Below are 72089 nucleotides of genomic sequence, written 5' to 3'. Positions count from 1 at the left end.
TAAAGACAGACTGTGCACTGTCATTTTATGACATGGTTTCGGGTGTTGTACATCACATGCCTTTCCATTTTCTCTGTTATTGATGTGTTATTGGACATCAACAAGAGAATCCATCTGTAACTGTCACCATGTATGGGGCTTTAGTGCTAAAGTCTGTTTTTCACTAAACCTGCCCAATGACACATGGAGTAAAGAGTAGGATTGAGTCTCTTCTTTCTGTCGACCACTGGTATCATGTCCTCTCATCCTCAGCAACATCTTGTGGTTAGCAGTTAGCTCCACCACTTCACAACGTCTCTCTTTTAGGAGCCAGGCTTTATTCTGTGACTCAGACAGTTCTGACAGCCCTGCAATACAGATTGATGTTGCCCAGATAGAACCGGGAAGGAAAGAATGGCAATTATGTCCGCCTCAGAGAAACATGTGTCTGTGTGTGACGATACAAAGGCCTCCTCACTACATTGTTTCATTCTCAATAACCCAAACAGTGTTTGGGAGTAAATTGACTGTCTGCAGACATCTTTCCCTCTATTTCCTTCTCCTCCTTTCTATGTCTTCCACCTCTATTCTATAATGAATCTTTCTCTCTATTGCTTTTGGTAACATGGAGTCTTTCTCTCAACAAGAAATTGAATCACAGATAAAAAGGAATAGTTGTTGGACACGAGTTTGCAGATTGAATACTACTGATACACACGCAAAACATAGGTGAAAGAGAATTGGGTTTATATACAGTAAACAAACCTGACCACAAAATGCTTGAATAGTTGTCTTTAGCTACAATAAGCTGATACATAAACTAAGACAAACAAGAGAAGTTGTTAGTTCTGGATAAGTACAAGCCCTTTATCTGTGGGTAGCTGGCAGCATACTGTATGTGGGATTTATGATACATTATGTTCTAAACAAAGAATGATCTAAAAGCTATTTTTATTCCAAAACCCAAATTCCATCACTTAAGAGCACATTTTGGATAGTGTCCAAATTGTAGTCTGAATATGCTCTCATCTCTGTTTGTCGTCATTAGAATAACAAAGGAGGTCACATGAGATAGATCTGCATGATATGGACACTATTCAAATGACTAGTCAGAAGCCTATAGCTGATTACTGAAAATATAATAAACCATAAACATCAAATCCTGTACTTGACCAAATAACACGCTAACACACAATGGGAGGGGTGAATCTGAATGTGTCTGACTGAGCCTCTGTTCTATCTGTGCTAATGGAAATGACAGTTGGGAGAGACAGACAGAGACAGTCGCAGTAGGATCCTGGCTAAGATCCAGATCCATCCACCCCTCTGGCTGCATCCCAAATAGCATCCTATCCCCTATATAATGCACTACTTCTGACCAGAGCCTTAAGGGTCCTGGTCAAAAGTAGTGCACTAAATAGAGAATAGGGTGCCATTTGGGACGCTCCCTCTGTTTCTCCCCTGTCTAAACATGGCTGCCCTACCTCTCTCCTGACCGAGCCAGTTCTCACAGAGCTTAATATGGCACACCACTGGTGTCGTGGCAAACCTAACGCCACACGGTTTTTACTGCTGTGGAAAATATCTGTATTGGGAATCAGATTATATTTGTTGTCATAGAAAAACACTACCAATTTGTTCTGACTTGTTAGTTATGTTACCATACAAGTTACAACTTAATCTGTTTGTGCCATCAACAGTGTAGCTACTATTTACCTCAGCATGTTGCTTGTGTTTAGGAGTGCTACACATAGAAACAGAATTACAGCTGTAGGATCTTAATTTGATCACCCTGTTGCAGAACAATTTTCCTGCCATTTCAGACTTGATTTTCCCTTACGAAAAATGTATCAACCCCTACAAAAATGTCCATTAATTATAATCCACATAATATTTAACATTTCCTGTTGCTACAGGATTATTGTCCAGCTGTAGCAAACTGGCTCAAATTAATATCCTACATCTGTACATAATTTGAATAGAATGACAGTCAAATAGAATGACATTAGTCAAATAGAATGACATTAGTCAAAGAGAATGACATTAGTCAAATAGAATGACATGAGTCCACAGGACAGGATTCTATTCCATTCTATCAGTAGGAATGACAGGAAGTTGAGTTAAATGATAGCATGCCGGATTAGGATTGAAATTAACTACTTGCTACAAATCTAATATGTGTCACTCAAACAGGGACAAGTCTGGACTAATTTATGACCATAGAGATGAGGCTTTCTTCTCTGGCAGACTCATCGATATCAGCATGTGACACATTTATATTCAACGGAATATGAGTTCACATTTTGTTTTACACTCGTATTGACATTTAATTAAAAAACAACGGCCCAAGAGGCCAACTCCATTCTCAGGCTACTGTTTAATGTGTTTGATTGGCTATCGTAAAGACAAGCCATGATTTCATTGAGATAATGGCCAGAAAAGTAGTTTCAGAATTGGTTTGTGCTTAATGTCTTCTGTAGTAAAAACTGTGGTTCAAAGCCAATGGGAAAACAAATCAAGATGCACCATTTATACAACCAAGTAGACAGTGCTATTCTATTGCTATTCTATCTATTGAAACAGTAAAATAAAAGGGTCCCTTTCCAAGACCAGTGTCCATACCATATCACATATAATTTCCATGTGATCAGATTGTATTTCCTCAATGCTCAGGGACCAACACTACAGTAATAGTCAAGGCCATGGTAGCACAAAATAAATACACCATTCAACAGCTATCTCTACTGGACACCTATGGGTAAGATAAAGTCTTCATGTCTTGTTTTAAATGAGCTTTAGATTAAACCAGCCTACAGCCGCTAGACTCCTGTGAGCTTTTCTATCCAACGGCAATATGTAATATTCAACGTTCAAGGCAGAACAGCTAACAGCAAACAGCCCTCAAGCTGTGCAATAGTGAGGGGTGAGCAGTGTTCAACTGCAGTGTTGCATAAATATTGATGAGATTCCAAGCTACAAACCTGTGATATAAACATCAGAATATGGCCAGTGACAGCCATTAGAGAGTGGTCACACTGAATCAAACAGAATAACCTGTCTTTGATGCCAGTTGTCAGCATTATCACTGCCATTAGTGGACACATACAAGCAATTATTTCCTCAATAGACTCCGACTCTGTCACTCTGGCCTTACATTCATTTTTTTGCAGCGCCTTTCATGTGTGCTATGGAGATGAGAAGGTTTTGCAGCCAGTGACCCTGGCAACGCTACACTCTTAGAAAAAAGGGTTATTCGGCTGTCCCCATAGGATAACCCTTTTTGTTTCCAGGTAGAACCCCTTTAGTTCCAGGTAGAACTCTTTTGGACGCTTTCCCGTGGTTCATTTTCATGCCAGCCAGGTAGGCTATACTCCTGTTGTAAGAGAAGAAATGTGCTTAATATTAGGAAAGTTGTGAAATAAATATAGTAGGCCTAGCATATAGAAGGCTGATGGGATCCTCCTCTTTTTAATGAGGCCATCAAAACTCTGTTTTCTCACGAAATTGCATAGCCTATATAAATGTTGCGCAACATGAGCTCATTTGCTCTCATGAAGTGTTTGATTAGATTTTCGATTACATTTGCATTGATGTCAGAGTGATTAGAGGGACAATAGAGTGCTGAGTACCAGGCAGTTAGCAAGTTTGGTAGGGTACTAATGACCATCAGCACCATCAGAGCTTGGAGAAGCCTAGTTACCGTGACTAAACGGTCACGTGGAATTTGACTGCGGTCATGACTCGTAACTGCCGGTGTGGCGGTAATACGGTCACCGTAACAGCCCTAGTAGGGCCTTGTCATTCTTTTAGCACTGTTGTACAAACTGAACAGGAACATGTTGCCATGAAAGTCACTAGCAGAATTCATTGCTTACCTCTGTAGCTCAACTGGTAGAGCACGGCGCTTGTAACGCCAAGGTAGTGGGTTCGATCCCCGGGACCACCCATACACAAAAAATATATATGCACGCATGACTGTAAGTCGCTTTGGATAAAAGCGTCTGCTAAATGGCATATTATTATTATTATTATTATACATTTACATTTTAGTCATTTAGCAGACGCTCTTATCCAGAGCGACTTACAGTTAGTGAATACATATTTTTTTATACTGGCCCCCAGTGGGAATCGAACCCACAACCCTGGCATTGCAAATGCCATGCTCTATCAACTGAGCTACATCCCTGCCGGCCATTCCCTCCCCTACCCTGGACGACGCTGGGCCAATTGTGCGCCGCCCATGAGTCTCCCGGTCACGGCCTGCTGCGACAGAGCCTGGATTCGAACCAGGATCTCTAGTGGCACAGTTAGCACTGCGATGCAGTGCCTTAGACCACTGCGCCACTCAGGAGTACAAATTATGGCAGAAAGAATGCGTTCACATGACATACTTGAATTTCAGACAACGGGAGGATCAATGTAGATGGGTATTTATGCAGGAGGGTGACAGCAAGCCTGTAAACATGCTAATTTGCTTAGTTAACGATGAGATGAAGAGAAAACATTCTCATTCAGAGCACTGATGGGGAACAGACTACACAAAGACGTGACAAAGGAAATTGTGGCAGAATAATTGATTTCAAAATGGAAACCCCAAACTATCCATCAAAAGAGGATGTAGGTAGAAATCTCATTATGGTGTAGCATTTGGAAAATAAGCTCTTTCTGCTTTGGGAGATAGCTAGTTCTTATTTTACCTCAAGACAATCTTAATTTTTTTGTATCTGTCAATATTGTGGGTAGATCAGATCGTATACAAAGAAGTTCAGGCATTACCCTTATACAAAAATACCATGTAAATGAGTCAGATAATAGGATTCTTTACCTTTAGTATCACGCTGTCATTAATATGGAGCCCTTGTGGCGGGATCTCACAATTATATGTGTTACACACAAATTGCTGAAAGCCTTGTGAAATATGAAATCATAAAAAAAACACTGAAGCATATAATGTAATTACTTCCCCGAGTTTTTACAGAATGTCAATCAGCGTCATATCTCTGCATCATTTAATGGGATATTGAAATATCCTCTTCCAGCATGAGGTACTGGAGGCTGCTCTCCTAATTAGTATGAATGACGAGCGTTAAGATGACTAATGCTGCTGAGGACAGGTTTTAATTGAGAATAATATAATGAAGTATCCTGCAGATTTGCCAGAGTTCTCTAGATGACTTTTCATTGGTCTACTTGGGGGTTATGAGAGGGGTAGCTAGTGTTATTTTGGTCCTGTATACAGTCCTAACTGTATAATAACATAGTATTAACAGTAACAGTGGTTACTGTGTAAAATGTTACTTCTAGACAATATATTTAGTCTTTGTTTTAAAGGGCAGGGGAAATCAATTTGTAAAGGTTGCAATTACAATCTTCTTAATGTACTGTATGTGTGACTCGAATAGGGGATGGCTTACTTTGAGTGATTAAACTGTCTCTGTATATAAATACAATACTGGCATGCCACTTAGGAGGGAACTCAAGTCATGCATATTAATTAGGGTGCTAGTATGCACTGTATTTTGGGGTGGGGTGGGGCTGAGTGGAATGGAGTTTCAGCACCTTAGTGTAGAACATCATTCAATGAAAATTGAATAGGTTTCTGGTAGACATTCTGGAGACAGATTCATCTCCCACTTCACGTTCATGTTTGAGCATTTCAACAAAAGTCAATGAAAATAGCTAATACAGTGTGGGACTGTTTCAGTAAGAAAAATTCCCTAGAAACTGTGCTTTGAGGCGTTAATGGTATTACAAACGTTCAAATGCAAATGTAGGTGCCGCAGATATGATTCAGCATTGAAGGAAATGTTACACAAACGTGCCCTGTAAAATTACCGCATAGGCCTATCACAGTAGAGGAAGGGGATGGTTCAGTTTGGCTTTAATCTTGAATCTTCTCATCATTACCGAGTAGTGTAATAGAGGCAATGGTCCCCATGGCATGAAACGCAACCACAGCACAGCACATCTAAATCTATCTATCTCCTGCAGGATGAACGATGCTGGATGCTAGATATACTCAGGCTAAATGGCACCCTATTCCCTATATTGTGTGCTATGTTTGACCAGAGCCCATATGGCTCTGGTCAAAAGTAGTGCACTATATAGAGGATGCGGTGCCATATGGGACGTAGTGTACCAGTCAGAACCAAGTCCTCCAGTTGCATTTAAAACAGACAATCAGCTCAGGAGACATTCAGGTTGGACTGGAAATATACCAGCCGTATGATAGACAACGAGCTCATGTCAGACTGCATCACGACCAATCAGGTTTTTAAAAAACACACATTCCTTTTTTTTAGAACACTGTAGCTACATTTACAAAGGCAGAGCAAATCTGATATTTTGCCCAATTATGGGCAAAGGATATGATCTGATTGATCAAAAGACCAATTAGTGGCAAAATATCCAAATTGGGCTCTCTGTGTTGGTGTCAGAGAGAGAGTACCTCATCCACAGCAGTGAAGATACCATAGAATGGAACACCCATACGGTTGAGATATTAGGCCTGTATTTTGAAAAGACAACTACCAAAGTCATAATTGTCCTGGAAAAAGAAGAATATGTTTTAACTGTAAATCATGGCACAGTATCTTCTTCTGTGGTGGAGGTATTCAAAAGGAGGCAGGGATTAGAAAGATGCTTAATGACTGTCCACAGCACAAGAGGCTGTCTCTTTCTCTCTGTGGGGTTTGGGTCTGCATTATCCACTTCATGTTTACTCCTCAGTGGCTAGCTGCAGGCCACTATTTATCTCCTAGGAGTGTGTGTCAGGGAGGTGTGTATGTGAGTGTGAACTGAGTGAGTGATCACCAACAGTGCACTGTAATGGAAAACTGTAATTTATACGGTAATTTGGGGTATTATCAACAGTAAAATACAGTGAAACGTTTAACTGCAGCATTCTGTAAAGAATTGCTGTATTTCAAATGGTACTGTAATTCAATCCCACAGAATACAGTACCATAATGTATTATTGGAGCGTCAAAAAAGTTTTGACCACTAGTGGGTACATGGTATTGTTGTTTCTGGGTCATTAACATATTTTGAGGCTGTCACGTTCGTTCAAGGACGGGTCAGACCAAGGCGCAGCGTGAAATGCGTACATGTTTATTCAACTGATAAACACACGACAAAACAATAAACAAACGAAACGTGAAGTCCTAAGGCTAACAAACAATACAAGCCTCCAACACGAACAAGATCCCTACAACCCATGAATGCCAATAGAAAGGTTCAGAAACTTTTGTAAAACATCACAGTACGGTTGAAATATATATGGCAAATAGAAATCCTATATGGATAGCAGAGATAGATGGAGGTATTGAATAGAGTTGAAGGATGGGACTAATAACAAATAACAACAAATAATAACAAAGATAGCTAATAATGTAAGCATACTGTGTCCATAATAAGTATATAGGTTGTATGTTGGGAGCTTTTGGGAAAGAGCACAGTTAGAAAGATATGGCATTTAGAAGCAAACCGGATGGACATCATGAAAATGATCGGAGAGGTTGAGAGTAGAAGAAGTTCAGGAGCAAAAAAATAAATAATTATATATATATATATATATATATATATATATATATATATATTAGGGCTGTCAAAAATAGCGCGTTAACGACGTTAATTAGTTGTTTGCTGTTAATTACGTCAATTTTTTTAACGCATTTCACGCATGCGCAGTGTGACAAATTATTCAGGTCAGGAAAGTGGTTGGGAGCTAGAGGCGAGATGGAGCAAGGTGAGCAAAGTGGGCCTATTGACGGATTCAAATATAAAAAGAATGATGATGGTACAGTTAACAAGTACAAGGTTATTTGCAAGATTTGTAAGGAGTTTCAATTTCACCGGAGCTGTTCAAGCTTGAAGTACCATGTCAACGCCAAACATGCGTTTGCTGGGCCGTCAGATTCAGCAAGTGGTTTGCGCCAGACCACGCTGAATGTTTGCAGGCAATTAACAAAATCAACCTCAGATAATTTGACCAACACAATAGCAAAATGGATTGCAAAGGATTGTAGACCCATTAGCATTGTAGAAGACTCAGGTTTCCTTGATGTTTTGCAAGTGGCGTCTCAAGACTCATTCTATAAGCCACCGTCAAGAGCCACAGTTATGAAGAAAATCCACGAGCTCTATGAAAACGAAAAAGAAAAAAGGAAAGAGGTCTTGGCTCAAGTAAATCATATCGCCCTGACAGGAGACCATTGGACATCAGTGAGTAACAACAATTACCTCGGAGTAACTGCACATTTAATCAGTGACACGTGGGAACTGAAGTCTTTTGCGCTGACTATATTAAAAACTGAGGAGCGTCATTTTGCGGAGGCTTGTAAAGAACAGTTCCTGTCTGTTGCACGTGAGTGGGACATCGTATGCATTTCAGAAAAAAAATGGTTAGGATTCAGGTGTAATTGCAAATAGTGATTAATCATGATTAATCCACTGAAAATTCTGATTAATTTGATTAAAAATTTTAATCATTTGACAGCCCTAATATATATATATATAGAATTATTGTAAAATTAACTCTGTCCATAAGGTGTAGATAGTAAGTATAGACCGGAAGTAGAGGCCTGGGCGTTGTTGTTCACTAATTTACTCCAAGTAGGGAAAGGATGGTGGGGTTGAAAAGTAATAAAGGGGAATATATATATAAAAAATAAATAAAAAACATGGGGGATTGGAAGTGATGCAGACAATTACATTGATAGAAGATACAATCTATCTGCAATATTAAGCTGATCAATTCCCCCCGAAAAAAAATAAATTAAAATTAAAATTAATGAAAATAATAAAAAAAAACAATAAAAAAAACAAAACAATACAAGCCTCCAACACGGAACAAGATCCCACAACCCATGAATGCCAATAGGCTGCCTAAGTATGCTCCCCAATCAGAGACAACGAGCGACAGCTGCCTCTGATTGGGAAACACACCCGGCCAAACATAGAACTACAAACCTAGATCACAAACATAGAAAATACAACATAGAATATTCCCACCCTGACTCAACATATAAGAGTCCCCTGAGTCAGGGCGTGACAGAGGCATGCCTTGTAAGAGGCTATATTTGCTGCACCTGTAAGTGAGAGTGCTGTACCAATTGAAGTGATATGTGGTAGTAGTGCCCCATCAATTTAAATTGTATAGGTCACAGCTTGGAGTGGCAGAAAGTCTTCAACCTTTAATGGTTGAGCATTTTGCCATGTCCTTGGTTTGTTTTGCACTGTATTTGCTGCCAAGTGGAAGCTTTTGTTCAGGCCTCTAGAAGTGCAAGTGATATAAAACATTGATATGCTGCAATGTTAATTAATTACGATTACAGTATAATAAAGTCACTTCAAAAATATTACTAGACACTACTTGTTTTGATACTACTGAGATTACAGTAGGTGTCCTACAATATAAAATACACTAACTTACTTATCACTAGCTGCCTGTAAATTACAGTCAAATTCACGGCAACCCCTTTACAGTGTGGACAGCCACCTTATGCATGTCTTACAGAAGCACTGCTAGCTAATGGGCAGCCATTCTCCTCTCCCATGACAGACTCTCCTGAACATTTAGTGTTCTCTTTCTGTAAGTTAACTCATTGTCCTGGTGTGGCGCTTCTTAGCCAAGCATGTCCATTCTATGTTACACAGCATGTACATTAATATCCTATAATTCCACTGAATGTACACTGAGTATAAAAAACATTAAGAACACCTGCTCTTTCCATGACCTAGACTGACCAGGTGAATCCAGGTGAAAGCTATGATCCTTTATTGATCTCACTTGTTAAATCCACTTCAATCAGTGTAGATGAAGGGGATGAGACAGATTAAATTAAATTTAAACATGGATTGTGTATGGGCGCCATTCAGAGGGTGACAAAATATTTAAGTGCCTTTTAACGGGGTATGGTAGTAGGTGCCAGGTGCACCAGTTTATTAAAAAAACTGCAACGCTGCTGGGTTTTTCATGCTCAACAGTTTCCCATGTGTATCAAGAATGGTCCACCACCCAAAGGACATCCAGCCAACTTGACACAACTGTGGGAAGCATTGGAGTCAACATGGGCCAGCATCCCTGTGGAACACCTTTGACACCTTGTGGAGTCCATATTATGAGGAAATCAGTCAATTGAAATAAATAAATTAGGCCCTAATCTATGGATTTCTCATGACTGGGAATACAGATATGCATCTATTGGTCAAAGATACCTTACAAAAAATGGGCCTCACACTGGGCCTCAGGATCTTGTCACGGTACTTCTGTGCATTCAAATGTCCAGCTATAAAATGCAATTGTGTTCGTTGTCCGTATCTTATGCCTGCCCATACCATAACCCCACCGCCACCATGGGGCACTCTGTTCACAACATTGACATCAGCAAACCGCTCGCCCACACGACGTCATACATGTGTTTGTGGTTGTGAGACTGGTTGGACATACTGCCAAATTCTCTATAACGACGTTGGAGTTGGCTTATGGTAGATAAATGAATATTCAATTATCTGATAACAGCTCTGGTGGACATTCCTGCAGTCAGCATGCCAATTGCACGCTCTCTCAAAACTTGAGACATCTGTGGCATTGTGTTGTGTGACAAGGTGCACCTGTGTAATGATCATGCTGTTTAATCAGCTTCTTGATATGCCACACCTGTCAGGTGGATGGATTAGCTTGGCAAAGGAGAAATGCTCACTAAGAGGGATGTAAACACATTTGTGCACGTTTTAGAGAAATAAGCTTTTTGTGCATATGAAAACATTCTGGGATTTTTTATTTCAGCTCATGAAACATGGGACCAACACTTGACATGTTGCGTTTCTATTTTTGTTCAGTATACAAAGAGAAAACAAATGGATGAACGCTATGGTGCACATGCACAAAACAACCATTGGCTGGACAGATAGAGGGTTAATTAACCAATGGCCTGACAGAATAAACATAAAGAACAGGAAGCTTCCAGGCTTCCCATGTCAAGGTGAGGTTGTAGCCTTCGGAATAGTGTTACAGTAGGTTGTGGATTTAGTAGAATAGTATGGAGATAATACATTTGTAGATTGTTCTTGTGTACATGGTGCCCTTGAGTAAGGATAAAAGCTTCCGCAATGAAATAGACATTTTGTTTTGCTGTACATGTACAGTATTATGTTATATGTGTTGATAAAATCATCTTAGCAGATGTAATGTAACTTGATAATAAATGCTCTGCACATCACATTTGGTCAGGTGTTAGGGTTGCATATCTTATGTCCAACGCATGTCAGTAATTCACATAGATTCTCCACTTTCCTCTAATAAATTGACATTCTAACACACGTATGCTGATGCAGCTGTATCCATCATGCATAATATGTTCTCTATGGGTGAATGAGATGGTAATCATAACAGCTCTGGGTATGACATGTACCTGAGCTTGAATTTAAATCTGTTTTTAATAAGAGATGGGAAATAATGTGCATTTGATGTCACTAATGTAACACAGGATGAAAAACAAGCACGAGAGTTCAGTTACAAATATCCAACAGTAGTTATTTGTTCAGGTTGCCGCACAATGGAATCCCATACTTAATGTGAGGGGGAGCATAAATAATGATTATTAGGTTAATTAATTATTTTGCATTTATTACTCTTTTGTAACTCCTCATAATTACTCTGCGCTGATTTAATTGAATTTGAACAAGAGCCAGCGGAAGATAATTTGTTTTCAGGTTACCAAATGGTTCCAATGTTGCCTGGGAGACCTGAGAGATGGAGAAAATGACACATGGGTCGCATCCCAATTGGCACCCTATTCCCATCCCTGGTCAAAAGTAGTGCACTATAAAGGGAATAGGGTGCCATTTGGGACACATCCATGATAGCAAGGCATAATTCATCAGGCTGGGACACTGACAACCAACCAACAATACGGAAATTAATTCAGCTCCGCAGCTGCATGGGCGAACAACATTAAACACAGAAATCAGTAACAACACCAACCCAAAGACCTGCTGGAGCCAGAGCACAGCCGTGCCGTGCTTTATTCAAAACCAAAACACATCCAATACATGAGCTAGTGAATTAGAAATGCAGTGTGGCGGGCGGTGGCACTCTTATCTGATAAATGATGTGGGAGATTGTGTGGGTTTTTATTTGTGTGTGCATGTGTACGTGTGTGTATCTGTGTATGTGTGCATGTATAATTATTTTTTACACATGTTTGCAATTTAATCATCCAGGAACATGACATACAAGCATCCACCTTGGGTCAACGTACCCATAATTGCAAAGTATATTTTCTTGGCAAAGTTACATGGATTTCTAACATTTTGTTAACCATCTCAAAGCAAGCATTGGAGCGTTGGACCGCACTCAAAACAAGGATTATCTTCAAGCATTAGCATAAAGTGATGTACAGTATTTATTTGATTCAGTCTTCAATAACACATGCTAAACACCTCCCACGTTCAGAATATCTTATACAACAAAAACATACACCAAACCGTCACCCACATGGGTCCACAAAGGAACCTTAGATCTGAGATGTTCAATAACGCAAGCTCTCCATTTCTGTAACACGTATGGCAGCACTCCATGTTTAGGTATATGTTTAGGTATGTGTTAACATACAAGAAGAAAAAGAAGAAGAATCATTTGTCCTTACATGTTTATGTGTGTGTGAGTGAGGGACAGAAAGGTAATAGAAAGCCCTTTGTTAGGGGTCTCTTTGTGGTTGTTAATAAGTGATGCCCTTCATTTTCATTTCTCCACTGGTCAGTATGTATGCAGCAGGCCTACTATCCTGAAGAGATAGATGTGCAGGCAGGTGGTTGAAGTAAGCTAATAGGCCCTGTCTCTACATGGGGCCATATATGTTTGACTCGGCCTAACAAGAAATCATTATATACATAAGAGGGTGAGCATACATAAAGTAAATCTCCTCCAATCCCTGTAATGGGAGATTCTGACTGTTAGTTCAATCTTTTCAGAGGAGAAAAAAACAGTAGGTCTACACATCACTGAGACATCCTGATTATTGTAAATAGACTGTTTGTATTCATTCTACTGTCCCATGTGGTCATATTAGGGAGGGGGCCAACAAGCTGCTTCAGGCTATAGCGGTCCCTAAGATTGGATTGGCTTTCAAAACTCATGTTTGTTTGTTTGTTTTGAAGAGATTTTCATTAAGAAAAATGTGTGATTTAGTAACACACATAGAAACACTTCGAGCAATTATGGTAATAAGGTTTATGACCATTTTATTACCTGTTTATTACAAACATAAACAAATTGTTTGTATCCCACTCAATTTGCAATTCAAGCAACTGCTGTAAAAACATGTGTATATTGCTGATTAAGTATTTTGATAAGAAAAATCTGTCAATCAAAGTATCCCCAGAAATTAAAAGCTGTGTAAATTTTAACTATCCAGTGTTTTCATTGAGGCAGATGCTGGCTAAATGGGAGTGGCGTGCTGTGTTCGGGGAGTAGCCCGGGTTGTTCACACGTTGTTCATCAACAGAGCCAAAGGCTGAACCAAGCATCTATCTAGTGTTGTACAGCAAATCTACTAATTATAAATTGTTGTTTGACCGCACAAATCTATCCGTTTTTGTCCCGAAACCCCACTCAAGTGACTGGTGGAACACTATAGCAGAATACCAGGAAATGCAATATCCTCATTGCTTTGTGCGTTGAAACTACCTTCGCCAACTACTGTACATAACTTTTGAAAGAAACGCTTTTTACGTGGATAGTCACTCTCCTGCGAGCCGGACTTCTTATTATACAACTATTACAACATTAGAACTTTTCAATTTTGTTTCGCAAGCTGAACAGGGAAAGGACGATTGTGCAGTCTGTCCCTGCCGGTCGCGTGGCTTCTTTGTGTACAGCAACTGCTTCTAAATGCATGGGCAAACACCACGGCTTGGCGCAGATACCATAAGCCTTGAGGACGAGCTTGGACATAGCTCAACCGTTATTTAGGTTTCAAAACTATGAACAGCTTCTTCAACGAGTAGAAGAGGAATAACAAAACTTCGTGCTCTACCCCTTACCCCTTATCCCCCTTTCTATTTATTTTACTTACGGTCCCGATAAAGCTTGCCCGTCTCGCCGCCTTTCTCTCACTGTGCGCGTGGATTGTAAAAAGGTAGAAACAAATTGAGCTCTGTTCACAGTACAGCTGCGCTGTTGCCTGATACATCATGGATGTAAGGTTTTATCCGATTGCCGGAGGAAATCCTATTCCAGGAGACCCACCAAACCTGGATTTTTCCCACTGTTTGGGCTACTACAACTATAATAAGGTGAGCAATTGTGTTCTACATTGTTTTGCGTACTTCTATCTTGTTTCTGCACACTGTATTCAAACACCATTCCTCCGGAGTCCGGACAGACTGATAAAATGGAAAATGGTGTTGTAACGATTGGGAATGTTTTATTTGAGAATGAATTAGGCTACTTCATCATCTAATCCTATTCTGCATTGGCATTACAATGCTGTTATAAAATAGACAGACTAACACAAAAAGACAAGAGGTCGTTTTACCAGTGCATTACACACTTGTATCAATTAGGCAAGTTACCATCTTCCTTTGGTGCTGGAGTTCTGCATGCCATAATGTTTACGCGTTGAAATGCTTTCTCGTATAGCACATCTCTCTGTTGGACGAAGTTTTGGTATCCTATCTCTTGCAGAGTAATCTATTCATGCCAGGTGGCAGTGACACTCTGCTACTTTACAATGAGTGATCAACTTGAATACATGTGTGACAGAGCCTTTAAAAAGTGACTTGATCCATAATCATTTAATCATTTAATGGGCAGTGTTTATAATTCCACCTGGAACTTGTAGTCTACATCATCAATCAACATGCAGTTCATATGTTTTAGATTAAACGAAGACACATGATGAAGTGATGCCAATACCAATAGAGCTGGTCATATTTCAGGGCAATTCATGAATTGTGAAAGGCATTAATTATCCTTGAAGTGAGTGGGTTGTCTGATTCAACTGCTGTTGTTTCAGATCATGATCCCTTCTTTTGCTCACAGAGAATATGTCTCTGTTTACTGATGTGTTGCAGTGTTTTGAAAAAATTTCATACTGTACCTAGTAGGGTTATCCTAATTGAGATAGCCTTACACAAATATTCCCTATACCCAGACAGACAGGTGGTTTGGTACACAACCAGCAGCAGATATTTGGTATTTTTGTGTCACAAACACAAAGGAGTATTTGTTTTGAAAAGGATAATGGCTGTATTTGACAACATCTTCAGGATGTGAAAGTATGGTAAGTTGCCAAAAGAGAGAGACAGTCTGTATCAAATTGCTCTCCAGACTTTTTCCCAGAACATCCTCTAAAACTGTTCTGAGAACCAGTAGAAAACATACTATAATCCTGTCTGAGAACAATCTGAGACCAGAGCAGTGTTTGCGTCTGCTTGGCCAAATAGCCCTGGCTTGTTAAAGCTCCCAAGTGCAACCACATTTGTTTGACTGTGTCTTGTGTCTGCTTGAAAACTCCCTGGGCCAAAATTTGAGAAAGGAAATAGACTTTATGTCAGGAATAGGCCAAAATGCAATTGTAGTCTGAGAGGGAGAAGACATGAAGCACTCCCCCTGCAACATGTCTCATGACAAACCACATATCACATGCCAATTCAGAAGCCTCTGCATGCTGAGTGAAAGAGAGATTTGCATGTGTTTGCATAATGCAAGACGCATCATCCCCAAACTGATTTGACCAAACTCATTGAGAGGAAACATTAGTCATCCAGACGATGTGTGATGTTTTCAAGTTGTAGAGACTCAAATGAACTGGGTTGATAACAGAGTTTTACATTTATTATAGTTTTCAAGTCAAGTTCCCACTCCGATAAGTTGTAACAGTGCCTTGGTCAATGTCAGTGGGTACTCAATGTGCTGTATAAACAGTAACACCCTCTCAAAATGTTGTCTGAGGAAATCATTCAGTTTGAATGACAACGGGGCCCAGAGGCACTTTCAGACATCACAGATTCTTTTAAATCTACAGAAACATCCAAACGAGTGGCACAAACTTAATTAGGTACTACAGTCATCATGATTCATGACTAATGAATCCAAGCATGATTTGGCAATGAGATGAAGGGAATATGTTAATATCATGTACTTTACAAAGGAAAATGAGCTGCTTGTAATCTAGTAGAATTGAACCTCGGACCCTTGATGAAAAATGTCATTAAGAGCTGATTTAAAGCACACTTCATCTAGGCTACATATTATTCTCTACCTTTTTAATATTTAATGGTGTGGATTGTGTTCAGGTGTATGACAGGGCTGTCTCAGCAGGGTGCCTTTGGTAAAAGCACTTTGATTTAAGCTGGGACACAAGGCAACTATGTTTAAGGGTATATACCCACAGGGACTCTTTTTAGCCACTGATTGGTTGGTAGTTGGTACTTCAGAAATTGTGTGCAGTCTTACATTGCATTCGATTTATCTGGGATAATGACTTGGGGTTTTTACTGGCTTTTTGGTTTATACTGAGCACATGTGGTCGTAGTCAGTGAAATTTACAAGAAGCCCGGCTTCACTTCTGAAACCTTATGAATACATGCCTAGATTATTTTTGGTCATCAGGGTGTATTTTCTCTCCTTTTCTGTCTCAAAAGTTGAATCTTTTATATGTCCCTCCTTGGTTTAAACCGTGGGACAGTTTGTGGTCTCCATAACTGGGCAAGTTCTTCAGATCGGACACTACTAAAGGCTATGAGCTTTATTGGTATTTTCTCAACTGTACTGGTTAACATTTAGCATTTAGCATGTCTCAAAGTCAGGTTTGATTTGACCGTTTGATTGACTGAAATGCCTTTGTTCATGAGCATGGGTCCCCCCTGTTACTGGCACATTTATAGTCCTGTGCTATACTCCCCTGAAGTTTAATAATGTTTTAGATTTAATATACATTTAATTATCTGCACTGCTAGAGGTAATTAGTTGGTCGTTACCAGATGTAACTGAGGAATGGGTTGCACCTGCAGAAGTGCCACTACTACAGAGTTGTAGTTTGTGAAGCTATTACTAATACGCCAGTAAGTGATTACACATTGTGGATGGCTATGTTCAGATGAAGACTATTTGAGTTGATTAGGTGGTGCATCCAAAGAGTCTGCAATATGCATTAACATTGTGTTAACTGTGATTGACTGAATGTCGCCGCTGTCCTTTGCCATACTTTTCTGTTGTTTTAAAAGGTGTCATTACGGAAGAGTGAATGATTGTCTTCCAAGAATCCTTTCAATGACAACCGCTGTAAACAGGAAGTGTGTGTCACTGAGTAGGATTGATAGTAACAGCTGATTGGCTCTGATGACAAATGGCCTCTGAGACTGTACCAAATGGATATGTTTCCTCTTATCGAAGGAAGCACTTATCAATGGATTATATTTCAACTTTGAGTTGTATCAACCACTCGTCTGTCATACGTAAGAGACTACACACACTGTAAGAGCAACGAATGGGAAGTTATTCACAGCATAACACATGAGGATGGAAGGATGCAGCTGCAGTCGTCATACTCTAGGACTTTATTGAGCCTTTAAATGAGTCATGTAGGTGAAACAAAAGCCTGATTGAGGATGGGTTGGATCCTATTGTCCCTTGCATATGTATAGGAAACAAAGCAGAAAGGACATAAATAGACTCAGAGATGCTAAATTACAGTCCCTTCACACCAGAAAACCCTTGGGGCAATATCTCCCCATTGTCCCCTACAGCCAGATTGGCCTAGCCTCCCGTGGTCTTTGTTGTCCCGTCTGTGGCGTGGTAGTGAAGGGGTTAAGACGCTCTTCAAACACACAGTGGGCCGTGTGCATCTTGTCAGTGTACACAGCTGGTGCCATTTCACCACACACACATTGTAAACATATCCAAACACTACAAGGACTCTAAATCGCTGGTACCCCGAGAAGCTGCTTACTTTGCCGTTTTCTAAAGTTGATGGATGTAACCGAAGTTACATGTTTAAAGGTTTATATGTTGAGGAAGTGAAAAGCTGATTTTAATTGCAGCTTGTCAGAAGCCTAGTTCAACAGATTTATTAAAGACCCAGTTTTCCATTTGAGATTGGGCTAGTTTATTTTTAGCTCGTTCACTTGAAGTACAGTACTTGGAACCCTGCACTAATGGATACTCTGTCCGCAAGTGAGTTACTCTGCAGATTCAGACAATTTCTCCAATTCATCCGGTTCTATCTACATTAATTAAACTGATGTGTGTATGTGATTAACCATGTAGTGTTTACGTTTTTGTCCTGACTCTGAACTTCTATCAGCTCAAGTAAAGCTTCCTGCATGGAAGACACTAATAGTTGTTGCTATGGAAGCTGTGTTGGGACTGTGAGTCATATACTGTATTTTAGAGGTGGCCTTGTGGTGGAACATTAGTAGATCATACTCTCTGCTTTCTATGGCTGAGCTGTAGATGATCTAAGCTATTACACGCATCAGTCCTTGCGATGTTTACACACACACACACACACACACACACACACACACACACACACACACACACACACACACACACACACACACATGACTAGGGAGTCCTCCTGTTTGTGGTTGTATCTCGGTGTGCACTTGTGAATTTTACACTGACGTAAATCAACACTTAAGAGGCCTCGTGTTGATGTCCACTGAACCTGTGTGCAACATTGGGACAGATTGACTGTCTATACGAGGTGGATTTGGAGAGAGAGGCTGTGGTTGGTGTTGAATATGTAAATCTCATGCTGACACAGCCCATTACCCTGATCAGCTCTCATGAAGACAATCTTTAATCCAACCACCACCCAATGCTCATAAATCCATTCCATTACATCACCTCTTCACACATCACCATCATCAGCCAGCAGGCTGCATTTAGATAGAGTTCACACAGTATTGCTACATTTGAATATCCACACTAGCATACTACTTAGAATGAAACAATGGAATGGGCATGCACGGCAAGCGGTACCGATGCACCAAGTCTGGAACCAACAGGACCCTGAACAGCTTCTACCCCCAAGCCATAAGACTGCTAAATAGTTAGTTAAATAGTTAACCAATAGCTACCCAGACTATATGGATTGACCCTTTGTGCACTAACTCTTCTGACTCGTCACATACGCTGCTGCTACTGTTTATTATCTAACCTGTTGCCTAGTCACTTTATAGCTACCTCAATTACCTCGTAAACCTGCACATCGACTCAGTATTGGTACTCCGTGTATATAGCCAAGTTACTCATTGTGTATCTATTTTTCTATTATTTCTCTATTTTCTTTCTCTCTGCATCGTTGGGAAGGGCTCGTAAGCATTTCACTGTTAGTCTACCCCTGTTGTTTATGAAGCATGTGACAAATAACATGTGATTTTGGAATGTCCACACTAGCCTACTACGTAGAATAGATACCCGATACATTGCTTCCTTCTAAGTAGTATGCTAGAATGGACATCGGAGCAGAGAGACTGTCTCAGAAGGTTCTGTTTGCTCTCTGGACAATCCAACAGCCGTGTCACTGTTACAGCTCCACAGCACTCAGATATAATAGAAGGGTAGAAGCTCAGAGCTGAGGTGTCATGCTCGGTGTAGGGTTACAGTCATTTATCATGACACACCTGCAAGTGAATGAGAGAGAGAAAGGCCTCATTTAACCAGTATTGCTTAAACTGTCAAAGTTCTGAATCATTTAACAAAGGTGTGGTACCCTGGAAACTTGAGCTGTAGCATATCCTCTGCCTAAGGGTCCTAGATGGACCTTCTTTAGGCTTTAAAACCACAGCCAAGCGTTTACCTGGCTACCCATCCACATCGCTCTGGCCAACTGATGTTTCTTCTCCACGTTGAGTCTGGATTTGCCTCTCTCCCCAACAATTTCTAGAATGTGAACACATTCTGACCGTTCTGATTGGTCCAAGAAACTGATGGGTTGGGCCAGAGCTGGCCTACATGATGACATCATTAACTTTGGCACTCTGATTGGTTAGACTTGTTAGAGAAGATCCAATCGCTGATTAATTTGTTTTGTACAACGCCCCTCATTTTGAAGTCACACAAACGACAGTTTCAGACTGAATGTATGTAGCGATTGATAGAGCAGAGGAATTAAATTCAGGGTGAGTCGTTAGGCAAGCCTAGCATGTCCCTTTAAATCACACCAGGGTCTACTAACTCACCACGAGATCTACTTTCTTCACCACGATAAACCGTTTCAATCAGTCTTTCTCTCGCTACATCTCTGACAGCATCAACCTCACTGACTTATTAAAGATAGAATCCACATTAGTGGAAACAGCGCCACTGTTCACCCCAGCGCCATTGTTATTGTTTTTGTTTTGTTGACTAAACGGAGGTGAGCAGCGTCCAAATGGAAATGAGCAGTGTGGTAAAATAAATTGCAGTACATCAGTGGAGGCTGCTGAGGGGAGGACGGCTCATAATAATGGCTGGAACGGAGCAAATGGAATGGCATCAAACACATGGAAACCATGTGTTTGATGTATTTGATAGCATTCCACTGATTCCGCTCCAACCATTACCACGAGCCCATCCTTCCCAATTAAGGTGCCACCAACCTCCTGTGCAGTACATTACATATGCCGCTGTTCTATCGAAGCGTGCAATGATGTTCAAGGCAAAAAAACTGTGTTTGTGTTCATTGTTTGCTGTAACTTCTTTGGTGTTATAATATCCCAAACGGATGTGGCAGTTTCACCGTTAGGTATTCCAGCTTTAAAGATAATCATTTATTCTCTATGTGGCACAGAAACTGCTTTTACTCTAAATTAAGCAGTAGGACCAGTCAATCAGTTCTGGCTGGGTGATTCAATAAGTTGTGTTCTATACATAATTACCCTTGCAGTTAAGACACTTACATTTATTTTTAAAGCACTGTTGCAGTGAGGCAGCCATCACATTTTTCACATATCTTATTTCTAATGCCCCGTAATGGGCTGACGGAGGACTATATCAAAACATTGAACTGATCTCCCCTGGATTTAACCTTTAATCCAACACAGATTTAACTAGTAGATAGATTAGAAATGTGACGTTTTTCAAAATCAAATATGCATGACCCCATTCACTCAACATGTGAATATGAGGTCCTGTCAAGAGAATGGGACTTAAAAGGTAGATTGTTAGAATCTTTGCCTGTGCTACTGTTCAGAAAGGCAGCGTTTTCCTTCTCATCAAGGTATTGCTGACTGTTATTATGACATTAATTTGCAGGGCAGTGCATTGTCGTGACTGTGAGTGTGAAATGTCACCTCATTAGTGAGCTATGTGCTGTAGGGACTGAGAGAGAGATATTACAAACAAGGCAAAGGAGATTTATGTGCATCCAAAATGCCACCCTATTTCCTATGCACTAATTTTGACCAGGACCCTGGTAAAAATAAGTGCACTATATAGGGAATAGGGTGCCATTTCAGACACAATCATACTGTGGTGATTAGTCCAGCTATCCTTTGTTCAGCTGCCCACAGCGCGACCACAACCATGCAACATTCCCATAATGCTCAGTGTGTTACCACCAGGTCGTCCTTTAGGGAGAGGACAATGGCAGCAGGTGTGCAAATATCCATCAGACCTGCTGAACAAAGAGCACAGAAAATGGAGTAATACAACATCTATTTGAATGTTAAAATGGGAGACTGAAATGAACCACAGTAACAACTTACTGTTTTTCGAAAGGTGATTTAATGTAACTTGGACCTATGCCTTGGTTACTGTAATACAGTAGTAAACAAATAATCAGTTTTACATATAGAACCAATTGACTTTAACGGCTATGGTTATCGTTTCCAAACTGTTTTCTTAGATTTTTCCCCCTGGATTTTCCCAACCAGTGCAGAGGTCCCCAAGCCAACAGCTGAAGTCAGTGTTATGGAAATAGGGGAGCCATGTTGGCCTCAGAAGGTCATAGTCATTGATCGTAGATCGCCCCTCCCCCAACGTTATATATGTGGTAACGTTAAAATCTCACTCTGCTAATCCAATTTTACTACAGCATTAATACTGTAGCATTTAAAGTAATCTTCACCTAATAAATACACTTTAATAGTCTCCTCAAAAGCTAATACAAATTGGAAAAGCGCCATCACACTCTGCCAGATTTTAATTGGATATTTTATAGAAGTGCATTAGAATGATAAGAATATTCTATTGCAGAAAAGTCCTTTGTTTTTCCTGGAAATGTAATTTGCCATAATTTATGTTGGAATGAAATGGTAGCAGAGATCTACAGTACACTGGCACTGTGTTGACATGGCCTTGTCTCTCTCTCTCTCTGCTCTGTGTAGGCCTAGCTCTGAGAGTTTTCAAAGAGCTGTTCTTGGGAGAATATGTCTCTATTTCTTGTTGTTTATTTATGTGTTTAAATTGTTGATTGTGTCCATTGTTCTTTAACTGGATAGTAGTGCCTATTGATATATTCATAATGTATCCTCTCTGTCAGAAAGAGTTCATCTCATATATGGATATTTTTATTCATTTCTTTGTGTACAAGTACACAATTCTAGTTAAAACTCCTGCCTGTAGTACGTAGCTCCAAGGACACAGGTTTCCAAAGCAATCAGTTCACAGTGATGCCTAGAATGTTTTTCTGAATAAAAGTGCTTGACTGTACAACCCAAAACAATTCATCATTATGCCAACATATGAAATAAGACACATGGTGAGTGAGCCCCAATGTCAAAGCAGGGAAAGAGAGAGCGAGAGAGAGAGAGAGAGAGAGAGAGAGAGAGGGAGAGAGAGAGAGAGAGAGAGAGAGAGAGAGAGAGAGAGAGAGAGAGAGAGAGAGAGAGAGAGAGAGAGAGAGAGAGAGAGAGAGAGAGAGAGAGAGAGAGAGAGAGAGAGAGAGAGAGAGAGAGAGAGAGAGAGAGAGAGAGAGAGAGAGAGAGAGAGAGAGAGAGAGAGAGAGAGAGAGCGAGAGAGAGAGAGAGAGAGAAAAACATATATATTTTACTAAAACATCAAACTCTCTCTAACATATTCAATAACCATAAAGTTGTTGTCAGATTGTATCAGCCTATGGGGTGCACCATTACTCTCAATAAAAGAACACATCTGGCAACCACACAAATCCCTCTCACATATCCGCTCTGAACCCATCTTTTGAGACGTAACATACTTTCCCCCCGAGTAGCATTTCCCTATCTGTTGTCAATGTACCACACATTTACTGTAAATCACTATTTAGTGCAGATTTATATTAGTTCACTTTTATATATTGGAGAACAGATAAAGACATGTAGACGTTTTGTAGAAAGCACTAGCCTATATTCATGTAAGGAAGAGAAAAAACGGAGACATTTTTTTAATCCACCAAGAAACATATGATTTCTCTCATGATCTGGCTCGGCGCTAATATTTATTTCATACGCATATTAAAACTGGAAAGTGGTCTCTTTGTTAGATGGTTTCCAAAAATTGTACAGTGATTGCTTCATTGCTGATGTGATTTTTATTGGCCTCAGAAGTACTGTATCTTAAACAAAAAGTAAGCCTCCCCTTTCCCCTGTCGTAATTCAATGTTGCATTTAGGGATGTTCCAATAAAGGCCCAATAAGGGGACACTTTGCTGTTAGCCTCCATCTGGATCTCTGAAAGCAGTATTGATGTGGAGGGAGAAGACTCTGAAAAATCATCCGCTAGTTGGTTTAGTTCTCTTTTGTCTCTTGGCAACCATTCTTGTGGGGTTTAGAGGTCGCTGGTTGCCGCCTCCGATTGTTTGCAAACTGATGACTTGATGAGAGGGTTCCACAATGTATTTGTCTTATGAAGATTCCCCTGGTACATTTGGGAGCTGATATTTTAGGCCTTTTGTTGGAGCTCATTTCTTCAGCATTGCAGTGGGACTTTATGCACTCCCACTGCACTGTAACCCGGTGAACACTTCCTCACAGGTGGCTATGGTGTGGGATGGCAGTGGTAGGAACCAGGCCAAGGAGAAAGAGGCCTCAGCATTGAGGAGTCCTTTAGTTTCCTCCTGAGACTACATGCTATTGACAAGTCTTTCATACTCCATTCCTTTCTAGGAAAACGATCTCTCCGACAATGGGCAATAACCCTGAACCTTCCTCTCTCCTCTTCGGAAGCGCTTACTCACGTGTGTCTTTCCAGACACCTGCAGATCCTGGAAAAGGAGCTTGTTCTCTTCTTTTTCTCTCTCTTTTTCTCTCTTTCTCTAATGAGGCACAGGTACCTTTTTCCTTCCTACCCGCTGATAAATGAGAAGTAGAAGCAGAATGATTACATTGTATCAGAGACATTACAGACAGTTGATTAAAGCGTTAGTTGGGGAGTTAGCCAAGGTTAACCATCCATAATGAAACGCTGTGAAAATAATGATACGCTGCATGGTTTTATGAAGGCTTGTGGCTGCTCAGCAGAGCTGCGTTGACCTTCAGCAGTTACACAAGCTAATCGTGGTGAACCTTCAGCACCCCTGTAGTTTCCAGCAGACTCCATTAGCTTCTGATATGCATCTTCTAGGAGAGCAGCCTAGACCTTACATAGCTTTGGCTTTGGGATTGTTCTAGTGACATTGAGATTACGGGCTATTCTAAGATAGCTCTGTTAGGTAGTATCATAAGTTGTTCTTCTGAAGTATACCAATACTGGCTTGAATGACAACAGTCATTTAAAGGAATCAAGTATTTCTTTGTTGTTGTGGTTTGTTTTTACTGAAGTCTATTAGCGCTCCATTGATTCTCCTGGAGAGAGCCAGCGATTGGTCACTGTCCAATGTCAGATCCTTTGTGTATGTTGAAAGCAGTTGTCTGGTGTTACAAAGGTCTCGATTTGGGATGTTGTTGCAAACAGCAGCATTTGTGTAAGCTTTGGACAGTAGCTTGGATCATGTTCCTACTGCTTTATCCAGACCATTTGCTACTCAACAGGTCAATGAAGCAATACTTAGCCTATATAGCGATTAACAATTGCTTCAAAAGATAATACATTTTCTCGGCCCAGATGTGTGAAATCACAGAAAAAAATGCATTGTATACTGAAGCATGTTCCAAGCGAAGCTTCATGCATGTATACCAACATCTGTGAGTAGTGAGTATTGTAATAAACTGTGGATAAAATGGAATTAAGATGGTCGTTAATGAGGCGATATGCTGAAGTTAGACGGAGTAGCATGATTTACGTCTATCTTTCTGTAATTACCTCAGTGATTTTCCACTGCTTTGGCTCTTATCAGACATAAATATGAAGCACATTCATCTGTTTAATTGTGCTGGCCATTATTACTGCTATTACTGTAAGTTATTACTCATATTGTTCTCTGTTGGACTGGTAGTTTGCTAGTTGCCAAATATGGACTCTAGGGTTGGGCGTTATGCAGAATTTCATACCGATTTTCATACCTTCATACCGTTTCTGTACCGTTTCTGTAACCTCCCCACAAAAAATATTTTCTTTTTGTATTTTCTTTTTGACCCACAAAACAATTTAGGCAACAGGGATCTTCATCCAGGAGGGGATTGGATGTCTCTGCTGTAACCAAGAAGCTTGATCATGACATCTAGTCACTTAGCCAGCAAACCAAATGCATAGCTGGAGCCCTGAGCTGGATATAATGTATTTGACACATCTTAGATTTCTTATAGTTATACTTAAGTTATAGTTATAATCAGTGGTGTAGCACGCACCCCTGCAGTCCCCACGAGGCAGGGGTGCCCCCACGTTTCCACTTCACAATAACAGCACTTACAGTTGACCGGGGCAGCTCTAGTAGGGCAGAAATTTGACGACATGACTTGTTGGAAAGGTGGCATCCTATGACAGTGCCACGTTGATAGTCACTGAGCTCTTTAGTAATCCCATTCTACTGCCAATGTTTGTCTATGGAGATTGCATGGCTATGTGCTCGATTTTATACACCTGTCAGCAACAGGTGTGGCTGAAATAGCCAAATCCACTAATTTGACGGGGTGTCCACATACTTTTGTATATATTGGGGGGGTTGGGGGTACCCCTGCCTCGTGGGGACTGCAGGGGTGCGTGCTACACCACTGATTATAACTATAAGTTAAGTATAACTATAAGAAATCTAAGATGTGTCAAATACATTATTTGGTTTGCTAGCTAATATATCATTTGTTTTTGTTTAGTATTTTTGAAAATCATACCATCTGTATTTCGAAATACCCCAGTATATGGTATAAACGGTATATCGCCCAAGCCTAGTGGACTCCCTCAAATAATTAAAGCATCTTTCCAATTATTTACAGATTGGACATGCTCAAAGAGTTTAAGCATATTGACATTGTTTTTACAGTTTATATATTTTTTTGCCTGAGGATAGTGCATTCAGCAGATTGACTAATGATTACTTATACAGCATCAACCATGCAGGATGTGCAATGTTTTCATAACATTAGCACATTTTCCACCAGTGTCCACCACATACCAGGCTTATTTATTCAATTCCAGGATCTCTTTCATTTTATGAACTAGCCTAATGTGCAGGGGTTTTCAGATCACGTTATCGGATCAAAACACAAATTCCCTTTATAAGTTTTTCTCCAGCATGTCTAACTACAAACAAGCCCTCATATTTTCCGGTTGCAGTTTTATTTTGTTTACTCAAAACAGATGAAGAGGTCCATGACACTCCAGCATGAGAGTGGGCTGTGCTAATATCTCTCCAGGCTAAACGGAGGTCTGATAGAGCCATGATGTTGAGGCTAAATCACAAGTGTGTGCGCTCACATTAGCAGGCTACAGTTGGACAGCCACAAGGTTGAGTACTAATTAGTGTTTTTAAAAGCCAATCAGTTCCGCACAATGGCTGCTTACTGCCGTCCAAAAGTACCATTTTATTTAATCTGGGTATCAAAGTTTATCCAACAATGGAGTGTCATTGCAAATACAGGCAGATTGTTTTTGGTTTAATTGTGAGAAGACAGAGACTGGGAAACAATAGGAGGACAGAGAGAGAGAGCCTTATGTTCAGACAGGCTGTTTTGGTGTATTGTGGGTATTGACATTTTCAGAGAGAATATATTGTTAACAGGAGCTAATTAACAAATAAGTGTAAATGCGCCATCCGCATATTCATCACCAGGCAGGGACGTCTCTCTCACAACACAACAGGCAAGCCTTAAGCAGGAAACAGGAAGTAGTACATAAATCAAAGAGGTTTTCTTTGGCAAGGCGGAACCCCCTGGGACTTACCTTGGTGCTTAATTAGACTCCAGAAGGATCATGTTTTAAGTGGAGGTGAGCGAGTTCTGAATAACAATGACAAATCATGCCTCAGAGCATTGGGTGTTTAGGGAACATAAAAGCAACATATCCCTTTTCCTAAAAGTGAATGAAATATTATTTGAGAGAAAGGATATTCACTGCACTACATCATAAATGTGCAGTAGGGCTATAGACTGTAGTTAATGTAATGGCTACTATTGCTGTTTCTGGCAGTGTTTCCCAAATCGAGGTTGGACATATTCCTTTCATAATTACCCATATGGGATTACAATGAATATATGGTCTTTATTAGACTTCAGTGTGATGACTTCACATGTTTTAGTAATATAAATTGTTGTCATTTTTTGCATCTCGTCATATTTGACCACATACTTCTATTCACTTAACTCCCCCCACATACAGTACTTATGTGAGAAAACACTCATGATAATATATGATCAGTATCATTTTTCTCTTTTTAATATAAAATCATTTACGTAATTTAGCAGACGCTCTTATCCAGAGCGACTTACAGTTAGTTTAATACATTAATTGTTATTTTTTTTTCATTTTTCATTTTTGTACTGGCCCCCCGTGGGAAATGAACCCACAACCCTGGCGTTGCAAGCGCCATGCTCTACCAACTGAGCTACACAGGGCCTATCATGATGTTTCTCTGTAGAAAGTGATACTAACATAACTGAGAGAATATGCAGCACGGTATGTAAAGCTTGTAAAATAAAGTACATCCAGAGTTTGGTACACATAATGTCAAACCAACATACTGTAGCTACTGTGTGCTGACATAGAGACTTTTAGAGCCCAGTCAGGCAGCCCTCTGGCTATTGTTGTTCTTGAGCTTTGAATTCCTGGATCTGACAACTCTGCACTGACCAGCCTAACCAGCACTGATGTCTGATGGTCTGTGGGCTAGAGAGAGCCAACAGCAAATCTGAGGGCTAACAAATCATCATATTAAAATGATATGGATTAAGATTTCATCAGATGATGCTAGTGAGAATTAATATGAAAAGCGTATACTAAAATATGAAAATACTACGCTATATTGTTTTATGTCCTGCGGATTCGAGCCCCCCCATAAAAAAAAAAAAAGAAGTGGTTGTCCCACTGACTATCCTAAGTTGAATGCACCAATTTGTAAGTCGCTCTGGATAAGAGCGTCTGCTAAATGACTTAAATGTAAATGATTTGACCTCAGTTCGAGTTTTCATAATTCTCGCACAGCATCCAGTTTAGCTGACGCAATGCTATTTTCCTGTATTAAAAAAACTATAATATCTGCCTCCATTGTTTTAGTCACCCTAATTTTGGCCATCCTACAAGGGTAAAAACTGCAATAGCTTTTTAACGGATTTGGAGCATTGGTTTTCGTAGAGGAGTACACAATTCAAATATAAGCAATTAACCAAAATGTTGGTTATTTTTGGTTTTTAAACAACTAATTAACCGATGTCCATTCAATTATTTGAATTCCATTTAGTTCGGGTTTTTTTCTGTGAGCACATTGCGCTGCAGTTTCTCTAGAGATAAATCAGATCATGCCCGAGCTGTGCAATGTAGTAGGGAGTTGTAGTTCCAACAGGCCAATGTTCTACATAGATTAGCACAGAAAAGGTGATAATTAACTACAATGATCATAGTTCATTGCGCCCCTCTCACACACCACCCCGTCCCCCAACCCATCTCTCACCCCTCCCCTCACCCCCTCCCTCTCACCCCTCCCCTCACCCCTCCCCTCACCCCCCCTCTCTCACCCCCTCCCCTCTCACCCCCCTCCCTCTCACCCTCCCCTCACCCCCCTCCCTCTCACCCCCTCCCTCTCACCCTCACCCCCTCCCTCTCACCCCTCACCCCCCTCCCTCTCACCCCCCTCCCTCTCACCCCTCCCCTCCGCACAATTTCCGATGTGCGGCTGCCTGTTTAGAGAGCCTTTAAAAAAGAGTAGTACATTAAATAGAAAACCTTGTGTAGCCGGGTTATCAGTAGAAATCCTTTTCCAGAGTATAAATCTGCTCAATTACAGACAGACAGAAGAGATATGCTGGAGCAGCCCTCCCATGGCTAATCAGTCACACTGAATATCCACACGCGGCAGATTTGAATAAAGAGATCAGGATTATTATTGCTTCCCAGTGTAATGGTAACCTCGGCTGCATCGTTTTCCAATCCGGCCTTTATTTGGATTTTGGGGCTAGCATGATAGCAGTAATGCTCCCGATTTAATAAAAACTGTGAAAAACAAGGGGCTATAACAGTCAATACTGTTGGAGAGCTAATTTGGTCGATCTCTTCATGAATGAAGAGATTAATTCTCTCTGTGTCTATTGAATCTGCCCCTCTCTCTCCAGGTAAATTGGCTGATGACAGGCAGGGTGACAGCATGTATCCTCTCTCTCTCTCTCTCTCTCTCTAAAAGAAAGTGGTGTTTTCTCTCCACCTGTCCAGCACAACTGTTTAAAAGACAGTCAGTTTGTGACAGCGTGTTGATTCATGCCTCTCTCTGTGTCTTTAAAGAAGGACTTCTGTGAAGGATAGTGAGTAGGATAGTGTAGAGTAGATAAGATGTGGGCTGCTACAGTATGAAGGAGCTGCAGCTGCTCCCAGTAGACTCTATACTTACAGAGATGTGGAGAAACAGTTCAAACGCAAGCCTAATGAAGATGAATGGAGAGGCATGTTGGTACACATACACACACAGTGGGGAAAGTGCTTGGGTTCCTTGTAGAACGTATGGTGGAACCTGGCCTTTACTGAACTGTCTCATTTATTTTGGTGCAGAAACTCACAGCATGGTTCCCATTTGCCCCTAACATACAGGTCAAGGCTCAAATACAGCATATGCCACTGTCTGACCCCTTTCTCAGATTCCTGGCCTGTTAGAAATGGGACAAAACTGCTCTGAGGGAGCTGTGATCAAAGGAGGAAATCAATGGCTTCTTTTGCTATAGACACTTAGCAGACCTTGCTGCCTCAGAGGTGGAGTAGTGTACTAAATCAAATGTGCAGTGTTATTTTTAGGTGTGGAAAGAGGGATGCATCCAATTTTTTTCACCATATATTGGAGTAGTTGTTTAATACAAACTGTACACTACTTCATCTCTGTAGTCAACTTCATTGATACCCAGCATTAAACTGTCCATTAAAGCACCTCTACATTGCAATAAGTAGATCCTCATGTTCTAGAACACACTAACAAATCTAATTGAACCATGATCTTATTATAATGTATTTCACTTCATCTAGTATACTCAGTTGAAAGGGGTTGGATAGACTAATGACATTACCATGACTCTCCTACTCTCCATTCCAGACCCAGATGCTGGTTTATGGTTGTAATGTACTATATGCGCACACGACTGACTTTAGGAGTTATACCATTGGCTCATACATTAGTCGTAAAGGCAAATGCTTAGCCTGATATTATCCTGAGGGAAATCCACGCTTTTAAGTGTCATGGCTGTATTTGATTGGTCACATGCTTTTTACGTGTCAGCCTCACCAAGGATATTTTTGAGAGAGAGAAAATCACACAGACCCACAAAGAATTTGAAAACAAATCAAACATTGATAAACTCCCATATCTGTTAGGTGAAATACCGCAGTGTGCAATCATGGCAGCAAGATTTGTGGCCCGTTGCCATGAGAAAAGGGCAACCAGTGGAGCACAAACAACATTGTAAATACCACCAATATGTATCTGTTTATTTATCTTCCCCTACTATTCGTACTACAACTATTTGCACATTACTAAAACACTGTACATAGCTGATAATATAACACTTGAAAAGTATTTATCTTTTTGAAACCTTTTTGAGTGCAATATTTACAGTTACATTCGAAAAAATGTTTATTGATGTTTTGTGTCTTCTCACCTTTGTTTATTGTTTATTTCACTTGCTTTGGCAATGTAAACACGTTTCCCATGCCAATAAAGCCCCTTTGAATTGAATTGAGAGAGAGAGAGAGAGACGTAGAGAGAGACAGAGAGAGCGAGAGAGATATATTTTATCCTTCACCTTTTTCAATGCTTTGCTAGCTAATCTTCTCTTTTTTCCTTCCCTGTAAAAAAGTAATCTTCTAAAACATAGTGGGGTTCCATTAACTCTGTGGACTGTCATTTTCAGGTTCACTTTGATCTCGCTGTTCTTTCTAACATTGAGGAATGGAATAATTGTACATTGTGTCTAAACAGATCTGTAGTGTGGCTTTCTTCTTAAGCTCTCTAAATGTCACTGGCTGCTGTGATGTGAAATAAATAGTGAAGATTAAGTCTTTGTACTTATTCAACAGTAGGTATCATAATCTTACACTTCCTTTGAAAAGTGAAATGTTAAACTAGGACTTCAGGTGTAAATAGAGTGAAAAGCAGGAACAGAGCACTTAGTCTTGATGGCTCCTGTCACATAATGAAAACAATATCTGAAACTCAACAGACATTTTTTCTAATTTTATTTAGTTTTTGGAGGCCCTGTTGCCAAGAATTGTCTGTCAAATTGCTGAATGGAGGGTAGTATGCTGGAAAATACATACTTGAAATAGCTAATTGTCTGTAATATGCAGGTATAAACAGCTGTTTTTTATCCACAGTTGTCTTTTGCAGCTGTCCTTTCATTATGGAATACAAACAATTCATAACATGCTAGACAGTGCATTGACATTGACTCTGGTGCCATAATGGGTGTGTATGTGATCTTACACACCAACCCCCAACGATTGTGTAGGAGAAAGATACTGTAACAACTAACAACAACTGGCAAAAAATGGCAGATATGTGTCGCTCAACAACCCAAAATAAAACATCCTTATCCATAGCATTTCCATAATTTCAGCTAATTTGCTCCAGTCATAGCGTTAATCTGCGCCGACCTGTTGATCGTCAGTTTTCCAGACACATTTCTGTAGCCGAACCCAAACAGTATTTGCAGCAGGACCTCTCTCTGTTCTGTCAGTAGCGCCAAGCAACACAGCCACAAATTGGAATGTGGTAGAGCTCTGGGAAGGCAGCCAAGATTGAAATTAGACAATAACCTCTGCTCCCCTATACTGGTTCTCTCCTCCAGCTGCAGGCAGATCCATTTGTTTAATACAGTCAGCCCTGTAGTGTATAATAGACTGATATATGAGTCACCGCTCAGCAGTTTGTGTTTCTCAGATTTATAGAGATTGAACAACTGGTCGGTTTCTACTTACTGTAGTCTTATCAGAAAAAATACATAGAAAGGAAGGATGCATGCAGCCAGCACAGCACAGGGTCGATAGATGCAGTACACCCACGCCAGCTTACAGCTGTATCTTTACAATACATGCATGGAGAAAGACACAGGTATTTACCTAATCCATTACTAGCCTAAAGACTTTTGATTTGCGAGTAAGAAGAGAAGCATGAAAGCTTAACAGGTAATACTACAGATCCTACTGATTGTACACAATGAATTTGCTGGTGGAATAATTTGTTGGTACATCAGATCTATTTACATAAGCATTGGATGGTAGAATACTTTCATACTATCACTTTTAATCCAGGAAGCTTTTCTACCTGTGTCAAATTATAAAGGTAGCCTGGTTTATGAACATTGTTTCAACCTCCTGAGTTAAATAGAATATTCATGCAATTACTCTCAAAGAATTAGAGGATTAGTTTACAGTGAGTCCCTCAAACAGTGACTGGTACCTTTGTTTTGCAGTGTGTACAGAGGCAAAACCCGTTCCTAATGAGTGTGTTAAACCAGTAATAGTGTCCAGGGAATAGAGAAATGTGTCTGTTCTGCCAGGGCAATATGAGAAGACTCCATTCTCAGCAGCTCTCAACAGGGCTGGATCCAGGTCACTGAGCCCATAGCCACCTGTCATATCTAGTACAGTAACACCACCATCACCACTACTACCACTGAAACAAACCCATTTACTGTGGTGAAAAGCTTTCCTGTATGGCGATTAAACAATGCATTATCTCAGATAATGACACCTAAAACCACAATAGCCATAGACCAGAGAGTGCAGTAAAAGTAACCCTGGTTTAAATCTGCACCTCTGATAGCATCTTGGAGCTGGAGTTACTTCAAAGCTGTCCCAAAGTAAACAGCATGTAGACATTCAAGGTTTAGATGCGAATGTAAGACAACACCACCACCAAGCTGACTTCGACTGCTCTCATGTCATTTCCTTAAAGGTCAAATGCAGCCGTTTTTATCTCAATATCAAATCATTTCTGGGTAGGCCAAAACTCCATCCACCAGAGGGAGGAGGTCAGAGACCTGGCCGTGTGGTGCCAGGACAACAACCTCTCCCTCAACGTGATCAAGACAAAGGAGATGATTGTGGACTACAGGAAAAAGAAGAGGACCGAGCACGCCCCCATTCTCATCAACAGGGCTGTAGTGGAGCAGGTTGAGAGCTTCAAGTTCCTTGGTGTCCACATCACCAACAAACTAACATGGTCCAAGCACCACAAGACAGTCGTGAAGAGGGCACAACAAAACCTATTCCCCCTAAGGAGACTGAAAAGATTTGGCATGGGTCCTCAGATCCTCAAAAGGTTCTACAGCTGCACCATCGAGAGCATCCTGACTGGTTGCATCACTGCCTGGTATGGCAACTGCTCGGCCTCCGACCGCAAGGCACTACAGAGGGTAGTGCGTACGGCCCAGTACATCACTTGGGGCCAAGCTTCCTGCCATCCAGGACCTCTATACCAGGCAGTGTTAGAGGAAGGCCCTAAAATTGTCAAAGACTCCAGCCACCCTAGTCATAGACTGTTCTCTCTGCTACCGCACGGCAAGCGGTACCGGAGCGCCAAGTCTAGGTCCAAGAGGCTTCTAAACAGCTTCTACCCCTAAGCCATAAGACTCCTGAACATCTAATCAAATGGCTACCCAGACTATTTGCATAGCCCCCCTTTTACGCTGCTGCTACTCTCTGTTTATTATCTATACATAGTCACTTTAATAACTCTACCTACATGTACATATTACCTCAATTACCTCGACTAACCGGTGCCCCCGCACATTGACCTGGTACCGGTATCCCCTGTATATAGCTGCTGCTCTTTAATTATTTGTTACTTTTATTTCTTATTTTTTTTAGGTATTCTTTCTTAAAACTGCATTGTTGATTAAGGGCTTACTGCATTGTTGGTTAAGGGCTTGTAAGTAAGCATTTCACTGTAATGTCTACACCTGTTGTATTCGGCGCATGTGACAAATACAATTTGATTTGATTTGATTAAGTACCTTACTGTGATTGTTTTAAATTTAAATGGTAAAAAACTGAAAACTAGCTGTTATTGGCAGAGAGGTTTGGAACTCTCTTTCTTATTGGTCTATTAACTAATTTACCACCTGGTGATGTCACCAAGCAGGCTAAAACTCCATCCACCACAACAGGTTGAAATTTCAGGCGGTCTTTTCAAACAGCTCTTACACTAAAAGGGCATTAACATCATTTTCACAATTTCACAGTATTATTCCAACCTCATAGTGTGTAAATACTGTATATACACTATATATACAAAAGTATGTGGACACCCCTTCAAATTATTGGATTTGGCTATTTCAGCCACACCCGTTGCTGACGGGTGTATAAAATCGAGCACACAGCCATGCAATCTCCATAGACAAACATTGGCAGTAGAATGGCCTTACTGAAGAGCTCAGTGACTTTCAAGGTGGCCCCGTCATAGGATGCCACCATTCCAACAAGTCATGTCGTCAAATTTCTGCCCTGCTAGAGCAGCCCCGGTCAACTGGAGGTGCTGTTATTGCAGCCGCATAACAAGCCTAAGATCACCATGCCCAATGCCAAGCGGTGTAAAGCTGGCCGCCATTGGACTCAGTGAAAACGCATTCTCTGGAGTGATGAATCACGCTTCACCATCTGGCAGTCCGACGGACAAATCTGGGTTTGGTGGATGCCAGGAGAACGCTACCTGCCCCAATGCACAGTGCCAACTGTACAGGTTGGTGGAGGAGGAATAATGGTCTGGGGCTGTTTTTCATGGTTTGGGCTAGGCCCCTGAGTTGTAGTGAAGGGAAATCTTAACGCTACAGCATACAATGACATTCTAGACGATTCTGTGCTTCCAACTTTGTGGCAACTGTTTGGGGAAGGCCCTTTCCAGTTTCAGCATGACAATGCTCCGTGCTCAAAGCGAGGTCCATATAGAAATGGTTTGTCGAGATTGATGTGGAAGAACTTGACTGGCCTGCACAGAGCCCTGACCTCAACCCCATCGAACACCTTTGGGATGAATTGGAATGCCAACTGCGAGCCAGGCCTAATCGCTCAACATCAGTGCCCGACCTCACTAATGCTCTTATGGCTGAATGGAAGCAAGTCCCTGCAGCAATGTTCCAACATCTAGTGGAAAGCCTTCTCAGAAGAGTGGAGGCTGTTATAGCAGCAAAGGGGGGACCAACTCCATATTAATGCCATGATTTTGGAATGAGATGTTTGACGAGCAGGTGTCCACATACCTTTGGTCATGTAGTGTATTTAAAACACAGGGAAATCACATTTTTGACGGCACTGGGCCTTTCATAACTTGTGTGTCTGTGTCTGTGCTGCTAACAGCAGACATTGTGGGAAAGCTTCCCCATGTTTCTGAGGCCATATACTCCTCTCCTCAGCCCTAAGCCCCTTGTGGCCGCGGGCCAATGGCTAGATCAAAGATGAAACCCCTAATTCAGCTACTGCTTTCTGTTAGGATTTGCTCTGGAGAGTGTGGACCAGACCAGACTCAGTGGTAAGTGGAGAAGAGGAGAGGGTGGTACATCTACATAGTATGTAGACTAGCTGGATTGGACCCAGGCTAAGGACACAAGTCCATGTAGGCCTAGTGCTAGAACAGATGCTTTTGGTCATTATTCTGTTGGTATCAACTACAGTTTTGAGGTTTTGGCATGTATCTATCACAGATCCAGTGAATTTCTGACATACTTTGTGAATTGTTTTGATTGTAATGGAAGTAGCTTTGCGTCATCATAATTCCAAACATGTGGTTGGTTGATACAGCCTATTTATCCACATATTCCATATTCCTGAAACAGATCAAGCATGGTTTGAGTTGTAGGGAAAATGTTTGCCCAACAGTGAATATGTGACACAGGAGTAATAACAAGACAAATGTAGCTACCTTTAGCACTGGCCGTCATACGGAACCAAACCACAACTCTCCTCGGCCTAGTGTTTGTTCTGTTCGCTCTGCAGAGAACGTGACAAAAGATGTCTGCGTCGCTAACCTCAGACTTTTACTTACAGTCTGTCTCTCAACACTATGAAAACAAGCTGGCCCAGAGAAGAAACATTAAAGCAAAGCACACTATAAAATCATTCAATCTCATTTCCTTTATTTTCTTAATTTACCACTTCAGTTTGTTTCCAAGTGTAGCCGATGTTTCTTAAGCCAGGAACAAGAAAGCAGTAATGTTCTTAGTTATGCCGTGTACTGTAACATAGTACCTGGGAGGCCCTACTTAGGTTTAACTCCCGTCCCAAATAGACACATCTATATTAGGCGCTCTCACATTTCAGAGAGAGCCCCCTTGGCACTGTATCTTTCATATACGTTAAAGTGAGCGTACACAAAATCTTTATGCCCATGAAGTCTTTCTGAGGGCACCTGCACCTGAGACCTGAAACTCAATTTTACTGATACACTCAACTCCACGAGGTTGCTTCCCAAATGGGACCCTATTCCCTACATAATGCACTACTTTTGACCAGGGCCCATAGGGTTCTGGTCAAAAGTACTGCTATATAGGTAATAGGGTGCTATTTGGGACACAAGACATCAAACACTGGTAGAGTATAAGTGAACAGTGAACATGTGGTATTTTATAGCCATGTTGATTTCTCAGCATGGGGTTAAACAATTCCATCAGGTCTGGTCCAGATTTATTAAAGCAAACATGGCAGACTGACGACACAATGGGCATGTTCCAAATAGCACCTATTTCCTATGTAGTGCACTACATTTGACCAGAGCCCTATGGAATAGTATGCCATTTGGGATGTAACCAATGCAGGAGGACAGGCTGTTAAAGAGAGAGACAATCAGGACACAGACTGAATAAAACTGTCATCTGTTAGATCCAGACTTATGATAACACCATGCCTTTCTCTCTCAGACCTGTTCTACTGCGCCGTTTTAATCTAGTGAGAGGGTGAGAGATAGGCTTGAATGGTATACCGTATATACTGTATACCGGGGTATTTGGAAATAGCCACAGGATGGTTTTTCAATACCGTCAATACCATTGAAACATTTTTTTAATACATTTGAATATTTGTAGATACTTTTTAATTAAATACCTACAGTCAACTTGTGCAATACGTTAGGAGATAAAGAAGATCGCGTTCTTCATTTCACCTGTCACATAATGTTTCATTATAGTCCCCAGTCACGTGGTGGTTGTTTACAAGCACACAACGACCAGAGACTAGAGCTCACTGTTGTGCAGCATGCGCCAGGTGATCAAGTTACAGTATGGAATTCACAACTAAATGTTTGCCAGCTAGATATCATATAACTATTAAGTTAACTGTCTAAAATGTTCTAAATGCTCTGCAGTTGTGCTTTTGTTGTGCTAATTTAGTAACTAGTTAGCGATCTAGCTAAGTGGTTAGCTTCTTCCAAAATCAAGCTAAGATTGGTAACAGCAGAGAATCCCCTCCTGGAGCCTTACTGTCTAATATTTGTTTTGTGCGTGCAACAAACTGTGAGTAGCATTTTTTGGGATGTCTGTCCTGCAAATAAGAGAGACTATAAAATATTCGCAATACGCCCATTAGCATTTAGTTAGCATACTCTATGGGATGTTACATGTACTTGTTAGCATTGCTAACCTTTGGATTACAGAGACTCAGTGAGGATTGAAATAGTGCCCATTGTGTTCATTGCCGGTATTACTGAATATTCTGGGATGTCACATGGTCAGTATGAAGGTATGAAAATCTGGATAATACCCAAGGATAGTGAGAGAGAGAGAGAGAGAGAGAGAGAGAGAGAGAGAGAGAGAGAGAGAGAGAGAGAGAGAGAGAGAGAGAGAGAGAAGGAAAGATGGTAGACAGACAAAGAGAAATTCACTTTAATGTTACTTCTTGTGTAGTCCTGGACCAGCAGTCAGTTCTTATGGGAGGGAACGGTCTGTGCTGTGCTGTGGGAGTAATGATTTTAGCTTTAAACTGAATTACCGATCGATTCTTCCTGCAGATCAGAACACAGCTTGTGAGCTGACTGTGTGGACACGCTGTGCACTGGAGTCGCTTTACAAATTGACTGCTGAACACATAGGGTGAAATATATATATATCTATATGTGTCAGCTTGGCACTGCATGTATGGGGGCATGCTGGGCGTGAATAGCCCCTATAATCACAGGAGGGTCCAGCTGCAGACTGTTTACGCTGAATTGGGTGGTAAATGAGCGTGTATTTGGTGAGGAGGACCCAGGGAATCAGAGATTGGTGTTTACCCAAGCTGCAACTGGCCTGGTAGAGGTTGGGCGGAAAGGAAAGTGTTCCGTTTGTGTTGCTAGTCTTGGTCTCCTCCCCTTCTGCTAAATGAAAGGCCCAAAGCTACAGTAGCTGGCATCTTAATGGAAATATTAAAAGAAAAAAAACAACAGAGCAAATTACTTGTGTTTATACTCTGGACTGAACTGGAGGCGTAGTGTAGTTGCAAGTTGACTGGTGTTTTATCCTTCTTACAGAAAGATGACTGGACTGGAGAACACATTAGCACAAGCATCATGTTCTGGAGAACAGAGGCTAGGCTATGCTGTGATTACTGAGCTCATAGCTGAACTGTAAAATTGCTTGTCAGCAGCTGGTATGTTTCTGGCAAACGTCTGCTCTTGATTGAATTCGTTTTTGGTGTTTCTGTGAGGAGGAGGGAGGAGGAACACGGCCAAGGTGCTTACCTACTGTCAAGCGGGGACTGATACTGTGGCTTTGGATGTTATTGTGTAACCTAAGTAGCCTGTATTCTGCTCAGTCTGTGTCTCGTCCATCACAGAGTAAACATTGTTTTATTTATTCTCATTCTTCTCTGGATATTTGTGACATGGCCAATCACTTATTGTGAGGTCATTTCACTTTGATTTATTCATGAGAGTCACCTTTGGAACTGTCTAAAGTGCAGATGGAAAAGGAAGATATCATTCTAGACCCTTTGTATTCAATTTAGTATGGAATTTTACAGTCCATGACTTAAGCAGAAAGAATTACTTGATTTATTCTTAGAAAATTATGTTTTCGATGTCGTTGCTCTCTGTTCATGCTCTTGTGAATCTGGACTGTATGGTGACCAGACCAGCACAACAGTCCAAGCTGACAATACCACACAGTTATCTTATTTTATATCTTATTTATGAGCATCATCATATGACAGTTGGCCAACAGAGGCTCTCAAGGCATACAGTGAGGGAAAAAAGTATTTGATCCCCTGCTGATTTTGTACGTTTGCCCACTGACAAAGAAATTATCAGTCTATAATTTTAATGGTAGGTTTATTTGAACAGTGAGATACAGAATAACAAAAACAAAATCCAGAAAAACGCATGTCAAAAATGCTATAAATTGATTTGCATTTTAATGAGGGAAATAAGTATTTGACACCTCTGCAAAACATGACTTAGTACTTGGTGGCAAAACCCTTGTTGGCAATCACAGAGGTCAGACGTTTCTTGTAGTTGGCCACCAGGTTTGCACACATCTCAGGAGGGATTTTGTCCCACTCCTCTTTGCAGATCTTCTCCAAGTCATTAAGGTTTCGAGGCTGACTATTGGCAACTCGAACCTTCAGCTCCCTCCACATATTTTCTATGGGATTAAGGTCTGGAAACTGGCTAGGCCACTCCAGGACCTTAATGTGCTTCTTCTTGAGCCACTCCTTTGTTGCCTTAGCCGTGTGTTTTGGGTCATTGTCATGCTGGAATACCCATCCACGACCCATTTTCAATGCCCTGGCTGAGGGAAGGAGGTTCTCACCCACGATTTGGCGGTACATGGCCCCGTCCATCGTCCCTTTGATGCGGTGAAGTTGTCCTGTCCCCTTAGCAGAAAAACACCCCCAAAGCATAATGTTTCCACCTCCATGTTTGACGGTGGGGATGGTGTTCTTGGGGTCATAGGCAGCATTCCTCCTCCTCCAAACACGGCAAGTTTTTGGTCTCATCTGACCACAACACTTTCACCCAGTTCTCCTTTGAATCATTCAGATGTTCATTGGCAAACTTCAGACGGGCCTGTATATGTGCTTTCTTGAGCAGGGGGACCTTGCGGGAGCTGCAGGATTTCAGTTCTTCACGGCGTAGTGTGTTACCAATTGTTTTCTTGGTGACTATGGTCCCAGCTGCCTTGAGATCATTGACAAGATGCTCCCGTGTAGTTCTGGGCTGATTCCTCACCATTCTCATGATCATTGCAACTCCACGAGGTGAGATCTTGCATGGAGCCCCAGGCCAAGGGAGATTGACAGTTCTTTTGTGTTTCTTCCATTTGCGAATAATCGCTCCAACTGTTGTCACCTTCTCACCAAGCTGCTTGGCGATGGTCTTGTAGCCCATTCCAGCCTTGTGTAGGTCTACAATCTTGTCCCTGACATCCTTGGAGAGCTCTTTGGTCTTGGCCATGGTGGGGAGTTTGGAATCTGATTGATTGATTGCTTCTGTGGACAGGTGTCTTTCATACAGGTAACAAACTGAGATTAGGAGCACTCCCTTTAAGAGTGTGCGCCTAATTTCAGCTCGTTACCTGCATGAAAGACACCTGGGAGCCAGAAATCTTTCTGATTGAGAGGGGGTCAAATACTTATTTCCCTCATTAAAATGCAAATCAGTTTAAAACATTTTTGACATGCGTTTTTCTGGATTGTCTTTGTAGTTATTCTGTCTCTCACTGTTCAAATAAACCTACCATTAAAATTATGGACTGATCATGTCTTTGTCAGTGGGCAAACGTACAAAATCAGCAGGTGATCAAATACTTTTTTCCCTCACTGTAATTGTGGGTTTAACTTGTCCTTCCCATGTTTACTGATAGGATCAGTTTGGTTCCTACCTCATACTGGGGGTTAGATGGGGTCATACTGGTGTAATATTGTGTTTGCCCTGGGGTTGAAATAATAGTGTTTGGTATAATAGCTGCCAACAGCTTATTTCCCATCTGACATATTTTCATACGAATATTCTTGAACTATGGTTATAAGATCCTGGCAGGTTGGAAATCTAGTATTGAAATGACACTGGTATCAGTCATACAATGGCTTTACGAGGGGTATCAAATGTACCTGCTTGTGGATAGACTCTTGGCAGAATATCCGTTTGTAAATATATATGCATACAGGAAAATGTGAAGTAAAAGATCCTAATACAAGTTACTGGGTGGAAAGTCTTGCCAAATAAAAACAAACCGATGAACTACTATGGTATTTACAGTACATGGAGAAAGCAAATGCATCTCAGCAAATTAAGATGTGAAGAGCCACAATCTCCCCTCCTCCTCTTCCAGCTCTCACAAAAGATAATCATAGCACTATAATGTGAGAGAAGACTGCCAATGGCAAAGGATTGGGTATTCTTTCCCTCCTCACAACACAGAGAGAAATATGAATTAATCTCTTCATCTGATTCACTGTGAGGAAAGCTTAATGCTTTTCTGTCTCTCTCTATGAGTGTTTTCCCAGACAGTACGGCCTTTACAGTCTTTTCACGGCAGGATCAGGATCATGTAAGCTCTTTAATTCTCTCTTCTCTGAAACATTTATTGAAGAAAGAAATGTGCTGCTGGTGCAGATAGAGAAGAAGTGGCTGGGAGTGAAAACACTAGGTAGATGGCCAGTCAATCAGTGTGTTTGCTCTGTCGTTCTCACACCGTCGAGGCTCGTGTTACACAGAGCTCCTTTGGCCATGGATCCACTCTGTTAATAAAAGCCTCCTATCCCAAGGCTATTTTAAAGCTATACTCTACTGCTACTTGTTCCCCTCTGCCAGATAGAGCCTTTAGGAGATAGAGAGAGAGAATGAGAGAGAAAGTGAGATTGGGAGAGGGAAAGAGAGACATCACTTGTTTTTCCAAATATGCTGAGCTTGGAGCTTGGATGTGCAGGGCTGGCTAATGCTTTGTCACAGCTTTGTCTGGCCTGTTGCTGCTGTGCTCTTATGTTCCTACAGATCTTTCACCCCAGTTCCCTGGTTCCTGTAAGAACACCCCATGATAACATTTCTGTAACATTTACCCTGTCATGTTCGAGTGATAATACCCCAGACAATCATAGTTCCAGCAGTGGCAGATTTCACTGCTGCCAAAAAGCTTGCGTGGAACATAGCGTGGTTTGGTTTTGCTCTAACGAGGGCTGTAGCAGGCAGAATTTGTTCATCCATCCTGCTCATCTCATCATTTTAATTACAGAGCGCTCATTGTCTGCTCTGACCCATTTTAGTGCAGGCTCTGCCGTCAGCTGCACAGTCCTTCCAATCACACTTAATTTCATCTGGCATTTGACTCAATCAGGGCCGGCCGTGAAACATGAACATTAAACGCCGGCGTTCCACCAAAATGAATTGGGAGCAACAATATAACAATAACAAGATCCGCTCATGTTGCTACTCGTTGTCCACTGAGGCCGTGGCCAAGCGACTGCCACGGTAGGGTAGAGCTCTTAATGGTCAAGATTGATACTGGTGGCTGGGGACTATTTCCAATGGTGTTGGTGAGAGACTAAAAATGTGTCCCAAATGGCACCCTATTCCTTTTATAGTGCACTGCTCGTGACCAGGGCCCATATGGTTTTGATCAAAAGTAGTGCACTACATAGGGCATAGGGTGCCATTTGGGATAAAGTATAATTCTCAGAGGAGAGTTGGACCTGTACCCAATGGGCCCTGGAACTGGAAGCACAATAAAACACACCTCATGGAAATGAGCAGTCTTCCTAAAGAGTTTCACACTAATAATTAATGGCCTTTCCTTGTTGCAGTATTTTCTCTGAAGCTATTTACTGGAACTCAGGCCAGCATCAATTGTTGTTGGTTGTTATCCTGTTGTCTCACCTTAGAGTGTGGTATTTGTATTTACATGGATTTGTTCTCTGATATGTACATTACCGGTCAGAAGTTTTAGAACACCTACTCATTCAAGGGTTTTTCTTTATTTTTACTATTTTCTACATTTTAGAATAATGGTGAAGACATCAAAACTATTAAATAACACATATGGAATCATGTAGTAACCAAAAAAGTGTTAAACAAATCAAAATATATTTTATATTTGAGATTCTTCAAATAGCCACCCTTTGCCTTGATGACAGTTTTGCACACTCTTGGCATTCTCTCAACCAGCTTCTCCTGGAATGCTTTTCCAACAGTCTTGAAGGAGTTCACATATGCTGAGCACTTGTTGGCTGCTTTTCCTTTACTCAGCGGTCCCACTCTGCGGTCCCGAACCATCTCAATTTGGTTGAGGTCGGGGGATTATGGAGGCCAGGTCATCTGATCCAGCACTCCATCACTCTCCTTCTTGGTAAAATAGCCCTTACACAGCCTGGAAGTGTGTTGGGTCATTGTCCTGTTGAAAAACAAATGATAGTCCCACTAAGGCCAAACCAGATGGGATGGTGTATCGCTGCAGAATGCTGTGGTAGGCATGCTGGTTAAGTGTGCCTTGAATTGTAAATAAATCACAGACAGTGTCACCAGCAAAGCACCCCCACACCATAACAACTCCTCTTCAATGCTTTACAGTGGGAAATACACATGCAGAGCTCATCCGTTCACCCACATCGCGTCTCACAAATACACGGCGGTTGGAACCAAAAATCTCCAATTTGGACTCCAGACCAAAGGACACATTTCCACCGGTCTAATGTCCATTGCTCATGTTTCTTGGCCCAAGCAAGTCTCTTCTTCTTATTGGTGTCCTTTAGTAGTGGCTTCTTTGCAGCAATTCGACCATGAAGGCCTGATTCACACAGTCTCCTCTGACCAGTTGATGTTGAGATGTGTCTGTTACTTGAACTCTGTGAAGCATTTATTTGGGCTGCAATTTCTGAGGCTGGTAACTCTAATGAACTGATCCTCTGCAGCAGAGGTAACTCTGGGTCTTCCATTCCTGTGGCAGTCCTCATGAGAGCCAGTTTCATCATAGCGACTGCACTTGAAGAAACGTTCAAAGTTCTTGAAGTGTTCCGTATTGACTGACCTTCATGTCTTAAAGTAATGATGGACTGTCGTTTCTCTTTGCTTATTTGAGCTGTTCTTGCCATAATATGGACTTTGTCTTTTACCAAATAGGACTATATTCTGTATACCCCCTCTACCTTGTCACAACACACACAAAGGGTGGCTATTTGAAGAATCTCAAATATAAAATATATTTTGATTTGTTTAACACTTTTTTGGTTACTACATGATTCCATATGTGTTATTTCATAGTTTTGATGTCTTCACTATTATTCTACAATGTAGAACATAGTAAAAATAAAGAAAAACCCTTTGAATGAGTAGGTGTTCTAAAACCTTTGACCGGTAGTGTACATACAGTATTATTGAGGTATAGGTTCACCATGTGTTGGGAGCACACACCACAGAGGCGGTAGGTTACATATATAGGATCTTAATTTGACCTGTGTTGTTGCAGCAAAATAATCTTGCTGCAACAGGATTTTAATGTCTAGTCCATAATGTTGCTTGATCGGTGGTTAGGCTATTAGCGTGTCAAAATGAGACTACATGAAAAGTGGAATACTGTTAATATAACTGCATGTTAGTGCGTGTTTTCAGTGAATTCATGTAGATCATGAAGCTCATCTGCATATTCTGCGGCACAGAAAACTATTCAGCAACAAAATAATGATCAAATTAAGATCCTACATCTGTATATTGCAGATAGTAATTGCATTGGGAAATGGTTGGATGTTGATGATGTTAATGAATAACTATACACTGACAACCAACCCACTCAAACCTGCCTGCATGCTCTGGGATGACATAGCCTACCTCCGCATCAGTTCTTGCCATTAGAGAGCCCACAATAACAACAAAATGATGTATTCACATCCTTAGATCCTTATGTTCCCGCTCCATTTTCCCAGAATGTTCAGAGAGTTCTCTTGGTTCCAGAGCTATTGTTTATTCACCCCCTAACGTCTCACTCTCCAGAATAAACCCAGGGGGGTTAGGAACAGAGGTAGCACTGCACAAAACCCTTCTATCTCTCCCCACATTAACACAATGTTGCCTGTGTTTCAACAGAGAGGGATATCTCTGAGACTTCAATTTGTAATCTAAAAGAAGAAGGGGACAGTGTAACACTTCACAGATAAGCCCAGGCTGCGTTGAGGTTAATTACTTGCCGAGTGCAGCTCAGAATGCCAGACGTGTGTGTGTGTGTGTGTGTGTGTGCTTCTCAGAATGCCTGATGTACCCTGGCCATGTCAGGTCTGAAAGTACAGAGGGGGAAGGGAGGACCACTCCTTATCGACAGATATTCCACAGTTGAGGTTATCTCCAACTCTCTGTGGCGTGTGTGTGTGTGTGTGTGTGTGTGTGTTTGAACCCTAGTGCTCAGCTCAGATGCAGTTCAGTGGGACAGCTCCAGGTAAAGAGGTCTGCAAACGGGTTGTGTTGAGTGTATCAAACCACCTGCTTTGCCAACTGCTAGTGGGGCTTGTGGCTTCCCTTCTCATTGGTGCATTACACTGTTAACATTGCTGCTGATTCTACACACTCTCTCTCCAAGGCATAGGCTAATTAATGGATACCATTCGCAGTTGATTAGCCGCAGTTCTTTCGGTAATCACATTCGCATACTAACCACTCACAAGAAAACCAGGGGAGAAAAAACAAAGGACTGGAAAATAAATTGATGCACTTCTCATCTCGCTCTGATCTTAATTTGTTTCCACTATTGTTTGGCTTCCGCTAAAGATAAGAACATTTGAGTTGTTCCGCATTCATAATGTTTCACTAGAATTACTTTGTAATAAATACACAAAAGGCAATTATTCCAGTGCTTTGTGCGAATGGGGAAAGTGTCTCACGGAGGTAGGACACATGAAGACACAACCCTCTTCCCCTCTTCCTCCCTGCCCTGTGTAGGCTGGGGTTTGTGGGGCTTGTGCTGCTGCTGTAGCCTGGTCACAGAGAGGTGCATTGTGCTCCAGGGCCCAGCTGCTAGTGCATAATTCTTCATTCTGTGTCCCATTGTTCCTACCTGTCAGCACACTTGTGTCTCAGAAGAAAGGAAGTGGCAGCCATTTTGCTAGGAGGGCCTTGTGTGTGGGTTTAAGGGGCGCGTCATGAACGCAAAATCACAGCGCTGTTGCTATTTTTTAACTAAACTAAACTAAAGGACACATTTTTTAATAGCTCATCTAGCTACACTTACCCCTCCACTCATGTTTGCCTTTCACCAATCCAAAAAAACACCACCGCTCCATGTCCTGGTACTCTCCCACCATCTTGTTTTTGTTCCTTGGCAGCGTCCTCCTCCCTTGGGTTACTTGAAGTTAATAACCTGCCAGAGCATCTTGATACTTTGCTTTGTGATGCAAACCCATGCTTAATTACCATCCCATAAGGCATGAATAGCCGGCCCAGATTTTCATTACCTTGCAGTGAATTGGCTACAGCCTCTCGAAAGACATCTTTCTACTACGTGACAATAGAGCAATGTGGCAGAAATTACTCACCCAAGCAGAAACAACTAGGAGTAAACTCAACACGTAAATGTGAAAAACTTAAACGCAAGTGACACTAATCGAATGGATCTGTGAAAGGAAATATCTATGTGACACTGATTTGACATCATCTTGGTACGAAGCCAGAGGTATAATGATGATCTGTTCTCTTCTTTTGCAGTTTGCCAACAACAACAACTACATGAACATGGCAGATGTCGCTGGTGGTGGTGATGTAAGTATCCCTTCTCCACATTCTGATCCCTTCTCCACGTTCTGATCATGTCAAGGCCAATAATGGAGATGTAGGGAAGTCAATGTGGTCCTCTGTATCTCAATTGGTAGAGCATGGCGCTTGTAACGCCAGGGTAGTGGGTTCGATCCCCGGGACCACCCATACGTAAAAATGTATGCACACATGACTGTAAGTCGCTTTGGATAAAAGCGTCTGCTAAATGGCATATTATTATTATTACTAATTAATCAGATGTCAAAGATAACAACTACTATTTGTCCGACAGTGGACTGACATACAGTACAAGTTATAGTCAATTATAGGCTCTGTTGTATTGCTGTTAAATTGCTTCATACTGACGCAAGACCCTGCATAGATCGATAGTAAGATTAGTCAAGTTCAATATAGAGCAGTCTCTTCTGAAAGCCTTGTGATGTGTCTAGCTTGACAGCACTCAGCAAGCCAAGGTGACGTGTCAGAAAGGTAGGGATGTAAACAGCTGTTTTCCCTCGTGTTCAAAGACATGATCAAGGAGCCTGAGGAGAAACACGTGCCATCACTCACAAAACCACTCTCTGTCTTGCCTGGCAGTTCCAATGCCTTGAATGTCATGTGGCATGACTTTAGAAGTGTCTGAATGATCTGTGTATGTTATGGTAGGACACATAGAGTAGGTTTGGGACTACTTCTGCTGAGCTGCTGAACTCACATTTCATGTCCCTCTGAGCGTTGGCGACTGAGGATTCAACAGTGTGCTAAATATACCAGTGTAGTCGACCTCCACCCTCTCTCCTGCCCTGTCATTAGGGAGAAGAGCACCAAAAATACCCATCATCCATCCACAGTAGTTCAAAACAGGGGAATCTCATACAGTTTAGTGTACCATCATGCTGTCTAAAGAGAGAGTGATCTAGCCTGCTCTCTCAACCATGTACCAAGCAACCACAGTATTGCCATAGAAAAGAGGAAAATAGATGCCTTTGTAATGTTACACATCACACGGTTGAGAAAGCTATAGTTTCTTAACTCGTTAGCTCAATGGTGATGCTACTCAGTCAAGCAGTTACAGTACAGCAGAGTCTGCACAGACTGACCCGACCACAAAGCCTTAATAGAGTCTTATAGGGAGATGTTTAATTTGCCAACACATTTGCTCAAACTGGGTGCATCCATCCTCCATGTCCAGGGGCTGCTGAGGCCAAAGAAATAGAATTACTAGAACCGTCATCCTCATGCAACTCAGTGTGCCATGGTCTAAGGGGCTTTTTTTTACTCAATCTAGTAACTCTACTTCTATGGCTGAGGCCCACTGTGGTGAGGCGAGTCGAGGCCACGCCATCACAAGCTGTTCGGAGAGCGTTCAGCCCACGCTGTGAAAGCCCAGTGTGGCTGGACTGGCTGGGTGGGGGCTGGTGGGCTGGTGGAGGAGGGCAGGAGAGTTGATAGAACAGCCAAGCAGCTCATTTGCATTTTATCAAAAGGAACAACTGTTTCCAGAGTTACGGCGCAGATGGCATTGTACTTCAGCCCACGTTTTGTGTGTGTGTATGTGTGTGTAAAGAGAGAAAGATAAAAACCAAACCACAGACAGAGCACAGATTATTTATTTTTTTGTAATGAAAAATGGATTGGAGTGTGTGAAGTATTGTTTCTTGTAACCTGAACTGAGGAGAAATTAAAGTGACTTTCCACTTTGAGTTGTGTAATTTCACACTAAAATGAGATTTCTCTCCACTGTAACGCTGTATTAATCAAGTTAATGTGACAGGCCTTGGCTCTGGGTGCACTGGAAGGGAAGGCTTCTGTACCAGCACCAGCCAAAATGGATCTGGCTCCATGATTAATGAGTGACTTTGACAGCAGCTAAATATATACAACTACATTCTGCATAGACATTGTGTATTCCAATTGAGGCTAAGGGTAATTGTAAAAAAGAAACATCCAGTTCTCTTGCAACTATTGTATAATATGGAACACTGGGTTATGAGTCATCTCTACACAAACACTACTGGCTATTTACTCACAGGTATACTCAAACTCAGAGAACATCTTTAAATAAGACAATATGCTTATTCAAATAGATAAACAATATTAGATACTTAGATGACTAGTGTATCAAAATAAACCAATATGCTTATCCAATAGATAAAATAACATTGGATATGTAGATGGCTTGTGTATCAAAATCAATCAAAACGTCTTATGCAACAGATAAAATAATATTGGATATTTACTGTAGATGGCTGGTGTGTTATTACCTTCTGCACTTACAGATATGACCTTGGTGTGCTCCTGTTAAAACACACATCCAAACAGGGAGGCTTGACTGCTCTCCTTAGAGAGTATGATACTGCACAACGGGATTCAATTCCACTCAGCGGTGGGTATCACTTCTCCCTTCCAATCAAATTAGACAAGAGTAATGATCTATGTAGAAATGGATTCGAGATAGTTACAAATTTGAAATGTTGATTGCTGGCCCACCGTGATGTTATCATTTGAGTAGCTTTATGCTCCTGTGCCTCTCTAGATATTGGAAACTGGAGTCTCAATCCTGGCTCTATTGATCCCGGGGCCTATTATATTCAGTAATTGCATGGCTCTGCCTTTAACAAGTCTTGGTTATTGCATCAGTGAATTGGATTACAGAAGTTTATTGAAAGGCTGGAGATATTGCCTCAAAAGCTTTTTCTTGCTGCTGTCTTCGATATTGGGAGTGAGAACACCATACTGGTTCTAGATAGATGCAATATGAGATAGATGGGAGTCCTGGATGGTTCACAGAAAGCACATCAGATCAGAAGCATCTGAAACTCAAGCATTAATCGTCTCATGCTTTTCCTGAACATTTCCATAATCCTTGCCTGTTAGCTCCAATAGTCAACACTTTAGCAGCGAGCCAATGTGTTTGTCATAAACCTAAAGGCCTTTTCACCAGGCACGTAATGCTAGCTGTGTATTAACAACACACTACATCATACAGCACTGGGGCTCTGTGGCTGCCTGGGAGATTCCCTGCACATCTGCCCAGACATGCTGGATTAATCTGGTCTGGCCTCAGCTCCTCTTACAAGCCCTGCTCTGCCCCCTATGCCATCGGACCCTACGCCTGCCCATGGAACGACCCGTCACACATGCACACGCACGCACACATTACACATAACAGACACAACACACATTCACAGTGACCGACATGGACACACACACAAACATGGAGCCAGCATCTGGCTTGCTTGGCACTTGGCTGTGCTGAGCTTTCAGAACAATTTAAATGGATAACCAGGCTGCTGATGTGAAGGAAGTTGATTGTGCATCTCTTAATCTGAGATCAGAGCCCCTCTAAGCTGCTCCTGGTGCAGAATTAGCCAGGCCTTATGTGAAGTGACACCAGGCAGTGTGCTGCAACGCTGTAACAGTGTGTTACTCTCTGGGCTCCACCAGCCATCCATCCAGCCAGGCAGCCAGGCAGACAGGCACTCCTAGTCTGGCACCTCGTCCCTGAGGAAGAGAGGCCTGCCCTACACTGACAGCTGACACACTCCCTCCGTACCCCAGACGAGCCTTAGCTAACTTAATGTCTCAATTTTCAGCTCCCCACTCGTGCAGATGTTAATTTGGATCATCATTAAGGATGGGAGACGAGGCACACAACCACAGCCGTTGATAGCGATCGCACTTCCTCTCTCCCTCCACCTCTCCTTCCCTCCCTCCCTCCCTCCCTCCCTCCATTACACTATTTAGCAGAAACTTTTTAAATAAAATAAAAACATTCCTCTATTCCTGCCCTCCAGGGGCAGGTCTGTTTATCTTAAAGGTCACAGTCACATTTGCTCTGTTTTACTATAAAAATGGAACTCACCTTAGCTCACCTTCATCTAAGGGAAGGCTGTCTCAAACCTCCTCCTGCTTGCCACTATAATTCAGGCCACAATGCATCAGCCTTCCACACAGATCTTGGCAAGTCGTACCCATATGAAAAGATCAGAGAGTCATACAAATGAATGTAATGGTGATGGCCTTTTTTCCTCCCCTTAAACCCTAAAGTATCCTTCTGAGGCCTGTGAAACCAGCCAAACAAACAGAGAGGCTCTTTATACTGCACATCATTCTTTTCTAATGACAGGTTCAGATTGGTAATGAAGCCTGTGATGATGATGTTCTCTCTTGATCACTGCCATGTGTCCCTGGCTGTAGCTCTACACCGTTGAGTCATGACAGTTCCCTTTTTAAAGTATTTATGTTTTAAACACTTTGTGTTTTCATTGTTAGGCATGGAGACAAAACATGTTCCTGTGCTTTTTCAGTGGAGTTAACATGAAATAAGATGGCAGTAGTAGAGTAGAGCACAGTAAATGGTTTCAGTTTAAAGCTTTCTGTAATTTATCCTGATCTTCTATACACTCGTAGAAAAAAAGGAGCTAAACTAAAACGGTTCTTTGGCTGTCCCCATAGGAGAACACTTTTGGGTTCCCTGTAGGACCTTTTCCACAGAGGGTTCTACATGGAACCCAAAAGGGTTCTACGTGGAACCAAAAAGGCTTCTCCCTGGAACCAAAAAGGTTTCTCCAATGGGGACAGCCAAAGAACACTTTTGGAACCCATTTTTCTAAGAGAGTATAAAGGCGTCCGCATGCTTCCCAACCGAAACAGTTCGGAACAGTTTGTGCATATATTATGATGACATTTTGTGACACATTTCTTTGTTTTGGCCTTCGGCAAGGGTTTTTTCAGCTGTTAATACACACAACATTTTTCCTCGAGGCAAGCCGAAACTATGCCCCTTCGTCTGTGATTGGTCAACAGTAGGGATTGTTCAATTAAGTGTTTGTTGTCATTCAACGATAGACGACTGGTTTTCATGCACATTATGTTCACTTGAGAAATACTAAACCAAACAACCTAGTTAGATGTAGAATTGCGCGACTATGATCTCCTCGGCAAAAACATCAAAATTAATGACAGATTTTTTTAGTTATCTTAGATTAATTCTGACTATTTTGAGGAAGTGTATACTGGCTACGGAGTCTCAAGGTGGACTAACTAGTACTATTGAAGGTATGCGAGCACACTAGTTTGGTTCGCCTAGCTGAGTTCTGCTAGGCACCAGCCGAACCGAAGCATGAGGAAGCCTTAAGCCAGAGTCCAGAGCTGTGATGAACATGCAGTGGCTCTTTCAGAAAGAACTAATTGAACAGCTGTGAAACAAGCATCAGAAAGTTTAAAAGTGGTCTGAAACTAGGGGAACAGGAAAATAAAACTCTATTAGCTGTCTCTGCCTCTGGAATTCATCAGTGCTTGTCAAGACAGCTGCCCTGAGTATGCAGTGAATTAGTTTCAAGTGTCTGTGTGCTAAAGCAAGCAACAGAAACATTAATACTCTCTAATCAAGGACTAGGCTGGCATATTCCCTCTGCTGCCACTGCCTTAGGTTTTTTCATTGCCTGTTAGAGAGAGAGAGAGAGAGAGAGAGAGAGAGAGAGAGAGAGAGAGAGAGAGAGAGAGAGAGAGAGAGAGAGAGAGAGGCTGATGGACTTCTGTTCTGCCTCCCATCTAAGCTTGTCGTGGTAAAAAGTGTATTAACACTGATATCAACACACTGACCTAAAGCTAACAGAAAGACGTTTTTCAACTCGACTTAAGACCTTTGATATTGAGGAAAGAGACTTGACTGCCGTGCTAGTAGTGGCTGTATCCAATTGTGGCGCGTCTTATATGCATGTAACTCAGATGTGGTCATTGTGGGTCGCTATGTGAATACGTTGGCCTTTTACAGAGTGGCTTAAGGAATGTGCCGATGAAGACAAGACCAGCAGTAGGTGAGCAGAGCAGTCCGTACTATCTCCAAGAATCCAAATAAGCTAATTACGTGTGACCAAAAGCTTGAATTCTGCAGGCTGAGGGATTAGACTGTTTGATGAGCAGATTTAAGGGTTCAAGCAAGGGGAACAAAGAGAAACACTTCTGGCCAAGCGTAATATTTCTCTGAACATTTTCTTTAAACTCATCTCTCTGTGACATGTATTTTCTCATCACTTCAGACCCAACATCTTCCATCCCTAAGATTAAGGGGCTTTTATCATGTATCCTCTCCTCTCTCATGATTTCTTTGCTTTTTTGCATTTGCTGTTTTCCCCTCTTCCCTCAGTACTTTGCTCAGAGTGGACTTTAATGGGTTTTAAGAAATGTTACATCTATGTATGGTTATAGACAAGTGTCAGTACCACTCCACTCCACGTCTACTCCTTTAAACAATAAATCCCTAAAAGGAATGCTTCATGCAGGTATGAGAGATAAGTTGATCATGTTACAGATGTAGGATCTTAATTTGAACAGGAAATGTTAAATGTGTTGTGTATTTGAGGTTTAAAAAGGATTCAGAAGTTTGTAATTTACACTTTCAGAGTAGATTTTCCCTTACGAAAAATTTATCAACCCCTACAAAAATGTCCATTAATTATAATCAAAGGAAAAACAGAATATGTAACATGATCATTGGGATCATACCAGAGTTGCAGACATTTCTTTTTTCTTTGATACGTTCTTCTGTCCTGCACCTGATACATTGGATGTGCCAATTTTTCCATTAATTATAATCCACATAATAATTTACATTTCCTGTTGCTGCAGGACTATTTTCCTGCTGTAGCAAATTGGCTCAAATTAAGATCCTACATCTGTAGATAATTTTAGCTAAATGTTGCTATAAAGTATCTAAGCCTCTAGCTACAGTACACATACACTGATCATCAATTAATCCATTGATGTGACAGTGTGCTTTTCCTTCCTTTTTCTCGCTCAGCCAACTTTCACTACTAGTTTCCTATACAGTACACATGAACTGTATTGATTCGTGAACATGAATCCAATGAAATGACCGTGTTCTTCCCTCTCCCTATCTCCTCTCTAGACATTCCACACCCCCAGCCTGGGAGACGAGGAGTTTGAGATCCCTCCCATCACCCCTCCTCCAGAGACAGAGTCTGGCCTGGGCCTATCGGACGTGGACTCCCCCTTCCCGGGGCACCCGCTCCAGCACAGGGGACCCTTCACCCCCCAGTTCCCCCCTCAGAGCCTGGAGCTGCCCTCCATCACCATCTCACGCAACCTCATGGACCAGGAGGGGCTCTCCAGCATCAACGGCCTGCCATTGGTGAGTACTAGACTGAACCAACACTTAGGGTAAAGGGGTTTAATAGATACTACAGTCATATGCATAAGCACCAAGTACAAGGTGCTATTGGGTCATGTACCTCTTCAATAATTATAGGGGAGGGCGTGCATAAGGTGTCAATCTGACAGATTTGTTCATGTACAGAGAAAATAGAGTACCAAGCACCAACACTTGGGTACAGGATCAAGGTGCTGTCATATAAACAGGTCAGGAGAGCCCATGTGACCATTACAGTATGATCTGAGTACCAGGAGAATACCTTACCCTTTATTAGGCCATAGAGTAACCTTCTCTGCACTCAGTGCACACCTCCAGTTGTTACTGCATCTGGCACAGCATCTGGCCCCGTTTATAAAGCTGGAGGATGGAATAGTATCACAATGCTAGCTAGACAATGGTCACAGTATGTAAATACTGAATGTTTGGGTTTATAAAGGAAAAACAAAGCCTACAAAAATAACCTTCTTTGTAATAGGAATATATATTAATGGATCATGGGTATGATAGCACAATGTATTTTTTCCCCTCCTGGGAGTGATTAAAGTGGGTCCCCAAAAAGTGCCACTGTTTCATGGGTCCATATACAGTATTATGTATGTTGGTTCCAGAAATCCTGTCCTGTAGATGCTGATGCGTCATTCTGTTCTGTCCTGTCCCCTCCACTGTCGCATTATGTGTTTCCAGGCCTTTATCTACATGCTGTTATGTTCAGAGCCTGAATGCACTCAGTCAACTGACAGAAAGAGCTTTGTTTGAGTTCAGAATCCCAGGTTTTCTATTTGGTTAAATAACACGATGCTACTAGAATTAACCTTTCAGTGTGAGTACTTAGAAAGGGAGTCAATGAATGGATCTCCAGCTTAGCCTTCCTGTCCATTGATGTGGATGAGAGAATGTGGAATGGTTCCGGAACCCGGTAATCAGTTTCTTTATGTTGATAGAGTTCTATGTTATAGATTCAAAAATTGTTGATAGAAAAATAATTCTTAAATGCCATTGAGGATTAAATGCATTGAGGAGGAAACATGGAAATGTCACTCCATTGACACTATTACAGTAATATGGGATTAATTTAGGAAGAAAATATGGAAGCGAAAAAACATTATAAGCAGAGAGATGATGATATTGATGCTGTGTTTTCTTTGGTGAACTGCAAAAATATAATGATCATTTTAGCTATGTAAAAATGTATTTCAGACCCCCCCCCCCCCCTTTTAACCCACACACATATGGTGAATCGCATATGATATTACAGAATATTTATTTACATTCCGATATGGGCAGGCACTATAACATTTTATAGCCTTTTTTCCTCCCTTCCATGCTGCTGGCATGTAAAATAATTGCAGCTCTTAAAATATCTGTGCTGCATAAGCGAGCCCCGGAAGGCTTTTGCCTAAAGAATTTTCATTTCATGGTCAGTTAAGCTTTTTTACATCTGGAGAAGAAACGGAACCTTGACACAATTACGGTCCTGACTGTTCTCACGACTTGGTAGAGGATTAGATTTGATTCTCCAACATTATTCCCCTTTTAACACCATTTGCATGGCTCATGTCTCTGATTGTGAGGAGACTCTATTAAAACTACAGGGAAAGAATGTGAGGTTTCTGCTCCTTTGCCTCGTGGCATTGTCACTGGGAGACTGTTGCACACTGCTCTGCTCCTTTATCACTCAGAAAACATTGTACCACAGACAGAAAGGCAGAAAGGCAGACCGACCGTGAACTCCATTTTGTTCTGAATATGAGATTGATCCCCAAAAGTCCTGAACACAGAGACAATGCAGTGAAATTACATTGATTTATGCCATTGTCTTTGGTTTGAGATTTGAAAGAAAAGGGTTGAGGGAAGTAACTATTTTAATTAACTATATAGTGTTTATAAAAGTGTTACTACATTTTAGGTTCATTTTCTCAGTGGAATGACATTGGGGGACAACATTACGAACACTACACTGTTGTGTATCTCTTATTTGAAACGTCTGCAAGGACATACAAATGCAAATAAACCATTGCAAGTACATTTCCCAACGAGTCACAGTTTTCATATTCCCCAAATAGTTTTTCTCTGTTCTCTTAGCTCTGTGGCAGTGGGTAATTCGTAACTGTGATAGCGTCTCGCTTCACCACCATGAAAGAAAAACCAAACCAATGGGTGTTCAATGTACCTGTACTATTTTCAAACATCCCCTCCATGTAGTTGCTCTGCCAAGTGTTCCACTTATTCCTTTCCCCTAATGCTCCGCGTATGTCTTGCAAATTGTCCACAGATGCTATGGTTCTACAAAGACAAATCAATTTCTGTGGGCTGCAGACAGTCAGAAACGGCTGGCAGAAAGCAAGTCATTATTTATTTAATCTGCTCTCCTAACAAGCTTCTGACTCTCATTTTTGTGTCGTAGCATGTGTCCTCCTGATTTGTGATTTGGTCTCTCTCAATAGTGCCAAATACTATTGGAGGTGGAGCTGCCAGTATCTATTTATTTAGAGCTCCCTTCATTCTCTCTCTCTCTCTCTCTCTCTCTCTCTCTCTCTCTCTCTCTCTCTCTCTCTCTCTCTCTCTCTCTCTCTCTCTCTCTCTCTCTCTCTCTCTCTCTCTCTCGCTCTCGCTCTCGCTCTCGCTCTCTCTCTCTCTCGCTCTCTCTCTGATGCACTGCACAGGCCTCTGGGTGCTATTTCTGAAAACCTCCCTATGTTCTCTACTGTATCTTTGCACAGAATTAGACTTTTCCCGTTTTTCCTCCCTTGTAAGAAAGTAAAAGCATGAATATCCCTTCTGTATGTCATATCTTTATAATTGGGTTAGAAATAGCCCAAATATCCCGCTTGAATATAAATTAATATGGAGTAAAATGTATTTTTCTTGGTTTGTTGCCCAAAGTTGATGCAGAGATGCATGTATATTGTATTTACATGAATACATACTGACTATTGGCCAAAGTCTAGTCAGTAGAAATCTAATCTGCATCATTTGAGCTACGTTTACCCAAATGACTTACTACACACAAACATTTAGCCAGCTAGACTAGTACATTCAACCACAGTTGTTTTGCTCTATTGCCAACACCCAGCAATGCCATGCAATTGGGTCTGACCTGGGTATTTGTAGCTGATTGTATGTACAGTACAGTTAATTACACCCTGATAGTGTACAGATAGTCTATGAATGTAATCCCCTAGATTCTGACCCGTCACAAACCACTGTGTCTTGAATAAAATGGAAAATATGACCAGTGTTGCAGAAACCATGTTTTTTTTTACACTCTCTTATCTTCCTTCCAAGCTGAGTAGCACTGACATCAGTTGTACATCAATTTCAGAGTGGATTTTTTTTGTCATTTTTTTCTTCGCCCTGTTTCTTTTCTCTTTCTACTTTCAGCCAGACAGATGTTGTGACATATCGGGTCAGTCAGAAATGAAATATATTCATGCAGGCCTGCAATACTTGTAATGAAGTCTCAACCTGACCTTCTGTATGATTGATTCTGTAATTTAGTTTTCTCAGGCAGCCAGCGTTTGAAATTAAATGATATCATGTTGAACAAGTTTTAAATACCCACAGTGCACCGGGAGAAATGGGGGAAGGAAGGGTTTTGGGCGGGGCATTAATTGTGGGGGAGCGAAGGAAGGGGGAGAGGATGTGTAACCCTTCATGGCGAGGTAAAATGGGGGTGTGGAAGGGAAGAATTTGTGTTTGGGCTGGGGGGTTGGATGGAGAGGGGTTAGTCAGTGGACGGACTGTGACTGTGTACAAGCACAGCAGTATAACGTGAGGTGTGTTAAAGCCAGAGACAGAGGAGTAGAAAAACTATTTATCTTCATGCTATTATAGCCTTTACCAGCATTCTAAATTCCATTTTTCTCATTTGGCTTAAGCACCAAGGTTCTGCGGCCAGGTAGCCGAAAAGGGAGGAGTAAAAAAATAAGATGTTCCCGTTTAAAAGCACATGCAGTAAAGGACTATGTGCAGAGGACTGATAAACTATCTTTAATAGGACTGACCTTTCATGCTGGCGAAAGTTACTGGGGGATTCATCCTTATAATTACCATATAGATGATTTTACCCCTCTTCTGCAATGGAACATTTCCAAGAGCCTCTGTCGTTGATTGAATGGAAATTGAACTTGTTAACATTCTTTTCAGCCTGTTACGGCTCACACAGTGCCACTGGTAATAAATTCCCCACCTCCCCAAATTCTGATTCCAATATCTTCAAGAACAGACCCAAGGCTCTTTTCATTGACATCGCTGCTATTGAGATTTTTATCTCTGGTACTTCTGAATGAGTAATATTGCATTTTCAGTCCAGCTGCTATGTTTATTAGCCAGTGTGTTGTGGAAGGGTCTCGGCTATTGTTGGGGTTTTTATTGCATCTTATACATAGTTGTTGGGATGCTTTGATGCAGGGGAGAGGATAGGATGTGTAGTCAAAGCCAACAACCTTCTATCAAACAAGCCAATATGCTTGTGACGGCTTGACAGGTACACATGACTTGCTGTGTATCATTTTGCTGCTGGCTCCTTGAGCTTGAGGTTTTTTAAAAGGCATAGATGTTGAGAGACTCCATCTCAATATTTCCATCACAAAGCCTTATTGATTGGAGAGTAGATTGCATAGACTCTGGGTTTACTTGTGTTTGACACACATGTCCATGTATACAAACACACACATACACACACACACACACACACACACACACACACACATACACACACACACCTCACATGCACACGCACGCTAGTTGGATGGAGCCTGATAGGGGAGAGAAGAGAAGGGGTTGGCTTGTCACATCTGGCCACTGTGCATTCGAGATAAGGACTTATTTACAGATTTATGATGACTATCAAGCTATCTTCTTAGATGTCTGCTGTGACTGCAGACAATATCTGCATCCCAAAGGCACCCTATTCCCTACATAGTGCACTATGGGCCCTGGTCAAAAGTAGTGCACTATATAAAGAATAGGGTGCCATTTGGGACGCTGCCAATATTCCAATTAAAATGCAAATGAGAGGAGAGAAGGACATAAATAAACAGACTTGTTGCAGATTCACACATTACAATCACGGCCACTGTAGCTAGAAATGATGTATTTCCTTTCTCAGGGACTAGTATTATTCAGGGGTGTTTTGATAGCATGGATAACATAGATTTGTTCACATTAGGCCTAAGAAAGGGTATGTTCTTCTACTCTATAATCACTCTCTTATTGTTTTATATATTTTTTATTATGATTTACTTTTGTCCTCTTCGGAGGACAAAAGTAACTTTGTTTTACATTTGGGTTTTTACAGTTTTTTTGTTATATATATATATATATATATATATATATATATATACAGTTGAAGTCAGAAGTTTACATACACGTAGGTTGGAGTCATTAAAACTCGTTTTTCAACCACTCCACAAATTTCTTGTTAACAAACTACAGTTTTGGCAAGTCACTTAGGACATGACACAAGTAATTTTTCCAACAATTGTTTACAGACAGATTATTTCACTTATAATTCACTGTATCACAATTCCAGTGGGTCAGAAGTTTACATACACTAAGTTGACTGTGCCTTTAAACAGCTTGGAAAATTCCAGAAAAAGATGTCATGGCTTTAGAAGCTTCTGATAGGCTAATTGACATCATTTGAGTAAATTGGAGGTGTACCTGTGGATGTATTTCAAGGCCTACCTTCAAACTCAGTGCCTCTTCGCTTGACATCATGGGAAAATCAAAAGAAATCAGCCAAAACCTCAGAAAGGTTCATCCTTGGGAACAATTTCCAAACGCCTGAGGGTACCACATTCATCTGTACAAACAATAGTACGCAAGTATAAACACCATGGGACCACGCAGCCGTCATACCGCTCAGGAAGGAGACGCGTTCTGTCTCCTAGAGATGAACGTACTTTGGTGCGAAAAGTGCAAATCAATCCCAGAACAACAGCAAAGAACCTTGTGAAGATGCTGGAGGAAACAGGTACAAAAGTATCTATATCCATAGTAAAACTAGTCCTATATCGCCATAACGACATAACCTGAAAGGCCACTCAGCAAGGAAGAAGCCACTGCTCCAAAACCGCCATAAAAAGGTCAGACTACGGTTTGCAACTGCACATGGGGACAAAGATCGTACTTTTTGGAGAAATGTCCTCTGGTCTGATGAAACCAAAATAGAACTGTTTGGCCATAATGACCATCGTTATGTTTGGAGGAAAAAGGGGGTAGCTTGCAAGCCGAAGAACACCATCCCAACCGTGAAGCACAGGGGTGGCAGCATCATGCTGTGGGGGTGCTTTGCTGCAGGAGGGACTGGTGCACTTCACAAAATGGCATCATGAGGAAGGAAAATTATGTGGATATATTGAAGCAACATCTCAAGACATCAGTCAGGAAGTTAAAGCTTGGTCGCAATTGGGTCTTCCAAATGGACAATGACCCCAAGCATACTTCAGAAGTTGTGGCAAAATGGCTTAAGGACAACAAAGTCAAGGTATTGGAGTGGCCATCACAAAGCCCTGACCTCAATCCTATAGAAAATGTGTGGGCAGAACGGAAAAAGCATGTGCGAGCAAGGAGGCCTACAAACCGGATTCAGTTACACCACCTCTGTCAGGAGGAATGGGCTAAAATTCACCCAACTTATTGTGGGAATCTTGTGGAAGGCTACCCGAAACATTTGACCCAAGTTAAACAATTTAAAGGCAATGCTACCAAATACTAATTGAGTGTATGTAAACTTCTGACCCACTAGTAATGTGATGAAAGAAAAAAAACTGAAATAAATAATTCTCTCTACTATTATTCTGACATTGCACGTTCTTAAAATAAAGTGGTGATCCAAACTGACCTAAGACAGGGAATTTTTACTAGGATTAAATGTCAGGAATTGTGAAAACGGAGTTTAAATGTATTTGGCTAAGGTGTATGTAAACTTCCGACTTCAACTGTATATATATATATATTCAAAACATTTTAAATACATGGTACTTTTTTTTTTACACCGTAGTTACATAGCAAATATATCATTTTTTAAAAATATAAATTACATTAATCACTCACTCTTTTATGTAAATAGTTGTGAGCTGTAAAGAGCTGTAGATGTATTTATAGCCACCAGTCCAGTTTATATTATTATACCGCTGTAGTCAGTATAGCAAGCTGGGTTATGTGATATGATTATAAAACTAGTATAAGCTATTTCACCACAAACCCATTTACGAAAAGGCCAATCACTAAAGCTAGCAAACACAAGATACATTTTGAAAGGCAAATTATCATTGAATAGGGCAGGGCCGTAGCTGTTATGAAGAAAACTAAACATGTGACACAAATGGCAGAATGTGTCATTGCTCTAAGTGATATTACATTATTATGATATTCTGTAGAAAAAGTGTTGTTATACAGATGGTCATGGCTAATGAGCTCAGTGTGTTTCATATGTGAAGTTCTCAATGAGCAGAGAGTCACTCTGAGAGCCCTCATATACTGTAGCTCACTACTGGAGGTGACCATGAGACATTTTAAAACTACTGTATGTAAATCAACAGTACATCGCTCTCCCATTGCTCTAGGTTATGTCACTATTTATTCAAAGAGAGAATTTAATGGTTGGCATGTTTTATTTCACCATTTATTCAAAGAGAGAATTGAATGGTTTGCATGTTTGCATCATCAGAAAAATAGGCCTTTAAATGGTATTCTATTCTGTCTCTGGTGGAGTATTTCTATGTATATGTAAATATTGAATACATTTCTGCCTTGTAGATTGTTATATGATAAGTAGTAGACATGGCATATGAGAAAGATGGGAGACAAATGGATTGTAAATTCGATATGTTTCTGTTCAGAGAAGTTGTTTGAATATTGTTTTGAAGACAGGTTTTGTAAGGTTCTCTCAATAAAGCAAGGTGTGTGGGTATATGATGTGTTGAGGTTGGGAGAGATGGAGTTTGTGCTGCTGCTGAATACCAGATGGGATGTTAGCCAGGGAGAACACTCAAACACACACACACATACACACACCTCCCAAACAAATCACATTTCTGTTGTGTTCGGTTATTTTTCACTATTCCCTGTCAGCTCCGCTGCACCCCTGATCATTCTCCCCTCTGAGAGAATGGCAGGCCATGTAATTCCATCCTCAGTGCAATCAAACACCTACCTCTCCCTCGCTCTACACAAAGAGCTTTTGAAAACCATAATGTTTTATCTGGAAAATATATTAGAAAATATGAAGATAGTATTGATGGTATGATATACCCAGGATGGTATAAAGAGGAAGAAAATGCCCATGACACTCTAATCGTATCCCTTCAGCCAGTTGATTTATAGAGTTGATTATATAGAAATATATTTTCACTCTTTGGCAGTCAAAGTATGATCTATGAAACCTGCCAGCAGATAGCATTTCATCTCTAAACATACTGGAGGAGGTATCGTTTTGTGCCCCCATCTGCCAGCCAGGGGAAGTTTATAACCTTCAAAATGTCAGAAATGTATAGCATTTTTATTTGTTGCATGGGCATTCAATCCAAAATGTCTTTGAGGTAGTCATTGTGCATACAAATCATGACTTACACAATCTTAATTTTTTTTGTCCTGGCATTTGAGGTTATGTAGTCTAACCATCTCAAGCGTACTAACTCAGACCATTATACACCAGGGTCTGGGAGTCAAAGCTGTGCCACAGATTTCCATACAATAGAGTGTTGTGAACTATTAATGGCAGATCAAGATGGCGACTCAGGTTTCAAGATAATTCATCATGGTTGATAATGGGAGAAGTTAAAGACCCAGGGCCATGTAACATGTGATGTGATGCATTGTGGTCATGTGACGTCTGGAAGAATGTGATGACCAGATTTTTTTACTGCTATGCTCTGGTCCAATATCTGTTTGTGCTGTATAGCCAACTCCTATTTGGTTGTCATGCCAAACAAATGGCTATATAGCACAAACAGATCTGGGACCAGGCTACAGATACAGTACAGTCTCTTACAAGATGCTGTCATATTTACTGACTTTTCTCTCTTTTTCTCCTCTGATTCAGAACATGCAGGGCCACCTCCGCCAGTACCCCCCTAACCCTGCCATGGTCATGAGATCCATCATCAGCATGAACAACCCCAATGGTATGATGTCCCGGAACCAGCTGACCACCATCAACCAGTCCCAGCTCAGTGCACAGCTGGGCCTGAACATGACAGGACCCAAAATCGCCCATACTTCGCCCTCACCGCCAGCCAGCAAGTCGGCCACGCCCTCACCCTCCAGCTCCATCAACGAGGACGACCAAGACCAGGACAATAGGGTGAATAAGGAAAACTCTATGAAAGGGCCTTCAATAAAAGCATTTGAAAGAAGGCTGCACTAAGATTGTGCTCACTTTAGTGTGAAATAGACCTGATTGAATAGCACAGTGACTGTTTATTATTCATATACATTTGTTGAGGGTGGTTGTGTTAGTAAAAATCACTCTTCTTATGACAGGTAATGGCAGGAGAGAAGCGCCCAGCACCAGATGCTGGGAAGAAGCCCAAGACCCCCAAGAAGAAGAAGAAGAAGGACCCCAACGAGCCCCAGAAGCCAGTTTCAGCCTACGCCCTGTTCTTCAGAGACACACAGGCCGCCATTAAGGGTCAAAACCCCAATGCCACCTTCGGAGAGGTTTCCAAGATAGTGGCCTCCATGTGGGATGGCTTGGGAGAGGAACAGAAGCAGGTAATCCATCACTATCTGTCAGAGCAGTCCTACACTATGACGTTTACACCACTGGGTCTGCGTTCACAAAGGCTGTGTTTACACAGGCAGCCCAATTCTGATCTTTTTTTCACTAATTGGTCTTTTGACCAATCAGATCAGCTCTGAAAAAGATGTGAAAAGATCTGATGTGATTGGTCAAAATACCAGTTAGTGGAAAAACAAATCTGAATTGGGCTGCCTGTGTAAACGCAACCATAGCATCTTAGACTAGGAGTGTTGATATAGAATCAGTTTAGCCTTTTAGATCATAATGAATACGATTATATGGACAGGACAGGGGAGACTTACCGGATCCTAAATGAGCACTCCTACTCTGAGATGCTTTGTGAATACGAGCCCTTGACTTTTATATCTGATTGAGAAGCAAATGCATGATGATCAGTAATTAGCAGTAATTGCTCTAAGGGGATGAATAAAGTCAGGTTGTATAACTGCTCCCGCCCGCTCTTTTACCAATCAATATGTGGAGAGCTACTGAAATATATCGATGAGTATAGACATCAAAAGTAGAAGGCTTTTCAGTCAGTTATATTGTGCTGCCTATGCCTGCAGTTAGAAGTTGTATCTCTTTACAGAGTGATCCTTTCTTTGTCACCTGTCGTTCACACCTGTCCATCTTGTCATCACAGGGCTATAAAAGCAAAACAGAGGCTGCTAAAAAGGAATATTTAAAAGCCCTCGCTGCCTACCGCGCCAGCCTGGTTTCAAAGGTGAGACACTGCTTTCACTTTTCACTCAACAGAAGTGCTGGGAAGAAGCCCAAGACCCCTACTTTTGTATTACTTACTTGTTATATTTTTGATTTGACTTGATTATTATTGATATTGATATTTGTACTGCATTGTTGAGGAGAGCTTGCAAGGAAGCATTTCACTGTACCGTTTATATCTGCTGTATCCTGTGCATGTGACAAATAAACATTGATTTGATTTGAATTTGATTGTGACAAGTTGTAAACTTAGATATTCAAATGTTCTTGCACGAGCTGCATCAACATCCTGAATCTTTTCAAGATTGCAATCTTAGAAAAGTAAGATGCTTTATAGCTTGATGTTGTTACCTCAGGCTATTGTCGAAATAAACATATTTATTTTCTAAGTCTAGTCTCCATTCCTAGTCTGTATCTAACATGCTGTTGTTTTTGTCTTCCAGGCTGCCCAGGAATCGGCAGAGGCTCAGACCATCCGTTCAGTCCAGCAGACCCTGGCCTCCACCAGCCTGTCCCCAGGTCTGATGCTGCCTTCGCCACTCTCCCAGCACCCGTCCATGTCCTCAATGTCCTCCATGGCCCAGGCTCTCCAGAACGGCATGCCGCGGGCCATCGCCCCCAAGCCGCTGCAGATGAGGCTGGGGGGCAACCAGATCGTGACCTCGGTGACAGTGCAACACCAGAACATGCCCAACGGTGTGCCGTCCCAGCTGCTTAACCAGATGGGTGGAGGTGGTGGTGGAGGAGGAGGGGCCATGGTGGCTGGAGCCCAGCCCACGGCCGTGTCCCAGATGAGCCCGCCCATGCAGGGTGGCGTGGGGGGGCACATGCAGCAGCTGCAGCAGCAGCAGACACAGCAGCAGCAGATGCAGCAACACCTGCAGCACCACCAGATGCAGCAGCAGCAGATGCACCACCAGCAGATCCAGCAGCAGATGCAGCATCAGCATTTCCAGCACCACCTCCAGCAGCAGCTGCAGCAACACAACATGCAGCAACAGCAGCAGCAACAACAACAACAACAACAACAACAGCAGCAGCAGCAGCAGCAGAGGCATGACATACAGCAACAACAACTGCAGCTCCAACAGATGCAGATGCAGCAGCTCCACCAGCAGCAGATGCAGCAGCATCTCCAACATCAGCAGCAACAGCACCAGTCTCAGTGTTCCCCACCACAGCACTCACCCAGCACGCCCCAATCAGTGGGGGGCTCCGCCTCCATGGGCAGCCCCCAGCCCGCCCCCCAGCAGCCACACCCCTCCCAGATCCAGGCCCACGCCCAGGTTCTGTCCCAGGTCTCCATCTACTGAGCCAAATGAATGGAAGATATCTATCTTATCTCCAAGAAGAGGAATAGAAATAAAAGCATCATCTCCACGTTGCTTTTCTAAGTTGCACTTAAGAAGTGTGTAAGAATTAGAATGTTTTACAAAGAACTTGTCCATTGTTATAGACGGATATGAATACCTACGTAGACATGTAAAGGGGCAGATACCTTAGCAGGATTTTGTCTATAAAATAGGCTGCGCTATGAGGAAAAGTCGGTAGGCAAATGCCCATTGGTTGTTTATTGTTTGTTTGTTTGTTTGTCTTTCTCCGCTCAATTGTCAATTCAAAACTGACTTTGGGCACATTTGTGAAAAGACTGGTGTACCTGACTCACACAGGGGAAGGAATGCCCTGTTTTTATTTAACGATAAAGCTTTATTTATGAGGTCAAAGTTGTCAGTTCAGCCCAACTACTGGACACAATGAATGGATTTCAACAGGCATTTTTTTGCAGCTCTAACCTCTCCCAGAGAAGAACACCTGAACTGAATGACTTACAGGTACAATACTGGAGACCAGTAACCCACACATAAAACTTGTTTCCACACTGGCCAGTATATTATGAGACTTTCTACCTTTTTCCCATTTTTCTCTTGCCCTACATTCCTGCAGATGTAACTGTTTAACACATTTCCTACGGGAAATTCTCCATTAAACCATCATGCATTTCAGGCCAATGTGATATCTGAGTGCATTCATCCTATGGCATGAAGGCAAGAGACAATATCTTAAGGAAAAAGGGAACTGAAAAATGTCTTGGGGATGGGGGATTGTGGTGGTTGCTGGATGGAGGAATGGAGGAATGGACAGACAGAGACATAAACTGCCATAAGATCATTTATGTCATCATATGTCATCAAACTGTAAATGTAACCTGCTGTAAGTGTTTTGTAGAGTTGGGGACCTCCTCTTTCCAGTAAAATACCCATTTGCTCAAAAAGTGTGTATAAAACTGGCACTCCCAAAAAATCCTCCTCTTATGTATTTGTTTTTACCTCAGATGTTTAACAATTAAATTATGTTTTTATTTGGTGTGATAAAGGGGATATTTTATGGTAAATTACAAATTCCAGGATCAAGGTTGATGGTTTCATGATTGATTGATGTATTTTTACACTACGTACTCCTTGATACTGCAGAACTTATCAAAAGTAAACGGAAGAAGTAGCAGAGACACTTTGTTGCACTGTCAGAGCCAATTGAAAGGAAATTGAGGTATTTTCTTGCCAGATGTAGTGATATATCCATGATGAAAAGTTGTACATTTTTCATATCACCTGTTGTAAAGTTTTAATATGTGAGGCTGTAATTAAAACATTGGTAAAATGACCTGTGGATTGCTATATCACGTAGTGCATTTCTGCTCTTTTATACTTTTTTATTAGTTATAATAGCAGCAAGTTAATTTGTTTGTATTTTGCTTACAGATACAAATCCAACTGCTTTTGGAAAACTGTCCATAGAATAAATGCATTTCAGTATGAAAATTCAACTTGTTTTTGAGCTCTTAATAGGACATTTAATTTAAAGTTTGAGTTTTGCTCGGCCATTAAATTAAAACACAAGCAGAGATATTCCATCAATTATACGATATTAGGTCTCCTTATTGTTAGATATTGAAAAATGTAAAGGAAAAAAATAATGTATATAAATTATTTCAAGTATTCAGTATCATTTCAAGATAATTATAAAAAAAGAGATTTGTATGTTTTATATGGAGTAAATAAGACGTATACTATAAGAATAATAACAATAATAATAATAATAACAACGATGCAGGGATATGAAACCTACTGTTCATGTTGACATTATTACAGTTTGTATAAGTTTCTCTGTGATTTCAACATGGAGTACCAACCATTGTAACTGTGTCAAACAAACAGTGTTGAGACTGGACAGGGTCAGCATGTAACTGGTGCTTGTCTCAATAACAGTCCTCATTCTCACTGACAAATGTTTTGGATTCTGACTCTTTCTTCACCACATATGAACTACTTCATTTCTAAGATAGCCTATCCTCAGGGGGCTCTGAGCTTACATCAACATGGTGAGTGAGTGGGGGAGGGAAGGCTAGCAAACAGTAATGATCATATACCCACAATGAGCAGCAAAGACACTGGACTACGTAGGTCGGACGGGCATTTATTAGAAACGAATTGGAAAGGACCTGGAAATAATTAGTGAAATAAATCACATGCATATTTTATACCTCCGCTTGATTTGATTTTCAAATTGTGGCTTTGTATTCAATTAGTTAGTTTGAAAAGGCATTCGTGTTTTGAGGGCTGGCTGCTGTTGCTGTAGTGTGTAGTGATTGGCTCTTCATCTCTCTGTGTGGAGCAACGATGCCCATTTCGCCGCCCGGCGTGATTAATTGCAGCATCTGTCCTGTCAGAAGGCAGTAGTGAAGAGGTCCGCAGGAAAACTGCAAATAAGCTCTGGCAACAGTCTAAAAGCGCTTATGATGAAATGAAAATTAAAAACAGCAAGTGCCATCCATGACCTGAATCTCAATAGGAGGGGGTGGATGGAGGGAGGGAGGAGGGAGGTGGGGGGAAGGAGTGAGAGAGAATGTTGTAGAGTGGGGTGTCCATGGCGACCAAACACATGCTTTAAAAACACACAGTAATGAGGCGAAATGGCTGATATTATTCTGAACAGATTCACGGCGGAGCCCTCATTAATAATGCATGGAGCTCCTTGTTATTCCATAACCCCACAGCACTGCGGTCACTGTGTGGACAAATATCTCACAGCCAGGGTTGGGAGTTTTGGGACTCTTCAATTAAAAGGTTACAGATTTATTTTCAAAACATTGTTAGTAGTCTTCATCATCTACATACATTTTAAATGATAACTGTTGAGTAAGTCTTCTTTGGGGGACTGACTGGATTAGATTGAAGACCTAGCTGAATATATTTCACTTGCTTTCAGTGGACTTCCATTGAGGTTTTCTGCAAGCATTTCCACTACATCATAACCAGTGTATTTATCTACATTTGCAGAAGTAGGCTAGTGCAATATTTATAATCAATTATCCCTCCTCACAATTTGGCAGTTTTGATAACAAACATAACATAACAATAAGTCATATGTTAGGCTATATCAGGGATGGGCAACTTTTGAAGGCCCTCGGATCAATTTCCACAACAAAAAATACTCAGTCCAGGTCTCAACTTACTGTTACATGTTAGAATAGTAGAATACACAATTTGCAATTTAGACATTTGGTTGTGCATCAGCAGTTTTTCTCTTGTTATGTCAGTCACTGATAGTCACTCAATTAGCCCCTGTCAGCAAATTTTTTTTAGATTGGTTAGTCTAGCAGCCAGCTATCTAATCATGGTTAAATTACCGGCCGGGGGGCCCCCATTGATTTTGTTAGTCAGTCTCACTCTGATATCATATAAAAAACTGCAAACAGTTCTCTCCACGCTATGGCAAAATGTGTAGAATTTCTGGAAATTAGTTGTAAAACAGCACATTTTCCTCTCCGCCCCATGGCAAAATGAGTAGAATTGCATGAAATTAGTTATAAAATTGCAAATACTCTCCGCCCCTTGGTAAAATGTGTAGAATTGCAACAAACTTTCTTTAAAACTGCAACATTTCCTCCACGCCCCATGTCAAAATGTATAGAAATTAACTCTAAAACATTAAAAATGTCTCTCCTCTGTGAGAAGGAGGGGCTGCTAAAATGTTTTGCTCGCAATGTGGTGGGGGGGTACACAGACCCATGAGCGTCCCCTCATGATGCGTTCAGATTTGTTGTGGCCCCTACCCCCATCAAAGTTGCCCATCCCTGGGCTATATGATTCATGCATAACTTGAGCCAGTTGCCTTCATCCTTATTTGGTTCTTATGCTTCATATGCTTGGCGTTGTGTTAAAGGAAGCCTGAGGAGCCAGATGTGGAACCTGTGTGATCCCTATATTATAATGATTTATTTGGGTCCTGTGTTTTCCTGTTCAATGCACAGATACAATGTAGCCATAACAATAGCCCTGCTGCTACTGACCCCTAGCCCAGTCCCCCAAACACCCAGACCCACGTTGGCTTGGACCATACCCCACACCCAAGCTACAGCCTATATCTGTGTCTGGACTTGGACTCTACATTTTTACATTTTTAGTCATTTAGCAGACACTCTTATCCAGAGCGACTTACAGTTAGTGAGTGCATACATTATTTTAAAAATTTTCATACTGGCCCCCCGTGGGAATCGAACCCACAACCCTGGCGTTGCAAACACCATGCTCTACCAACTGAGCTGCATCCCTGCTGGCCATTCCCTCCCCTACCCAGGACGACGCTGGGCCAACTGTGCTCCGCCCCATGGGTCTCCCGGTCGCGGATTCGAACCAGGATCTCTAGTCTCTACTTCCGGTATGCAGAGTTGCTGACCTGCCACTTCGACCATCCAAACTATGTCTAATATAAAAACACGCAGTCTTTGGGTGTGTCCGAAATGGTACCCTATTCCCTTTATATTCCCTTTATCTTCATTTGATCACCCTTTTGCAGGAGAACTTTCCTGCAATACAGGAAATTTCAAACTTGTAGTGTATTTTAGGTTTAAAAAGGCTTCTGAAGTTTGTAATTTCACCTTGATTTCAGACTGGATTTTACCCTACAAAAAATGTATTAACCCCCCAAAAAATATCAGTTAATTATAATCCACATAATGATGCACAATGCTGCAGGATAATTTGTCCTGCTGTAGCAAACTGGCTCAAATTAAGATCCTACATCTGTAGTGCACTACTTTTGACCAGAGCCCTATGCGGACCCTGGTCAAAAATAGTGCACTATATAGTCCCAGACGGTATTAAATTGAACAACCCGTGGTTACCTTGGTTACCCAATTGGCTCACAGCAAAAACTTGACCTTTTTCAAATTCTACTAGTTTTAGTCAATTACAAAACTACATTTAAGAAAAATACATGTCTAAAGATTACTTTTCAACATTGCCTGCTCCCAAGCGTTCTCACTACTTAGAAAAACGTAATTTTGTAGCGCTTCCCTCATGCCCCAGTTCGTGATGGCGCTAACGTTAGCCACGCTAGCCAAGACCAACAACACAAACAAACGGACTATAAAGCTACAAGTAGTGAGTGGAGTTACAAACGGACTATACTAAACGAGTGAAATGTCTTACCTGTGATTAAATGTTTTCCCTACTTGGACACCGGGTCCCCACAATTTCCCACTCTTCCACACCGAAAACCTGAAGCCACAGGGCTCTTCTCACAGGCTCTATTTCCCTACGTGGGAGCATTGCAAACCATAGGTCGGGATTTTTTGACCTGGTTACATTGAACAGCACAGCAGCTTTTTGGCATGTGTTGTTATTTCTGTATAACATAAAATCAACACAGAAGTTGGCTCTTTTACAATGGGGGTCAATGGGAAAGAATGTTTGTTTTCCCCAATTTGTGGGCGTGGTCGAGGGGAATTCCTTCTTATGACATGAATACCGACTCGGAGTATAGGGAATAGGCTGCCATTTCAGATTCTGCCTTTAACTCCTAAACCTGGTCTTGCAGAGATGGCAGTTGATCCTCCAAGTCCAATGGCAAAGCTTTGTTTAGGGGAACCATTAAGCGCACATGTTTAAAGAATGTTTGGACCTTGCAGTCCACTGGTGATCTTTGTTTAGAGAACTATTGACCCCATGGTTCAATGATGAACTTTGTTTAGGGGGGCTCGCTGGCTGTTCAGGCTTTGGCAAGATGAATTCTTGACTCCCCTGACCAATGGTAACCTTTGTTTAGAGAACTTTTGACCCAGCAGACCATGGATGGACATAGTTGAGATGATAAGCAACCTCTCAGGATTATAAGACTAATTTAGTGTCTGTAGGAAGCTTGTGATAACCCCACACAACCCCTGTAAAACTTTCAATGATACGTATCCATGATGTTAGCGTGTGGCATTTGCATTTTATTATCACTATAATGAATTTAGACCTACTAAACATTTTGG

General features: G+C 41.4%; 1 protein-coding gene across 2 annotated transcripts; it reads left to right on the top strand.

The window, feature by feature from the left end:
• Positions 1-13454: 13454 nt before the first annotated feature.
• Positions 13455-67438, top strand: tox3 (TOX high mobility group box family member 3). Of its 2 annotated transcripts, none has more exons than XM_041894280.2 (7): positions 13455-14277; positions 47076-47129; positions 54037-54279; positions 63350-63610; positions 63790-64020; positions 64692-64772; positions 65215-67438. In XM_041894280.2, the coding sequence occupies exons 1-7, from the start codon at positions 14176-14178 to the stop codon at positions 66082-66084; spliced, it is 1842 nt and encodes a 613-aa protein (XP_041750214.2). In that variant the 5' UTR covers positions 13455-14175; the 3' UTR covers positions 66085-67438. The 2 variants fall into 2 exon arrangements, with proteins under 2 accessions (XP_041750214.2, XP_045065940.1); XM_045210005.1 differs by lacking the exon at positions 13455-14277 and adding an exon at positions 17907-18160.
• Positions 67439-72089: the final 4651 nt, after the last annotated feature.

This window comes from Coregonus clupeaformis, chromosome 32 (assembly GCF_020615455.1).
Source record: "Coregonus clupeaformis isolate EN_2021a chromosome 32, ASM2061545v1, whole genome shotgun sequence".
In the NCBI taxonomy this organism is placed as follows: Eukaryota; Metazoa; Chordata; class Actinopteri; order Salmoniformes; family Salmonidae; genus Coregonus; species Coregonus clupeaformis.
Note: the sequence above shows the minus strand (reverse complement) of the source record. Positions and strands in the feature narration are given on the sequence as shown.

What these genes read in the sequence shown, in the direction of transcription:
- tox3 (XM_041894280.2), top strand. Translation starts at nt 14,176, where the DNA reads ATGGATGTAAGGTTTTATCCGATTGCCGGAGGAAATCCTATTCCAGGA. An exon ending in GCTACTACAACTATAATAAG is followed by an intron (nt 14,278 to 47,075) that starts GTGAGCAATTGT and finishes CTTCTTTTGCAG; the next exon opens with TTTGCCAACAACAACAACTA. An exon ending in ATGTCGCTGGTGGTGGTGAT is followed by an intron (nt 47,130 to 54,036) that starts GTAAGTATCCCT and finishes TCTCCTCTCTAG; the next exon opens with ACATTCCACACCCCCAGCCT.